The 63670-nt window shown below is 36.2% G+C and overlaps 5 protein-coding genes across 6 annotated transcripts; 1 reads left to right on the plus strand and 4 right to left on the minus strand.

The window, feature by feature from the left end:
* The first annotated feature begins 5213 nt into the window (after positions 1 to 5213).
* On the plus strand, positions 5214 to 21774 carry LOC117333424 (collagen alpha-1(XXII) chain-like). Its single transcript, XM_033892712.1, has 7 exons — positions 5214 to 5573; positions 9073 to 9106; positions 18006 to 18162; positions 18876 to 19167; positions 19705 to 19831; positions 20481 to 20543; positions 20986 to 21774. The coding sequence occupies exons 1-7, from the start codon at positions 5529 to 5531 to the stop codon at positions 21348 to 21350; spliced, it is 1083 nt and encodes a 360-aa protein (XP_033748603.1). The 5' UTR covers positions 5214 to 5528; the 3' UTR covers positions 21351 to 21774.
* A 561-nt stretch (positions 21775 to 22335) lies between these two features.
* On the minus strand, positions 22336 to 26421 carry LOC117332404. The gene is made up of 4 exons (XM_033891288.1): positions 26215 to 26421; positions 25748 to 25845; positions 25389 to 25436; positions 22336 to 23744 (listed from the first exon to the last, which is right to left on the minus strand). The coding sequence occupies exons 1-4, from the start codon at positions 26342 to 26344 to the stop codon at positions 22581 to 22583; spliced, it is 1440 nt and encodes a 479-aa protein (XP_033747179.1). The 5' UTR covers positions 26345 to 26421; the 3' UTR covers positions 22336 to 22580.
* A 5132-nt stretch (positions 26422 to 31553) lies between these two features.
* LOC117333181 lies at positions 31554 to 35404 on the minus strand. The gene is made up of 4 exons (XM_033892340.1): positions 35021 to 35404; positions 33391 to 33494; positions 32756 to 32824; positions 31554 to 32444 (listed from the first exon to the last, which is right to left on the minus strand). The coding sequence occupies exons 1-4, from the start codon at positions 35208 to 35210 to the stop codon at positions 32319 to 32321; spliced, it is 489 nt and encodes a 162-aa protein (XP_033748231.1). The 5' UTR covers positions 35211 to 35404; the 3' UTR covers positions 31554 to 32318.
* A 2595-nt stretch (positions 35405 to 37999) lies between these two features.
* LOC117333707 lies at positions 38000 to 51336 on the minus strand. 2 transcript variants are annotated; one of them, XM_033893129.1, is made up of 4 exons: positions 51150 to 51336; positions 39878 to 40026; positions 39380 to 39472; positions 38000 to 38361 (listed from the first exon to the last, which is right to left on the minus strand). In XM_033893129.1, exons 1-4 carry the CDS (start codon positions 51304 to 51306, stop codon positions 38314 to 38316), a joined length of 447 nt encoding a protein of 148 aa, XP_033749020.1. In that variant the 5' UTR covers positions 51307 to 51336; the 3' UTR covers positions 38000 to 38313. The 2 variants fall into 2 exon arrangements, with proteins under 2 accessions (XP_033749020.1, XP_033749019.1); XM_033893128.1 differs by having other exon boundaries at positions 39362 to 39472.
* A 2932-nt stretch (positions 51337 to 54268) lies between these two features.
* Positions 54269 to 58135, minus strand: LOC117332384 (dentin sialophosphoprotein-like). The gene is made up of 5 exons (XM_033891270.1): positions 58032 to 58135; positions 56260 to 56966; positions 55951 to 56088; positions 55608 to 55712; positions 54269 to 55230 (listed from the first exon to the last, which is right to left on the minus strand). Exons 2-5 carry the CDS (start codon positions 56950 to 56952, stop codon positions 54718 to 54720), a joined length of 1449 nt encoding a protein of 482 aa, XP_033747161.1. The 5' UTR covers positions 56953 to 56966; positions 58032 to 58135; the 3' UTR covers positions 54269 to 54717.
* Between the last annotated feature and the right edge of the window lie 5535 nt (positions 58136 to 63670).

A 63670-nucleotide genomic window follows, 5' to 3' on the forward strand; every position in this document is an offset into this window, starting at 1 on the left:
AGAGGAGGAAAGGGGACGTAAAACAAGAACAGAGGAGGAAAGGGGACGTAAAACAAGAACAGAGGAGGAAGGGGACGTAAAACAAGAACAGAGGAGGAAAGGGGACGTAAAACAAGAACAGAGGAGGAAAGGGGACGTAAAACAAGAACAGAGGAGGAAAGGGGACCTAAAACAAGAACAGAGGAGGAAAGGGGACCTAAAACAGAAACAGAGGAGAAGGAAAGGGGACCTTAAAAAAAGAACAGGGGGAAGATAGTAGGACTCTAAAACAAAAACAGGGGAGGGGAAAGGGGACGTAAAAACAAAAACAGAGGGAAAAGGGGCCTAAAACAAAAACAGAGGAGGAAAGGAAAGGGGACCTAAACACAAAAACAGGGGAGGAAACAAGGGACAGTAAAACAGAACAAGGGGAGGAATAAGTGGACGTAAAACAAGATCAGAGGAGGAAAGGGGGACTCGTTAAAACAAGATCAGAGGAGGAAAGGGGCCGTAAAACAAGAACAGAGGAGGAAAGGGGCCGTAAAACAAGAACAGAGGAGGAAAGGGGACCTAAAACAAAAACAGGGGAGGAAAGGGGACGTAAAACAAGAACAGGGGAAGAAAGGGGACCTAAAACAAAAACAGAGGAGAAAAGGGGACGTAAAACAAGATCAGAGGAGGAAAGGGGCCGTAAAACAAAAACGTGAGGAAAGGGGACGTAAAACAAGGACAGAGGAGGAAAAGGGACGAAAACAAAAACAGAGGAGGAAAGGGGACGTAAAACAAAAACAGAAAGGAAAGGGACGTAAAACAAAAACAGAGGGAGGAAAGAGGACCGAAACAAAAAACAGGGAGGAAAGGGGACGTAAAACAAAAACAGAGGAGGAAGGAAAGGGAAAGGGGACGTAAAACAAAAACAGGGAGGAAAGGGACGTAACAAAACAGAGGAGGAAAGGGGACGTAAAACAAAACAGGGAGGAAAGGGACGTAAACAAAACATATGAGGAAAGGGACGTAAAACAAAAACAGGAGGAGGAAAGGGACGTAAAACAAGAAACAAGAGAGGAAAGGGGATAAAACAAAAGACAGAGAGGAGGAAGGGTGAACGTAAAACAAAACAGAGGAGGAAAGGGGGCCGTAAAACAAAAACGGGGGGGAAAAAGGGGGGCCCGTAAAACATAAACGGGGAGGAAAGGGGCCCGTAAAACAAGAACAGGGGGGGAAAGGGGGGACGTAAAAAAAGATAGGGAGGAAAAGGGCAAAACAAAAAAAAAAGGGGGGGAAGGGGACGAAAACAAGAAAAGAGGGAGGAAAGGGGACGAAAAAACAAAAAACAGGGAGGAAAGGGGAGTTAAAAAAAAAACAGAGGGGAAAGGGGAAAAGAAAAACAAGATCAGAGGGGAGGAAAGGGGACTTTTAAACAAAAAAACAGGGGGAAAAGGAAAGGGGACGTAAAAAAAAAGAACAGAGGGGGGGAAAGGGGGCCCCGTAAAAAAAAAAAAAGAGGGGAAAGGGGAGTAAAACAAAAGATCAGAGGAGGGGGGGGGAAAAGGGGAAAAAAAGGGGGGGGGGGGGGAAAGGGGCCGTAAAAAAAAAAAAAGGAGGAAAAGGAAAGGGGTCGTAAAACAAGAACAGAGGAGGAAAGGGGACGTAAAACAAAAAAACAGAGGAGGAAAGGGGACGTAAAACAAGATCAGAGGAGGAAAGGGGACCTAAAACAAGATCAGAGGAGGAAAGGGGACCTAAAACAAGATCAGAGGGAGGAAAGGGGACCTAAAACAAAAAAACAGATGGAGGAAAGGGGACGTAGAACAAGATCAGAGGAGGAAAGGGACTAAAACAAGAACAGAGGAGGAAAGGGGGACGTAAAACAAGAACAGAGGAGGAAAAGGGGGACATAAAAACAAGAACAGAGGAGGAAAGGGGACCTAAAACAAGAACAGAGGAGGAAAGGGGACGTAAAACAAGATCAGAGGAGGAAAGGGGACGTAAACAAGAACAGAGGAGGAAGGGGACGTAAAACAAGAACAGAGGAGGAAAGGGGACGTAAAACAAGAACATAGGAGGAAAGGGGGACCTAAAACAAAAACAGAGGAAGGAAAGGGGACGTAAAACAAGAACAGAGGAGGAAAGGGGACGTAAAACAAGAACAGGGGAAGAAAGGGGACCTAAAACAAAAACAGGGGAGGAAAGGGGACGTAAAACAAGAACAGGGGAAGAAAGGGGACCTAAAACAAAAACAGAGGAGGAAAGGGGACGTAAAACAAGATCAGAGGAGGAAAGGGGACGTAAAACAAGATCAGAGGAGGAAAGGGGACGTAAAACAAGATCAGAGGAGGAAAGGGGCAAGGGACGTAAACAAGATCAGCGGAGGGAAAGGGACGTAAAACCACAAACCGGGGGAGGAAAGGGGACGTATTAAAACAGAATCAGAGGGAACGGAAGAAGGGGCCGTTAAAACAAGAACAGAGTGAGGAGGAAAGGGGACCTAAAACAAAACCGGGAGGAGGAAAGGGACGTAAAACCAAAACAGGGAGATGGAGGAAAGGGAGGAAAGGGGACGTAAAACAAGATCAGAGGAGGAAAGGGGCCGTAAAACAAGAACAGAGGAGGAAAGGGGACCTAAAACAAGATCAGAGGAGGAAAGGGGACCTAAAACAAGATCAGAGGAGGAAAGGGAACGTAAGACAAGATAAGAGGAGGAAAGAGGACGTAAAACAAGAACAGAGGAGGAAAGGGGACGTAAAACAAGATCAGAGGAGGAAAGGGGACCTAAAACAAGATCAGAGGAGGAAAGGGGACGTAAAACAAGAACAGGGGAGGAAAGGGGACGTAAAACAAAAACAGAGGAGGAAAGGGGACGTAAAACAAGAACAGAGGAGGAAAGGGGACCTAAAACAAAACAGAGGAGGAAAGGGGCCGTAAAACAAGAACAGAGGAGGAAAGGGGACGTAAAACAAGAACAGAGGAGGAAAGGGGACCTAAAACAAAACAGAGGAGGAAAGGGGCCGTAAAACAAGAACAGAGGAGGAAAGGGGCCGTAAAACAAAAACAGAGGAGGAAAGGGGACGTAAAACAAGATCAGAGGAGGAAAGGGGACGTAAACAAGAACAGAGGAGGAAAGGGGACCTAAAACAAAACAGAGGAGGAAAGGGGCCGTAAAACAAGAACAGAGGAGGAAAGGGGCCGTAAAACAAAAACAGAGGAGGAAAGGGGACGTAAAACAAGATCAGAGGAGGAAAGGGGACGTAAAACAAGATCAGAGGAGGAAAGGGGACGTAAAACAAGAACAGAGGAGGAAAGGGGACCTAAAACAAAACAGAGGAGGAAAGGGGCCGTAAAACAAGAACAGAGGAGGAAAGGGGCCGTAAAACAAAAACAGGGGAAGAAAGAGGACGTAAGACAAGATCAGAGGGGAGAAGGGAGAGTGTCTTCTGAAAGTACACAGAATATTCACGGGCTGATGGTGATGTTTTACATTCGAGGAACTACCTGATAATGAAATATGATGATTCCAACCACCTGAGAATGAAATTAGATGATTCCAATCCAATGATGTAGTATTTCTCTGTTGCGTATAGAATCTTCCAATTCGTTCCTGTTTCATGAAAATAAGGTCAATTTTTGTTATCCTTTTTTTTTTGTTATTTTAAGAAATCTTTGTGAATGAAGATAAGCTATGAATCGAAGAATTAAGCCTTATTGACAGCAACCTCTATTTTTAGAATTGTCGCTGCGCCTGATCATTTTGGATTACAGTCTTCACTAACAAGTATGTTTCAAGCTTTCTTCATCTCTTTGTACATTGTCGGTATGGACATGGGTACGTGCATTGAGTCTCGGTTTACAAATTTCGATCGAGACTTAAGTTTCGTTCGTCATTCAAAGTGTAGATGGTTACAGGCGTTGTCAATAGGTGATTCCCTCCTATCTCAAACCGAACTTGGAATCGGCTTTTGGAGGAGTTAGCTGTAACTAACAGTTTAATATTTAGAAAATGACATGACAGTTTTTGCCATATCAGAATCTTCATTGATAGGATGGACCAGTTTCGGAACTACATTTGTACATGTATAGAACTTTGTGCTAGCTTCTGTATAGGGACGTTGATCCAGGGTTTCTACCGCCACAAAATATCACTGCTAGCTTTCGTGTACTAGTGGCTAGCTTTCAATCTATTTCAGGTAAGGACTGCCCAGAGAAAATCGTTCATGGACGCTAAAATAACATTTTTTCTTTTTACGTCATAAGCCAGAAGATGAAGGGATACTTACAACGTCTTTATGGCAAGTGTGATCCTCCATATATTGTGATGGCCCTTCTTATAAATATGTGACTATTCGATACATGGTATACAACGCTAACCAGGTACTGCCTTTATTGTGTTTATCAGGGTAGTCATGGATGAACTGTTATCCGGGCAGATAGATTGCCATGATCAATCATTGGGATGTGAGGTGATCCTACGTCATCGCCGTATTACCTGACCCTACAGTGGGTTTAACACTACCAAAGTCTTAGGCGGTCTTCGTTGTTTGGGATTATTTAAGTTACTGTACCTTACAATTCACAAAAATGTTCCATTAATATATTTTTGTGCGAAGCTGTATTTAGTTATTTCAAAGCACCGGTTGAAATAATTTAGATATCACAATATTAGTCTTTGTTGTTCCCATATATTGCCTTTACACAGGCTTGTGTAAATAATGTATAATCTCGATATAAAGTAGTCAATCAATCTGTTATAAACAGTAGGCAGTGTTCAGTATTCGTTGCTAATGTTAAGCTAACGCCAGTAATTTTATAAATGAGAAGTAATCGAGAATGTCCATTTACTAGTTCGTCAATGTCTGATACTTGATAATAAAATAGATGATTAAGCTGATAAAATTACTGCGTCATTAAGGAAAGCGGCACATTTGTAAACAATTAGTTTTATTTCGCCGGCGGCATGATTGGTTGTTTTTGTCTTGTCACATTATTTCTAGATCATACCGAGGCAGGGGACTCTGACGACATGGTAGTTCTGGATACGTCTATATTTAATTTCCTGTTTTGTAAGAGGGGTCATGCCATGGAAACGAAAGGTCAGCTGTTGATGCTATGGTTGCCGTGGATACAGAACGGCCGGCTCAGACCTAGGATGAGGAGAGTCCCTGGGGGTTATAGGTGGAGTTAGATCACTAATGAAGGACGGTATAGTAATACATCATCGGAAGTTACATTATTAGATTAAATGATGTGGCATTGGAGTCGATCGAAATTTTTACATGAATATTTATAATAATTTTTGTGAGCTCTGGACGGTTTGGCCTGTTAAATTCTACAGCGCGTGATAGTTTTGCGCAGTTTTCACCGCGGCGAGCTTCGTACAGTTTCGGCCTCGTTTGAATTGCCTTAACGTCACGGCCTTGGTAATTTAGTATAAGGAGGCACAGACTGTCCTGGACATTGTCAAAGTACACTTCAACTGTTGATTGCTAGTTTTAGCTTCGACCATATAAACCAGGGTTTATTGAAGTATTTTTTTTTCGTTCAGAGACATCATAATGGATTCGCACATTTTACTGGTGTGCATTTTACATCTGCTGAAGGTAAGTTGGTTTATTACGTATATGAACGACGGAAAATAACGGATACACAAATATGACCTAGTCGTTTTTTGAGAAGATGCCGTCCCTTCTAATATTAGTGATTCATTTAATTTAGAATTATTGCATTGCATAAAAAACAAATTTAGACGCAGAAGGAACAACATTATAGCTCCTAAACTTTATGATCGAAATATTTTATTCCACAAAAAGAAACAATTTTGAACGATTATCAGTGCTTCTTTTTTGCCGTTCTCTGCATATTTAGTATGCTTCGTGTTTTTGTCTTTTATTTAACAATTAAACATTTGTTGATTGTATTCATTGTCAATATAAATGCAATGTTGATGACATACAAATAGATTGTTTAAGTGCCATGAATATTTATTTGTCATCCAGATTGCATTTATATTAACAATTAATGCAATCTAATAAGCGTTTAATTGCTCTATTTACATTCACTAATATTTAAATCTGTCTTTCTTAAATAAACGTGTGCTTCATTTTCACCCATGCACATTTGTAGGAATCACATTCATTTCTGAGATTAATTCTCAACCAATCCAACACAGAGTGCAAAGCCTTTCCATGACAATGACTAACATAGCGCCAAAATGACGTAATTGTACATTCGGAACACTCTCGGCCTTTAAAAAAAAAAATTGTCGTTCACGGAAATGGCCGAGTAGTTACGATTGGTAATTGTAACGAATTAAATATCGTTTTTAATCCGAATCTTTGCTGCGTTGTAATCATTCGCAACGCTTAGTGAAGCATTTCCGCGACGTTGATCAAAATGGCGTAACACTAACGTCATGTGATCTAGACTACATTTATGCGCTCTTTGTACACCACATGATAGAATACTGACTTTCCATTGGCTACACATATTGGTACTATCAGGCGGAAGTGCCCGGTCCTCGGTCCTCCTCCGGGCACTATAAAATTTGGCACAATATTGAACGTGAATCTATTTGGATGTCGTTGTTACTGTTGTGATTGACGCTGAAAGGCTCTCCGGTGGTGAAAAGTTCATTTGAATATTGATATTTGCGATGTTAATGTAAGTGTGATGTACTAAAACAATATTGCCTTCTTTTGAGGGCATTTAATTTGGTCTGATCGTGTTGTCGTCTCGAGATGAAATATTACCCTCGTCTTGGGCTTATGTACCTAGTCCTATAATATATGACTTCCAAGGTTTGTATCATGATTTTTTACGTTTATTGTCGGATATTTACATTTTTGTAATTTGTCGAACCTCGAAGTCTTATCGATAGTTGCAAGATACAAGATACAAGAAGATTTATTTAAAGTCGTATATGTTAAAACAAAGAACATTAGCTCTGCCTCTGTAGAGCTCTATCATATGGTGGTTTATTCTATTTAATAAACATCAAAAACAAATTTAATGTGTATCTAAGAGCATTTACCCACCTTTTGTTGACATTAAGCAGATTTATTCATTAGAATGAATTCATCGGCAAACAAACTATGCCGCCATATTGTTTGAAAAAGTGTGTGTTGCATATATTTTCCGGAATACTCATACGAAACGACACCGTCCCAGATGGTGTTTTTTTCACAGTCTTTGTACCATTGCGTTGTATGTGTATTTGACTTATCGGCCGATATCTGCGGGTGATTTACTCCGCGTTTTTTGCAACTATCGATAAGACTCCGAGGTTCGACAAATAACAAAAATGTAAATACCCGATAATTAACGTAAAAAATCACGATATGAACCTTCAAAGTCTTATATTATAGGACTACTTGTGTACGATGACATCCCTCGAAAACACTATCGAACCATAGTGCTCTCTAAAACGCAATAATGTACAGCCCAAATTAACATTCGGTAACGGAAGACAGCGGCGCTACATGTAGATATAAGTGTACATGTATGTATAACATAAGGTATTCCATTGTTTTTACCGTGAACTATATCCATGAAGGCTGATCATATTAAAAACCAAGATATGCCGAAACATTCGTAGTTAGCCTCGTAAAGATGTAACATTTAATGCTATTTAAATATGTCAAAATAACAATTTTAGACATTATAACATGTTAAGAATAATTTAATGCGAACGCGTTAGCTTACTTCGTTTTTGACATGAAGTCTTTGTCATGGAAATCAATAGCGAACAGTATACTCTTCTGTGTTTAAATGGAGAATAAAGGATGCCGCGATGATTTTAATACTTTACACTTCAAGCTTAACTAGTTTCACCTCTGTGAGGAATATGGTGACGTCAGTTTGGTTTCTATTTTGCTCTGGTGTGCTAACTGTTCTATGCCTCATGATGTCTACGCTAGCGAAACTTTCGGAATTTAAAAGTGTTTGTAGGGCGTTAAATGAAGACCATTAATGTAAATTAGTCGCTTTGGTTTTCGTAACATTGTATGTGCCTGTTTCGAAAAAGAAACATAGACGATGGAAATGATATCGTTTAACATATCTCCACATAAAAGCTGAATTAAATACAATATTTGAAAGTAATCTTTTCCTTTGAAAGTCACTTTGATGATTACATCTAATCGAACGTGTTGCTTCTCCTTAAGACCGCCTTTCAGAACACCATACAAGTAGGAAGAGAGGCGTATACAAACACCTCGAGTTTCTTCAAAAGAAAATCGAGGTCATGTCAATCGCTAAATTAGCGAAAATAATCTTAATAGCATTTTTTTGGTAATGAAAACATGATCCCACCCAAAATTTATTTTAGTTATTCAATAAGCTTGCCAACCTTTGCCTGTATATACTTTATTAGAAATCAGGTCTGTAATGTTAATGCATTATTTACTGTACATGACATTACTGGCTACAGACGTACATATCGTAATTATTCCAAGGTCAAAAGGTCAATTCCTACTCGGGGCTGATTTTTCGCAGGAAGCTGGGGCCATGGACCGTTGTTTGCTGTCGTGGTTGTGTTCTAGGGCAAACAACTAACCTTAATTGGTCTGGGTAGTATTAGGCGGGGAGACGAAACCTAACAATAGACAGAGTAATGCAAATCAGTATCGAAGTACACGCGGAGGCCTCCCATATTTTGTTCAGTGTCCAGGCAGCTATCATCTGCTACAAAGAAAACCGCTCAGAATGATTCTGGCTGTTCACGGTTGATAATTCTCCGGGAACAAACAAGCTAGCATCAAAGTGCACAACCAAAGTACGAAAAGAAAATGATATTTACTGTATCACGAGATCGTCCTGAATTAGGAAAATCAATGTAGTATCCTTTCTGATGTTAGATAATTCAGTCCTGTCACATAAGTGACTGACATATACATTTAATCAGAGATTTGTTGCACGTCCCTCGTCGCGATAGCGACCGTGTTCCATATTGGGTCAGTTTGATTACACGTACAAATAGAGCCTAGTAAAACAGAATGTGATGCTGAAATGAAATACTGTATGAATGAAAGGTTTTATTATTGACTTACATTGCTTTACTCACGGTGTTCATAACAGCTAGATTTACATCATATGTTTCAGTACGTAGACGGGTCTAGTGATTCGGGAATTGAAGGTAAGTGGGTAGCTCTTACTGGCACAGTCCACTTTTAGCAGAAGTGTAATTTTGCAGCTTTTGAACGGGAAATGTTGCGTTAAATTCTAATTACGCTAATTACCTTTTCTATTATAATGAACTAGATGTAGAGTCAATAATGTGGCTGCTTCAATACTACTAATTAAACTTTGAGTACGTCAAAGTAAGTAGTTTTGTGCTTTATTTTTGTAATTGCTCAGGACGTTTTTTTTTTTTTTTTTTCTTTTTTCTCTTTTTTTTTGCCTGTATATATATATGTAAACTTTCTTGGATAAATAATGTTGCCATAACGTTTTTTCCGCTAGTCTTAACATGTTTATAATGAAAATTGTTTGTCTTTTATAATTTTTATTCCGTATTTTGAGCATTCTTTTGTTCTCGCTTTTGAAATTGTCTTGCCTATTGGTACTGTTATCACCACACCAATTCTCCTATGAACTTATGACCTAACCCGGAGTTGACACAGATTTGTATGGTGTCATCGATGAAGCAGAAGACGCTTACTCTTTCGGAGCACATGGTCGTATTCTCTTTCTATCTCTCAGTCTCAGTGTAAATCATTTGGGCAAATAATTATTGATATTTTGTCCTGTATTTTTAGTTTGAGTCATGATTTCGTTACTATGTCGGTAATCTGTGTTGTTTAACTATCTTCGCATTTTTTGTTTTTGCCCGATTTTTTCAAATTTCGTTTTCATTTGGAATCCCCTTCATTTTTGATGATGTATTTCCTTTTACAATATATTTATATATCCCCATTTGCTTTTGAAGAAGTATTTCCTTTTGTCTTGGAATCCCCTTTTCATTTGATGCTGTATTCCTTTATTTTGGAATCCCTATTCTCATTCTTTTGGTAGTCATTGTGTGGATTCTATTAGCGTATTTATAAACGTGTTTTAATGTGAAATATGTCTTTCATATTGCCTCATGTTCGAAGACAATTTACAATGTAACACTTCTCACACATTAACTTTACATTGTCAACATTAGACACATTAACTTTACATTGTCAACCTTACACACATTAACTTTACATTGTCAACCTTACACACATTAACTATACATTGTCAATCTTACACACATTAACTTTACATTGTCAGCCTTAGACACATTAACTTTACATTGTCAGCCTTAGACACATTAACTTTACATTGTCAGCCTTAGACACATTAACTTTACATTGTCAACCTTACACACATTAACTTACATTGTCAACCTTACACACATTAACTTAACATTGTCAACCTTACACACATTAACTTTACATTGTCAACCTTAGACATATTAACTTTACATTGTCAACCTTAGACACATTAACTTTACATTGTCAACCTTAGACACATTAACTTTACATTGTCAACCTTACACACATAACTTTACATTGTCAACCTTAGACATATTAACTTTACATTGCCAACCTTACACACATTAACTTTACATTGTCAACCTTAGACACATTAACTTTACATTGTCAACCTTACACACATTAACTTTACATTGTCAACCTTACACACATTAACTTTACATTGTCAACCTTACACACATTAACTTTACATTGTCAACCTTACACACATTAACTTTACATTGTCAACCTTACACATATTAACTTTACATTGTCAACCTTACACACATAACTTTACATTGTCAACCTTAGACACATAACTTTACATTGTCAACCTTACACATATTAACTTTACATTGTCAACCTTACACATATTAACTTTACATTGTCAACCTTACACACAGCAACTTTACATTGTCAACCTTACACACATTAACTTTACATTGTCAACCTTAGACACATTAACTTTACATTGTCAACCTTACACACATTAACTTTACATTGTCAACCTTACACACATAACTTTACATTGTCAACCTTACACACATTAACTTTACATTGTCAACCTTAGACACAGCAACTTTACATTGTCAACCTTACACACATTAACTTACATTGTCAACCTTACACACATTAACTTTACATTGTCAACCTTAGACACATTAACTTTACATTGTCAACCTTACACACATTAACTTTACATTGTCAACCTTACACACAGCAACTTTACATTGTCAACCTTACACACATTAACTTTACATTGTCAACCTTAGACACATTAACTTTACATTGTCAACCTTACACACATTAACTTTACATTGTCAACCTTACACACATTAACTTTACATTGTCAACCTTAGACACAGCAACTTTACATTGTCAACCTTACACACATTAACTTACATTGTCAACCTTACACACATTAACTTACATTGTCAACCTTACACACATTAACTTTACATTGTCAACCTTAGACACATTAACTTTACATTGTCAACCTTACACACATTAACTTACATTGTCAACCTTACACACATTAACTTTACATTGTCAACCTTAGACACATTAACTTTACATTGTCAACCTTAGACACATTAACTTTACATTGTCAACCTTACACACAGCAACTTTACATTGTCAACCTTACACATATTAACTTTACATTGTCAGCCTTAGACACATTAACTTTACATTGTCAACCTTAGACACATAACTTTACATTGTCAGCCTTAGACACATTAACTTTACATTGTCAACCTTACACACATTAACTTACATTGTCAACCTTAGACACATTAACTTTACATTGTCAACCTTACACACAGCAACTTTACATTGTCAACCTTACACATATTAACTTTACATTGTCAACCTTACACACATTAACTTTACATTGTCAACCTTACACACATTAACTACATTGTCAACCTTAGACATATTAACTTTACATTGTCAACCTTAGACACATAACTATACATTGTCAACCTTACACACATTAACTACATTGTCAACCTTAGACACATTAACTTTACATTGTCAACCTTACACACATTAACTTTACATTGTCAACCTTAGACAGATTAACTTTACATTGTCAACCTTACACACAGCAACTTTACATTGTCAACCTTACACATATTAACTTTACATTGTCAACCTTACACACATTAACTTTACATTGTCAACCTTACACACATTAACTACATTGTCAACCTTAGACATATTAACTTTACATTGTCAACCTTAGACACATAACTATACATTGTCAACCTTACACACATTAACTACATTGTCAACCTTAGACACATTAACTTTACATTGTCAACCTTAGACACATAACTATACATTGTCAACCTTACACACATTAACTTTACATTGTCAACCTTACACACATTAACTTTACTTTGTCAACCTTACACACATAACTTTACATTGTCAACCTTAGACACATAACTTTACATTGTCAACCTTACACACATAACTTTACATTGTCAACCTTAGACACATTAACTGTACATTGTCAACCTTACACACATAACTATACATTGTCAACCTTACACACATTAACTTTACATTGTCAACCTTACACACATTAACTTTACTTTGTCAACCTTACACACATAACTTTACATTGTCAACCTTAGACACATAACTTTACATTGTCAACCTTAGACACAGCAACTTTACATTGTCACCTTACACACAGCAACTTTACATTGTCAACCTTAGACACAGCAACTTTACATTGTCAACCTTAGACACATTAACTTTACATTGTCAACCTTAGACACAGCAACTTTACATTGTCAACCTTAGACACAGCAACTTTACATTGTCAACCTTAGACACATTAACTTTACATTGTCAACCTTAGACACATTAACTTTACATTGTCAACCTTACACACAGCAACTTTACATTGTCAACCTTACACATATTAACTTTACATTGTCAACCTTACACACATTAACTACATTGTCAACCTTAGACACAGCAACTTTACATTGTCAACCTTACACGCATTAACTTTACATTGTCAACCTTACACGCATTAACTTTACATTGTCAACCTTACACACGACAACTTTACATTGTCAACCTTACACACATAACTTTACATTGTCAACCTTACACACGACAACTTTACATTGTCAACCTTACACACATAACTTTACATTGTCAACCTTAGACACATTAACTTTACATTGTCAACCTTAGACACATTAACTGTACATTGTCAACCTTAGACACATTAACTTTACATTGTCAACCTTACACACATTAACTTTACATTGTCAACCTTACACACATAACTTTACATTGTCAACCTTACACACATAACTTTACATTGTCAACCTTACACACATTAACTTTACATTGTCAACCTTAGACACATTAACTTTACATTGTCAACCTTAGACACATTAACTTTACATTGTCAACCTTACACATATAACTTTACATTGTCAACCTTAGACACATTAACTTTACATTGTCAACCTTACACACATTAACTTTACATTGTCAACCTTAGACACATTAACTTTACATTGTCAACCTTACACACATTAACTTTACATTGTCAACCTTAGACACATTAACTTTACATTGTCAACCTTACACACATTAACTTTACATTGTCAACCTTAGACACATTAACTTTACATTGTCAACCTTAGACACATTAACTATACATTGTCAACCTTACACACATTAACTACATTGTCAACCTTACACACATTAACTTTACATTGTCAACCTTAGACACATAACTTTACATTGTAAACCTTAGACACATTAACTTTACATTGTCAACCTTACACACATTAATTTTACATTGTCAACCTTAGACACAGCAACTTTACATTGTCAACCTTAGACACATTAACTATACATTGTCAGCCTTACACACATAACTTTACATTGTCAACCTTACACACATAACTATACATTGTCAACCTTAGACACATTAACTTTACATTGTCAACCTTAGACACATTAACTTTACATTGTCAACCTTACACACATTAACTTTACATTGTCAACCTTAGACACATAACTTTACATTGTCAACCTTAGACACATAACTTTACATTACCAACCTTACACACATTAACTTTACATTGTCAACCTTACACACATTAACTTTACATTGTCAACCTTAGACACAGCAACTTTACATTGTCAACCTTAGACACATTAACTATACATTGTCAACCTTAGACACATTAACTGTACATTGTCAACCTTAGACACATTAACTATACATTGTCAACCTTACACACATAACTTTACATTGTCAACCTTAGACACATTAACTATACATTGTCAACCTTACACACATAACTTTACATTGTCAGCCTTAGACACATAGCTTTACATTGTCAACCTTAGACACATTAACTTTACATTGTCAACCTTAGACACATTAACTATACATTGTCAGCCTTAGACACATTAACTTTACATTGTCAACCTTACACACATTAATTTTACATTGTCAACCTTAGACACATTAACTATACATTGTCAACCTTAGACACATTAACTTTACATTGTCAACCTTAGACACATTAACTATACATTGTCAACCTTACACACATTAACTTTACATTGTCAACCTTAGACACATTAACTATACATTGTCAACCTTACACACATTAACTTTACATTGTCAACCTTAGACACATTAACTTTACATTGTCAACCTTACACACATTAACTTTACATTGTCAACCTTAGACACATTAACTTTGCATTGCCAACCTTACACACATTAACTTTACATTGTCAACCTTAGACACATAACTTTACATTGTCAACCTTACACACATTAACTTTACATTGTCAACCTTAGACACAGCAACTTTACATTGTCAACCTTAGACACATTAACTTTCTATTGCCAACCTTACACACATTAACTGTACATTGTCAACCTTAGACACATTAACTTTACATTGTCAACCTTACACACATTAACTTTACATTGTCAACCTTACACACATAACTTTACATTGTCAACCTTACACACATAACTTTACATTGTCAACCTTACACACATTAACTTTACATTGTCAACCTTAGACACATTAACTTTACATTGTCAACCTTAGACACATTAACTTTACATTGTCAACCTTACACATATAACTTTACATTGTCAACCTTAGACACATTAACTTTACATTGTCAACCTTACACACATTAACTTTACATTGTCAACCTTAGACACATTAACTTTACATTGTCAACCTTACACACATTAACTTTACATTGTCAACCTTAGACACATTAACTTTACATTGTCAACCTTACACACATTAACTTTACATTGTCAACCTTAGACACATTAACTTTACATTGTCAACCTTAGACACATTAACTATACATTGTCAACCTTACACACATTAACTACATTGTCAACCTTACACACATTAACTTTACATTGTCAACCTTAGACACATAACTTTACATTGTAAACCTTAGACACATTAACTTTACATTGTCAACCTTACACACATTAATTTTACATTGTCAACCTTAGACACAGCAACTTTACATTGTCAACCTTAGACACATTAACTATACATTGTCAGCCTTACACACATAACTTTACATTGTCAACCTTACACACATAACTATACATTGTCAACCTTAGACACATTAACTTTACATTGTCAACCTTAGACACATTAACTTTACATTGTCAACCTTACACACATTAACTTTACATTGTCAACCTTAGACACATAACTTTACATTGTCAACCTTAGACACATAACTTTACATTACCAACCTTACACACATTAACTTTACATTGTCAACCTTACACACATTAACTTTACATTGTCAACCTTAGACACAGCAACTTTACATTGTCAACCTTAGACACATTAACTATACATTGTCAACCTTAGACACATTAACTGTACATTGTCAACCTTAGACACATTAACTATACATTGTCAACCTTACACACATAACTTTACATTGTCAACCTTAGACACATTAACTATACATTGTCAACCTTACACACATAACTTTACATTGTCAGCCTTAGACACATAGCTTTACATTGTCAACCTTAGACACATTAACTTTACATTGTCAACCTTAGACACATTAACTATACATTGTCAGCCTTAGACACATTAACTTTACATTGTCAACCTTACACACATTAATTTTACATTGTCAACCTTAGACACATTAACTATACATTGTCAACCTTAGACACATTAACTTTACATTGTCAACCTTAGACACATTAACTATACATTGTCAACCTTACACACATTAACTTTACATTGTCAACCTTAGACACATTAACTATACATTGTCAACCTTACACACATTAACTTTACATTGTCAACCTTAGACACATTAACTTTACATTGTCAACCTTACACACATTAACTTTACATTGTCAACCTTAGACACATTAACTTTGCATTGCCAACCTTACACACATTAACTTTACATTGTCAACCTTAGACACATAACTTTACATTGTCAACCTTACACACATTAACTTTACATTGTCAACCTTAGACACAGCAACTTTACATTGTCAACCTTAGACACATAACTTTACATTGTCAACCTTAGACACATTAACTTTACATTGTCAACCTTAGACACATTAACTTTACATTGTCAACCTTAGACATATTAACTATACATTGTCAACCTTAGACACATTAACTATACATTGTCAACCTTAGACACATAACTTTACATTGTCAACCTTAGACACTAACTTTACATTGTCAACCTTACACACATTAATTTTACATTGTCAACCTTACACACATTAACTTTACATTGTCAACCTTACACACATTAACTTTACATTGTCAACCTTAGACACATTAACTTTACATTGTCAACCTTAGACACATAACTTTACATTGTCAGCCTTAGACACATAACTTTACATTGTCAGCCTTAGACACATAACTTTACATTGTCAACCTTACACACATAACTTTACATTGTCAACCTTACACACATTAACTTTACATTGTCAACCTTAGACACATTAACTTTACATTGTCAACCTTACACACATTAACTTTACATTGTCAACCTTAGACACATAACTTTACATTGTCAACCTTACACACATTAACTTTACATTGTCAACCTTAGACACATTAACTTTCTATTGCCAACCTTACACACATTAACTTTACATTGTCAACCTTAGACACATTAACTTTACATTGTCAACCTTACACACAGCAACTTTCTATTGCCAACCTTAGAAATATTAACGGTACATTGTCAACCTTACACACATTAACTTACATTGTCAACTTTAAAAACTGCAACTTTACAGAAAGGTAATTTTAAACGCATTAACTTTGCACACCGCAAGTTTATACACATTTACTTTATACATATTGCCTTTGCACAAATAAATTTTACACACAAACCAAGTTAGTAGAAATCAATATCACAAACACAAGCCTTAAACACACCAACATAACACACGTCAACTTTACACACAGCAACATAGCGTCAACTTAACATCCACCAACATATCACAGGTCAACTTTACACAAACGAACTTTTACACATCATCTTTACACATGTCCACTTTTCATACATATTAACATTACACACATTAATTTAACACATATTACTTTAAACAAGTTCAACTTTACACAGGTCATTTTACGACACACCGACCTTTCATTATACTATTAAAACCTCGATAGCTTTAAACTTTTTTCTTCAATACTCGGTATTGACAATTTGACAAAGACTTTGTTGCTTGTTTCCCCCCCGATAAACCCAGTCTCAAAACTCTAGGAAGAATAGACATGTTGATGGTATTGCGGTAATCTTGTTCTATCATTAACGCATTTCATCCTGGCCATGCTCGTGTTTTTCGTGAATATGCTCAGATAATGTGAAAAACTCAACTTAATTACAAAACTTAGTGATCTAAGTGTATAATATGATAACCAATTTATCAAACTGCTTAAATATTTCTTCTTCTTTTTTATTCGTTTGTAACTTCTGTAGCATGTGGCGGGAAAGCGGCGGATATCATGTTCGTTCTCGACACTTCCGGTAGCATCATCTATGGTGACTTCAAGAAAGAGATCAATTTTACCAGAGATGTCGTTTCCATCTTTGATGTCAACTCTAACAGAACGCGTGTAGGCGTCATCAACTTCAGGTAGGCGTCACATTCAATCAGTTCTAAACATTGAAATGCATAGTTAGTTTTGTATATAAGCTAACATTTTCTAGGAGCATAAGCTGCTTTTAATTTATTACTGGCTTAATTAGGGCCTGTAAAATGCGGATGCCAAATGTTAGATAGGAAATTTTACATAATCCTAAAGTCCAACATTTCATATACTACATATCACGCACTGTGGTAATCATTAGGTGAAAGGTCTCGGTCAAAAGTTGTACAACTTGAAGGAATATTGGACGGAATTGAAAAAAAAAAAAAAATTGAAAAAGGTCATTCCATCTCATATGCTACCATTATTATGACATTACAAATATGAGTTGGTAAGAGTGAAATCATGTCAATTGAACGTAAGTAAAATTACTGAGGTCAACGGTCAAGTTCATTTTTTTAAACAAGTAATCCGTATGTTAGGATCATACGATGAATCTTACACAAGGAGTCAGTTGATAACACGTCATAAGGTTAAAGGTTGATGCGAAATTGTCACTCTTTGTTATGGCGTTATGAATCAAAGCTGGTCGGAATCATTAGGAATAAAAATTGATCTATCGTAATGGCTATCACGTCAAATATCAACGTGGAAGCCATCTTTTTTCCCAAGTAGATGATCTGTGCTGTGTCTAATCGGTAAATATGAATCGGGTATAAAAAGACTTCTGTATATGATCGCTATTTGTTGTCATCTGCAGTACGAAGGTGATAGAGGAAATTGGTCTTGGTGAAATCACAAACAAAGAAGAGGTGCTGGCGAGATTGTCCCCAAACAACATTCTGTACCAGGGTGGGGGCACCCACACCGCTAATGCCTTGCATCGTCTCTGGGACAGAGTCTTTGTTCCGGGGGTCATGAGACCGGGAGTCTCCCATATCGCGATAGTCCTCACGGACGGAATGTCTTACAACATGGCAAGGACCAAACAGGAAGCCATGGAAGTCAAACGAAGGGGAATAACAGTGTTTGTTATCGGAATAGGAGGCAATGTAAGTACGTCTTGTCATATATCTTAATCATGGAACAGTCACAATCAGGGTTACATATCCAAAAAATATCGTCCGTGCGGACTACCACCCAGATTGAATACATACATACATTAAGAATTGCCTACAACTATTGATACAGTAGTTACTTTGACTACATTTCAGATATTGTTTCAAAACATCATAGTTTATATTTCATTTAATATTAAAGGTCTAGGTTTCAGAAATCTTTTGATAAACTATTCTAAAAAATGTTCTGACCGTTCGCCTGTTTATAGTCAGCTGTCTACTGGTCAACCCGGGGATTGTCGCCGAAATCTGGCAACAGCGATCGAGGGAGTTTAAAAGAAATGTTACATGAAATAACTACATATAACCCCGCATGCCCGAATAAAATATTCAGTTCTTAACAGATATTTCAGATTGATTCTTTTGAATCAAAGCGTTTAGTATTGTTAAGCTTTATGCCGCATATTGTTACAATGATGATTAAAATAATAATCAGCCTTTCGGAACGCGTTGTGGTTTGATGTTTTACAGGAGAGCGTCGACACACAAGAACTGAGAGACATAGCCAGTGAACCAACTGAGAACTACATGTTCCAGATCCGTAACTTTGATGCGCTGAACTCAATCAAAGCCAAACTTGCCTACAAAGCATGCAAACGTATTGTAACATTGGTTCTTATATATTTTCATATTAATTATATTTGTATTTCATTAACATATTGATACGGCTTGTAAAATACGACTTGTAAGACACGGCTTGTAAGAAAATATCTTAAGGCACTATATTTGTTGTGCATTTTATAATTCAAATCTGTAGATCTAAAAGTTGAAAGCTGTCAACATCTTGCTATCAATATTTACTGTATTTCTGTTTTATTCAATTATACATGTTGACATTATGATAGGACATCAGACTGTCTGTCATTATGCGTAACCGTCTGGCGCCCGCTATCAATCGTACGTCGATCGTACGTCAACATATCCTTTAAATCGCTACTAGTTAATTCTCTGCCCCAATCGTGAAGAGCACAGTACTGATAGTGTGACATGAAAGGGACATATCTCTTGTAGATTAAGATGCTACTAATTAAATATGATTTAGCATTTTTGGCTCGAAAAATAAGAAAATATTACATAAAATTATTTTGTCATGATATCTAAAATCTGGTATCCATGTGAGTGATGCAGGTTCTTTAGACCTTTTGTTTTAACAAATGTGTTTACTTTGTTGAAATTATTCCGTTGATGATTGTTTATCAGTGCTGTTCTATTTACATTTTTCTATTTCAATATTTCCATCGATATAGAGGCCCCTGTCACCACTCCGGCCCCCACACCCCCACCGGTGATGAATGATAGCGGCGACAGAGGTAAGAAGAATATCAATGATGCTTATAAACTTATTTCAGTGTATGTTGCCGATTTTCGAATACCAGTATAAACTGATATTTAGAATTAGAACCTATATAAAAAGTTAAAAAGAATGAATAACCCCACCAGCAAAAAAGGCAGGTCAAAGCATTTATTATGCATTCTGCTATAATTTTTACTGTACACATTCAGCGATATGAACACCGGTGACGTCATACATTGTAATCTAAGCCGTAGAAGTTCACTCACTCTTTTGGTCCCTAGCAACACTGACGAATCCTAGAATGTAAAACCAGTCTTTTGATACAATTTTGTATTTATTGTTCGGCATGTTTGAAAGGTCTTTTCACCAGAGTCTCTTGTACAATGTATTAAAGCTATATCACATAACAAAACGATTTTTATATTTAGTATGAAAACTTGTATATCACTTTTCCACAGTGTGTGTTCCAAGGAGTCCTGTGAATATGGTATTTGGCTTTGATATATCAGCTATTGGAACGGAGAATACCAATTTCATCCTCGAGTTCATCCACAATTTATTCGCTGAGTTTTCACAGATGTCACAGCGCATGACCGTCTCGGTGATCTCCGGTAGTAGATGTGGTCATACAGATCGCCGAGGCGAAGCCTTGATTGACAATGTACACAGCATGGACGAAATAGACCGTCAACTTAACTTCCTCTCCGCCACCGAACCCTTCAACAGCACAATGAAGAAGATGCGCCTCAATTTAAGAAAACCGCCAGGAGGAAAGTGGGGGTCCTCTTTTTGGACAAAGAACTGCAATCCTCTGAACTTTTAAAAGCAAAGAAAGAGAAAAGATATATGGTCTTCCAAGGAATTGACTTCTACATTATTGGTGTTGGAGACAGAGTGATCCCTAGTCAAGTAGTAAACCTGACTAAAGGCGGCAACAGCTTCTTCCACATAGACCGATATGAAATGATAAATGACCTCAGAGATGAATTGTTATGTGCAATATTCTAAATTCTGATTCATCCAGAGCTGTAAATATTAACTTATTTAACAGTAGGGAATTCGGGTAGGTTTCTACCCGGTAAGAATGACGTCATCAGTTTTTGAGATGTACGAATCTTTTGGAAGCGATGAATATCATCATCAGTATACCCATACTGTTTGATGGCTGGGATTACTAGCATTGAATCTAATCTTATCTGTTAGATATGTAGATTTTTTGTTTTGAATAAAATAGTCTTCATAAGTCATTTTTATTTCGACTTGGTTTATTTAAGGATTAAACTGTCTTTTTTGGTGTCTATGGTCGATATAGATGCCAGAGCTTTGCAAACAAACGTCATATTGTGCGCTAAAGCACAATATGACGTTTGTTTGCAAAGCTCTGGCATCTATATCGACCATAGACACAAAAAAAAAAAGAAAAGTTTAATGCTTATATTTACATTCTCGACATATTCGTTTTGTTATTTTTGAAAATTAAAATTGAGTTAGCATAAAAAATGCCAATATTCAGCGATTTCGTCAATGGGGTTCGACAAATAAACAGCCTATTTTTTCAAAATTCATTTATCACGCGCAGATTGGCAAACAAAGAAGTGCATTGAAATAATACGAAAAAAAATAGTCTGTTCAAATATTTTTTATTATTTGTGTAACAATATTGTATAAAATGTCTTTTTGATACTTTTTAATTAACATAAAAAACGATTTACGTTAGTTACAAGTAGTTCCGGTGGGTGAATATATTCATGCGCGGCATGGATTGATGTCACGTTTTGGGTGTCAATTATGGTCACATAGACTGCAAATCTGTTTACTTAGTTTATATCGTGGCTTTGCCACTAAAATGTAAATATATTTATGTAACAAATATACAAATTAAAGAAAGTGGCCTGTATATTGGTAGATTCTGTAAATAAATGTTACATAGTGAAATGAGCCAGCTGATTTTGATGTAGCATTTTAATGATGTTCGCCTCTCGACTTTTAATCACTCCCAGCTCTCGATAGTTCGAATACAGTTGATCCCCCATGTTTTCCCTGACGTTGTTTATTATATAGTATTAACCAACCGGAGTAGCGTATCGGATTCCTCAGATCCTTGTGTGCCTTTTGTTTCTCCAGGACTAGGAGAGTTCTGATCAAATGTACTATCTTTACTACCAGTCTCAGTATTGTCTGGCTGAACTTCCTCAATATTCATTTTAGCCTGTCCGTTCTTTTTGTCGGTGCTGTCCATCTGCTTGCTGTCAGTAGTGAGGTGTGACTCTTTAAGAGTTTCATCGACGGCAACTCCGTTTGATTCAAAATCCCCAAGATAATCATGACCTTGACTGGGTGGAGATATCCCATGCTGGTATAGCTCCTTCTCGACTGTCTGAACTACATCACCTACGTTAGGTTTGAATGGCCGGACCTCTCCGCCGTCAATGTTTGACAACTTCTGAATAGACGAAATCGCTGTTTTCTCATTGAAGTCTGCAGGAATATTCCCATCGAGAGTAGTATCAGTCAACCCTGTAGCGTTCGTGATAGAGCTATCGACATTATTTACCAATACGTCAGATAACCCGGTTCCTTCCTGGATCGGTGTTATGTTGTCTGCATCCTGATTAGCGTTTTGCGTGATTACATTTTGCTCTGTGTCATCGTTAGTGGTTTGGTTGTCAGATGACTCGGTGTTTGCAACGTCTGCTTGTGTCATGTTATGTGCTTGAACATACCCCGCTTCATCTACTTCCTGGTTAGCATTGGTTGTCTTGCTTTCGAAGTCACTGACTGGCTCTGTGATCTCTTGTTCAAGGACCCCCAACATATCCTTAACATCCAGTTGGTACGGCCACGTATCCGTTCCCTGTACTTCGCCAAAACCCGGTAGACCCTTCTCTGGATTCATGGATTCCGTACCTGAGAAAGAAACGTCATGCACTTGACTTTTGCCTGGAGCCTTCTCATCACTTTGTTCTAGGGAACCGTTATATTTTGACACTATATCACCAGTTCCTTGATCTGACACTTGCTCTTGAATATCCTCCCCCGACACTCTTTGGTCCGTGTGTTCTATTGTGGGTTTATTGATGTCATAGGATTCTTCGGTAAATGTTTTATGACCTGTGCCTGATGGGGACGGTACATCCTCTCCACCGATAGAAGGAAGGTCAGTCGATTCCTCACTTTTGAAGACGTTCTTGGATTTCATTCCCACTTGCATACCCATCTGTCAGAACAAAAACAACTATCCAAATAAACGAATGAGTTATGATATGTACCCAATTAATTTCATCTCAAAAGATGCTGTATAAATTTATGTTATTTTGAGCAAACTTTCCGAAAAGTGTTTTATTACATTTTTACCAGTAAAATATCAAAAACTATTCATTCTTTAAAAGCAATATTTTCCACTAGTGAAAAATATCACTTTTTAAGATTTGACCAAACAATACACTGCTTACAAACAACAAAGGGGAAAATTAAAAGCTTTTCCGGTATATTTTGCAATAAAAATGTAATAAACAGAATATCTAACAGTAACCTAATATAAAGTATATTTCACCCCTGTGGCTAATATGTTTATGTTTTTTTTTTTTGCTCATGCTTCGCCCTCATGAAAATATCAACATATTTGCTCTATTCGTGAAATATATTTGGTATTACTTAAGATACTGTTAGATATCCTCTATATATTTTATAGGTGAATTGTCGTGTGATAGATGATCAGTGATGGTAGTTACATTATTGTTAGCATGTCTGGCTAGCTTGCGGTATCAAAATGACAAAGAATATGTAATCTTTTAATTGCTTTGCATTAGCACACAAACATGTCCAATGTTTGTTGACGATTTTAAAATCGTAGCAATCAGTAGTAGACTAAGTAGATGTCGGCAATCTTGCACTTGAAGGACTGTCGCAGTATGTTGCACAGGACTTAATCAAGTTACATTTGTATAACTGCAGAATATTATTCATTAATGTGTAGCAAAGCATATAGCCAATTGTCTCTCGGTACAGCAAATATAACTAACATAGCCACTACCAGAGCCTCACGCCCTTTGTTTCAACAGCATTTGAATATGTCAAATCTGTAGTATCGACTTGCAAAGTCACGTCATAGCAGGTGAAATTAATTTGAAACGTCCTCTCCTTATCCTAGATATGTTTTGTTCTAAAATTATCTAAAACCTCCATAATGCTCATTATCCGAGATTATTTAAGAAATAATTAACGATGATTCGTGTATTGTTGCAGGATATACAACGAGGACGAGGATATTTTGCAATTAAATTAATAACGAAGGCCGCAGGCCTGAGTTATTAATTAAAATTGCAAAATATCCGAGTCCGAGTTGTATATCCTGCCACAATACACGAGTCAAAGTTGATTATTTCTATTCTACCATTACTATTGTAATGTTTAGTTCTGAGATCGACCTCTTTCTAATAGAAAAAAAAGCAAACAAACCCCGAGAAAACCTTGTAATTTATTTCTGGAGTATTGCATTATTTGTTGATGAAATATACAGGCAATACAGTACTACGATCAAGAGCATCTATCATATGGCATTGATTTTGAAAAAAAAGGATAAACAAAAATTAAAAAAAAAAAAAGGGGGGGGGGGGGGGGCCTCCGTAAAATTCGAACTCGCATCGTAATAAACAATTATTGAAAGACTAACCCATTAGCCCACTCGGCTATAGTAACCTTTTATAAATTGTGTGAATATTAGATATATAAAATTGTAACAGCGTGACTCACTACCGTGTATTATTGGCACGAGCGTGGGTTATTGGAAAATAATACATGGTTTTAAACCAATCAAAACTGGCGTTACATAGCAAACATGGTAGAATAAAGTATCACTCACCTTGGTATCGTAATTAGGCGTGTCTCCAGTGTCATTAGCTCCCATATTCTAGAAGATTTAGGTACAAAACAAGTTATACATGTACTACTCAACAGTCATAAAGTAAGTACACAACAACGTCAGAAAAAACCCAGAGAATTTGGATTAGAAAATGAAATAAATGAAATAGATAGATAAAAATAACAACACGCGAGACGAAATGGAAAGTGATTAGAGTAGTATTTTTTTGAATTTTACTTCAATATTACGAAAACAAAATTATGATTATGACGAAAGCTGATATATGTTAAATTTTCTGTACGAAGTGTTTTTTGTCGTTCATATTTTACCTGTAAAACGTTAAAAAAACAACAACCCACCTTAACGTCTGTTTGATTGGTTGATCCGCTGGTCGTGTCGATCCCGGGAACAAAATCCTTTGTCGCCTCAAATTGAGACTTTACCACGCTAAGTATTGCTTAAAAATAATAAAATATTAACTTTATTTGATCTATAATAACATAAAATTGATTAGGTGCTATAAAATAAATTAAAACAGCTAAGCGACATAAAATGTAAAAAAAAAAAGAACATGAAAAGTATCAACATCACAAATAAAACGTATTTTTTGAAGTTCACAAACAATGAAAAAAATATATGAGTGGCGCAATAGGAAAAATAATTCCATGTCAATGCAATCGATTAAAGAAAAGAGTACCATAGTGTCTACATGTCATTGTAATTAATATTTTAGATATGTATATCAGTTACAAATGGAATATGTCAATAAGATTGTTTTATTCGAAATACAATTTAAGTAAATTTTATCTCCAAATCTCGTACCAACCTTTAAACAGACTACCGAAGGCTTTCCCTATCGTATCGTCCTCCTGTTTGGTAGAACACACACGCCCGACAGCGGTACATATTAGTAGCACGCTAAGGGGAAACCACAAACCTTTCCTAGTCAGAAACATCTTCCCTATGAGAGAAAACCTCACAATGCCTCTACAAGTCCTTCGTGAACCGCCACATCCTCCGAAATACGTAAACAACAATACATTTGTGTATTTGTAAAATGTTGATTTTTGGACAGTTTTCTTAACCGAAGATAAAATAAGTTTAGGTATGTCACATGTCTATGATGTAAACATCTTGTGCATGATGCAGTGATATAACGCCAGTTTTTCCCCCATCTGTTACCTGATGCAGTATAACAATGATACATGATATGTGCCCCATTACCTGTCAGGTAGAGTTCATTAAGACATTAGTTAGGTGCGGGCTGATAAATGTTTATAATAATATGGTACTAATGTAAAGATTGGCAACGTCGTTGCAGATTTCGTACAGGCCTATACAGATATATACATGTACATTCTGTATGTATGGTAATTAGCAAAAATCGCTGACGTTAACACTTCTGACCCCCTCATCATTTAGAAAGTGACGTCATCAATTTCCTATTGTCATAATTATAGAACTCTTACATCAACACTCACTTACTATCATATTATTGGACGCTGATGATTGAACTGTATTTTGTGGTATCTGCCATCGTATGACCGCAATGACATATTCAAGAACTCTACATTTTGAAGTTACATTAAAACGCAGTTCATTCACAGTATTTTCGTCATACATGTATTTATTTACTGAGGGTTATTTCGAAAGTTTAAGTATATTTTATTTGTACAGAATGTAATTACGACACACAAACAAGCTTATGCAACAAAAATAATACCTATAGTTCGCCTTATATTAGTCCATCTAATAAGGAGTAATAACAATGATGTTTAAGTTCATATTTAAATCATTTTTTGTTTTGTTTTAAATGTTGTCCTACAATAGTGTAAAGAATGCATATATAAGGATCACCAAGGTGGATGTACCCCGCGTATACAGAAGTAAGACTGTGACAAATGTGTGAAGCGGTCACCATTCCGATTCAAGGACAAGGAGTTAAGAGATATGCGTTTGCTTACATATGACTTAAAAATCATAATCGTTTCGGAGGTATTTAATGTTGATTTATGATATATCTAATATCAGGACGTAGAAATAACTCTACAACGTAAAGATTATAGATCCACATGAATGTCGAAAGGAGTGTGGAGGAGGCTATGCGAGTCTAAACAAGTGTTTATATAGAAGTTGTACATTTCATACCAATACTACAATCTTGGTATTAAGATTCTTTATCGTATATGTATGTCTCAAATCGTTGTTATTTAAATGTTTGCCCTGCAGATAGGACGTAAGAATTGTGCCTGCTGTCCACATCACATGATCGTAAGAGGCGACTAAATTTGGTATCTGATCTCTTCTTTTAATTCTGAACAACTTCCTTCTTCCTAATGCCTCCCTTGATGCTGTCTCACTTATGACCTTCAGTTGAGCGTTCGTCCATGTGAGAAAGGCTTTGGGTCTGTCCCCTGACCGAGACATACCAGAGTATATAAAAATGGTAGCTGCTGCTCCTGTTTAACGCTTTGGGAGTAGGACCACTGTTTCACCCGCTGTCAGTTTAATATGATTCGGTTGAGGTGTTCTGCTGGATGCCTTCGGTGGTATACTTCAATGAGGTAGCACTATAAAGTCGACATCAATCACGAACACATCACAGTCTCCGAAAACGCACACGCTCTCACCACACGCATACATCGTGGACACAGATGTCATCCTTAAATAGCCATATCTGTTAATGAGATGTTAAACGATAAAAAACTAACAAAAACAAAATTATTTAATGGAAATCCAATATTTTTTCTTTTATGACCAGATTAAAGGAAAGTAAAGATGAACTTGGCACACACTCACATTTACATGCATGGTACTGAGAAAATGTTTTGGAGAATTAACGTACATGATCATTGTGATGATTAAAATGTGTCTAGGTAATATGTTACCGTTGTAAGTCTAGTTTCAACAGATGTGTTAAAAGATTACCATATATATTTTGAATTGAAATTCCGGAGAAGACGCGTATCAAATTTACATACAATGTAGTAACATATTAACTATATCTATGCGACGAAGCGATGTCCTCCATACGTCCGTCCGAAGTAGGTTTGTCGGGAAAACGTTCTACCCGAGAATGTCAATATTGGGCCAGACCTAGGTATGTATATACTTTCAGCTTTTATAATGTATTTCTTCATCTTCCTCACCATAAAAATCAATGTTATATTTGTTTTTTTAAATTTTACAGCACTTTCGAAATATTACAAAAAAAGACAAAATATCTTAGCACCTTTCAAAACAGATTGAAGTGCCAACATGAATTGAACTGCATCATACTGCTGTTTGGACTTTTTAGGACACAACAGTGTCGCTTAGGGGCTAAAGTAATGAATGGAGGCTCAATCTTATACATTTTCCCTGATAGGAACGCAGGACATGCCATTCTGTTGGTGGAAACCGGGCTACCAAACGAAGCCCACATTGTCCAGGGGGTAATCTTCATACCATTTCACATCCGATTTGAGAATCAAAACACCGTCGCCCAATCAATTTACCACTAAACCACTTTTCCAAAACTGTACACATTTAAATGTAAAATAATACCGGCTATTACTTATTCAATGGGCGGCGTTATAGTGTATCTGGAAATCTATTTGGGTTGACCCCCAGTTGCAGGTAGCCGAGAACTTTTGACGTACATCATAAAATGATAAAAGACCTCGTTTTCAAACGCTCAATTTCAACCTCCCAAGGGAAGAAGGAAGGTTGTGTGGTGAGTCTGCTCCGATAAATGGTTATACATTCCTGGTAGATATTCCACCCATTCCCAAAAATCGAATGGGTGCGGCTGGTTTTCCATTTCTCTTTTATCGTGAAGAATGGTGTTCAGGAAGCTTGGATCATCTGAAAATCACAGCGTCTAATTCTATTGTCTACATGTACAACCGGTAATTTCTACACATTGACTCTTGAACTTCGTTTTCTGACTTTTTAGGTCATGTTTTCGGATGCTAGCTACTTAGACTATGGCACGGATTCATATAGGAAATATGTTCGATGATGGTGGTTGGGGCGGAGGTGGCCAAGTGGTTAAGGTGTACCGTCATTGTACCACTAGCCCGCCACCACTGGGTCGCGAGTTGGAAACCCACGTGGGTAAATTGCCCGGTACTGACCGTAGGCTGCAGGTTTTTCTCCGTGTACTCCGGCTTTCCTCCATCTCCAAAACCTTGCACGGCCTTAAATGACCCTGGCTGCTAATAGGACGTTAAACAAATAAAATTAACCTCGCTGATGGTATAATTATAATAACTGTTGGTCAATTTGTGCCATTTTAATTGATGGCATTGCGAGGGAACAATAATTGGAAGAGATAATTGAGGATATGCACTCGACCTTCGTTTTCGGGATCAGGTGTAAAACGTCATTTCAGTAAAGTTGTATTGGCAATTGACTTAATTGTAACCAAAAGGAATATAAAAAGTTAAATAGTATATTTGGATTATTAATCAAATACATCTTTGTTTAAATGGTTTCGTTCTGTTTTATCATAATGATATGTAAACCACGTTTTCTGATGTCACTGCATGATCGCTTTAAAAACACTTATTGTGGCATTTCCGTGACAATTTGCTGTCGAGTGTAGAAACCAGCTAGCTAGTATTCGTTTCCTTTGTACTGAATTCGTCTGAATTATCTGATCTGTTTACTACCCAAACATTAATTTTGATGTTATTTGATCCCATTTGCTTTATGAAAATGTAAATTTAATCTATTATCGAAAAATGTTTTGACAATATATTATCCTGTTCGTCGAAAAAAATTTAAAACAAATAAATACATGAAAACCATTTTCCATTTTCAAAATTACTTGTTAATCTAAATACACAGTTTTATTGTACCTGTTTAATATGTAATGAATGTATTTGTGTTAAAAGATCCGATGATAAAATCTTAATTATGAATGTGTCTGAAAGCCGTATTCCTTACCCTTCTCATGCTATGCGGATTCTGGATTTGTAATATATTTCACTTTCATTTTACTGAAATAAAATCGTAAACTTTAACCGAATCTACATATCGTTTTAAATCATCACGTGTAGTTAACAGCTCGGGGTCCAATCATTCTGTACCTTTGTCATTTGTCTAATGGAGGCACCGGATGTTGTTATGGTAACGTCAATCGTCTGTACTTTAGGGGAATCCAAGTACAAATACTTCCGTAATATATAAGTACATGTAGCTGATATTGCTAGTTTAGTTTCAGTGTTGATAACGTTATCACTAGTGGAAAATGATACGTATGTTTACCTGCGTATTATGACTTATCAATTCACAATTAATTCCAGCATTGCTTATATTTGCAGTTATGATTTAAAACCACCGTCCTACTGACTGCTCCGGGATTTCTATTTAATGACTGGCACTGCCTGTTGTCACATGCAGATTGATAAAAATAGAAAACAGAAATAATGAAGATAATAGTTATATCAACACATGCTATTTGTATGACGTTTATTGAACAATATAAATCGACATTCGACCTCAAAGTACTTTTTTTCTATGTGTCCTAACAAATTCTTGCACATGGAAAAATTACACTGTAAGCGTAGTCGCTATATACCTGTGTCGATTCGGAAGTAAAAAAGAAAGCTTGGAATATTGAATTTGTAAAGAAACCTGACTTGAACAGATTTATTAGTTACGTAACCAGACGACAGGAAATTGTTATACAAATCGAGACAATGTAAAATGTGAAAGTCCCTTAATTGTTGAATAAGTACTAAAGTAGCAGCCAGCTAGTGAAACAGGCTGTTGTCATTGGTTATTTCATGTATTTGTTAATTTTCGTTTTTTTCCCCGACTAATTTAAGACAATTCATTTTATTTTTTTTTCATTTGAACATTCGTCTTTGGTCTCGTATGACATTCGAGTTCAACGTCCGACATGTTTGTTTGCACTACTAGGTGTAGTTCCGGTTGGTGTATATTCACACGCATGGAATGATATCACGCATTTGGTGACACCTATTGTTTCTTAAAGAGAAAGCTGCTAATTATCTAGCTAGTTTATGTATTGTGCTTTTAGCATCATCATTACATGTATTATCAAGTTAATGAAAGAATATTTTACATTTTCTGAAATGACAATCCTCTCATTCTCCTGATAAGCCTATAGGTAAATACTAAATGTGTATGTACAACAAAAGAAACTCTTTCAGATATATTTACACTTTTATTGCTATCAGTTCTCCGGCAAGACATTCTTCATACAAAATATACATAATTGTATATAGATGAGTAACATTCGATAATATGTATACTTTGTATGTTATTATGTTGTCACAAATGTAATGTATGAATAGTGTCCAAGGTCAACCAGCATGGTTCGGTTAACGTAGAACGTAATACTGTAATATCTTAAATCTTTCATCATGACATCAGAACTAATCTTATTTATTCGTGACTAAAATATGGAAACTGGTGGTCGAAATCACGATATAACAGAGTAGTCACGAGTTGTGTGAACTGTAGAACAAGTTTGCATGTGATGAAAGATATAATAACAGTCACAGAAAACAAGCCGTGGATACAACCTGGTTAATCTCAACAGTAAGGTGCTACTTGCTACAACAATATCAATTAATTCATCATGACGTGTTCATTTAATCATATACATATCTTAAAACAGCGACGAAAAGAGAGATCGCTTGCAAAAAGTGGGGTTATCGATTCGCAGCATGATAGATAGCAGTGACACAATGAAAAGGGCTCTGATATTGCCGGAATTACAACAATGTCAGTTGCCAATCGTACACGTTATGGCAGGCGCTGTACAATGTGAGTCTTTGCAAATCTCTATATACAAATTTTGCACTTTTTAACCGAGCACTTCAATAGCATAATTCTATATGCTTACACCTGTGGACACTTTTTGATAGTTTAGGGATTATAGTGTACATTTTCTCGTTTAGAAGTCTTCTGTTCCTAGAGCTCGTTTTCGCCCGAATCCATCCCTTCCTTGCTGAGACCAGCCCCCTCAACAGATATGCCGCCATCTTGCTGACCGGAAACATAGTGCGCCTCCTTGCTGTTATTATGACGTCGCTGTTGCTGTATACAGACGGTCATACATTCAATTAGTATTTTTACCGAAAAAAAAGAGATTAAGGTATTGCGAGATATATTTGATGATTTTTTCTACTATGTTGAAATCAAATAAATTATATAATAAACATTAGGGTGCGTTGATAATATAGTTATTTAGAATGGACTTAATATTGAGAAAGATAATAACTCTTTATTATTGTTGATGCTACTTTAATCGATAACCACGTCTACAAAAGTATACGGAGAAATCGAAGGAGCAGTTTAAGTAGAGTGACAAGTTTGGTGAGTGAGAGGGACGGAAACAAATCCCTTACGTCTCTTATAGCCTTGTATATGTTGACGTCCCTGGAAGTGGCTACCAGGGTCCCGTTCACGTTCTCAATCTAAACAGAATGAAAAAAAGTCAATTAAGTTTTCATGCGAAAGCAGAATGAAAGTATCTTTAACTATTATTTTATATTCTACATAATATATTGTTTAAAATGCCTTTCTGTTTTGCTTTATCAAATTATTAAGTTCGGTAAGGTATCCTGTAGAAGCCATTGGTTGCTATCAATATATTCTTAAAAAACACAAAAATGGGAAACATAGGGTGATCAAGAACACATAGATATGCTAGCTGAACGTCATCAAAGGCAGTTACATAGGTGTCAAAGTTGCACACAAACTCATCTTTATAAGGAGAGATGACGTGGGGTCCAGGTCGGAGACAAACTGACCGTTATGAGGAATGGTAATGGGTAAAGGGTGGAGACAAACTGGTGGTTATGAGGAATGGTAATGGGTCAAGTCTTGAGACAAACTGGTCGTTATGAGGAATGGTAATGGGTAAAGGGTGGAGACAAACTGGTGGTTATGAGGGTGAATATTACTGGGTCAATGTTAGATACAAACTGGACATTGTATGAGAGGGAGTGTCATATGGTCAATATATACGAGCAATACTGACCGTTATAATTGGAAGTGACATAGGGTCGCGGTTCGGTTCATCCTCAAAGTCCGGAACAAGATCCTCCGTGGACTTAATCTCAACCCGTATCAATCTGAAGATAGCTGAAACATTCATTGTAATAACATACATTGTATATATGTAGCAGATCTGCATCTGCACACAAATAAAATAGAAAGCGCCTGCATCAATTATTAACAATTGCAAAAACCTAACTTTTCGTACATCCGCAACAATGCATGTTATTACTTTTGAAGTATTTCGAACATATAAAATATCTGAAAAGGATATTTCGTTAACTGAATTGAAAATTGAATCGTAATCATTTAAATATCTTTACAGCAATACTGTTTATGCAAAAACCGATGGGAACATTCTAAACGTATTATTACATCAAGACTTGTCTAAGCATGATTAAGTTGAATATGCAATGTATATTGTAAATTATTATCAAATAATGTGATACATGTATTATAAACAAGTTTTTTTTTTTTTTTTAAAATGACGGTCGAAATCAACTTAAAGTTTAGTAACAGAAATAGTTCATTAGCAAAGTAATGAAATAAAATGCCTAAACTGCATTTGTATCGTATTTTAAGTATTCTTCAATGGTATAATGGACAAAAGTATGGGAATCCAGAAATGATATTAGGGAAGATTGAATTGATCTGAATAAATTTTCCTACGCAGGTGGGAAGGCGCAAAATAGTCATGATATACTTCAATGAGATAAGTTTAGAATAAAGCATTATCAGTATATCAACCAGTGACCAATTCAAAGTGTGATCATTGCTTATGCATAATGTAAACATTACAGATGTTTGACTATGTTACGTTTGACGAGGTCGGCGAGTAAACATTACAGATGTTTGATTGTGTTACCTTTGATGATATCATGCTACCTTTGAAGAGATCATGTTACCTTTGATGAGATCATGTTACCTTTGATGAGATCATGTTACCTTTGATGAGATCGTGTTACCTTTGATGAGATCATGTTACCTTTGATGAGATCGTGTTACCTTGGATGAGATCATGTTACCTTTGATGAGATCATGTTACCTTTGATGAGATCGTGTTACCTTTGATGAGATCATGTTACCTTTGATGAGATCGTGTTACCTTAGATGAGATCATGTTACCTTTGATGAGATCATGTTACCTTTGATGAGATCATGTTACCTTTGATGAGATCATGTTACCTTTGATGAGATGATGTTACCTTTGATGAGATCATGTTACCTTTGATGAGATGATGTTACCTTTGATGAGATCATGTTACCTTTGATGAGATCATGTCATCTTGGATGAGATCATATTACCTTTGATGAGATCATGTCACCTTTGATGAGATCATGTTACCTTTGATGAGATCATGTCACCTTTGATGAGATAGACGAGTAAACAGTACAGATGTTTGATTGTGTTACCTTTGATGAGATCATGTTACCTTGGATGAGATCATATTACCTTTGATGAGATCATGTTACCTTTGATGAGATCATGTTACCTTTGATGAGATCATGTTACCTTTGATGAGACCATGTTACCTTGGATGAGATCATGTCACCTTTGATGAGATCATGTTACCTTTGATGAGATCATGTTACCTTGGATGAGATCATGTTACCTTTGATGAGGTCGGCGAGTGCTTTCCCAACTGTACTTTTCCTGCCTGTATCACCACTACTATTTCTGGGCACTGTTTCACTCTCTGTGTTGTTAGGGGGCGCTGTCTTACAATAGGACACTGGCGACAGTACTAGCTGGACTATGAATACTTGAATACAGAACACTGCCATATACTTCTGAACTTCCATTTTATGCGTGATATATCAATGGGAACTCGTAAAATGGGGAATTCACACAAACACGGCCATATTTGTATGCGACTTTATCACAGAATCAGTCGGCGTTGTTGATGATAGACATCAAAATGCTTTGCATGTTACAGGTAAAACACACCTGGCGGAGTATGGAGAAAGCCCAGTGTTATGCTGGTACATTTACAACCACATCAGCTGTAGCCATCAACAACGGCAATAATAACTATTATCGTCAGTATACAGGTACTCATAGGTTCATTAGAATGTACCGTAAATCTCCGAAAATATGTCAGTATACAGGTACTCATGGGTTCATTAGAATGTACCGTAAATCTCCGAAAAATATGTCAGTATACAGGTACTCATGGGCTCATTATAATGTACCGTAAATCTTCAGAAAATATGTCAGTATACAGGTACTCATAGGTTCATTATAATGTACCGTAAATCTTCAGAAAATATGTCAGTATACAGGTACTCATAGGTTCATTATAATGTACCGTAAATCTTCAGAAAATATGTCAGTATACAGGTACTCATGGGTTCATTAGAATGTACAATAAATCTCCAAAAAATATGTCAGTATACCAGTACTTATGGGTTCATTAGAATGTACCGTAAATCACCAGAGAATTTGTCAGTATACAGGTACTCATGGGTTCATTAGAATGTACCATAAATCTTCAGAAAATATGTCAGTATACAGGTACTCATGGGTTCATTAGAATGTACCGTAAATCTTCAGAAAATATGTCAGTATACCAGTACTTATGGGTTCATTAGAATGTACCGTAAATCTCCAGAAAATATGTCAGTATACAGGTACTCATGGGTTCATTAGAGTGTACCGTAAATCTCCAGAGAATTATGTCAGTATACAGGTACTCATGGGGTCATTAGAATGTATCATACATCTCCAGAGAATGTGTCAGTAAACTGCTGGCATTCTTACTTTTGATCACGTTTCATACAACTGTGTCCTTTTAAGATACAAACTACAGAAAAAAGATCTGTTCAAATGTTATTTGTTAAACTAGCAAAACACCTAGACATCGAAGGCATGTTTAGTAGACTGAGCGCACTTTAAAGTGAGTCTGGAAAACACTCTAAAAATAACCATAGCTACTGTGGAAAATATATAAGCTTCACCAGATGTTCTTGCAGAGATAAATATATATATATATAGTGAAAAAATAGTTTGTTTCCATGTATATATATATATAAACTGAGTTTTATCAATGGACTCTAACTGTAAAATGTTAAACTCTCTGAGATACTTGAGCGAAACGTACAATGTTTTGACTGAATACCACAAGACATATGTACATTTAATAGTTTGATCGTGCAAGTGGTCGGTAAGATCAATATGAAGGTAAAAGTGAAAAATTTACGCTTTTAAGACAAAGTTATTGTACTAGTGTAGCATATCCTACCACTCTCTTGAATTGAGACTGAGATTTGAAGTGCTGTCGTTTTTCCGTGAAGGACTTTGCAATAAGTATTCACATGTCACTATGAGTAATATATTAGTATTTCTTAATAGAGTTAGGTTGAAACATGTACAAAGGAAAGATGATATGTCTATCTGGTGCCGATCGATTGGTTTAAAATTGAAATTTACATTACAAATTGCGTGGCCCTGTTGTTTGTATGGTATGTACAGTTATTGAATATTTTGATAATATTGATTCCATAAATACAGATTAAAATGATTAAATAATGTAATGATAAATAGCAGGTAAGGTCACTTCTAAGAAATATTCTATGTTAGTAGTCTATACAATTCGTTGTGCTAGGAATCATCAGTGTAATTGATAACGTGTCTCTTCAATACATACAGCGACAGCAAAAAATCTACTTTTGGTAGAACATATTACAAAAAAGATAGTACAATGAAAGGCATATTACAATGCATATAATTGTACGACATGCTCTGCTCTTCACATCGCTGAGAAAGTTCTTTCCTTGGTGCCAAATTATATAAACCTTACGAATGACATTTTGTTTATATCTTATATGGTGTTAAACAGGATCAGTCCAGGTTTATTATGAAATCCAGGAACATAACCATACAAAATTTTGACTGACTTGATACCGTCCACCATCCCCACTCTAACTGCCCCACATCCGTTGCAGCTTATATTTTGTGATGCAGAGTTCAGTACTACATTTATTTTTCCTTGGGAATGTTCAGCGACTTTTTCAGATGCGCCTGGCTAAGAGTTGGTACAGTCTTTCGTGTACACGAGCTCAACTGACGGGACTAGATGGAGACAAGTTACAACTGTTTAATTACTTGTAAATGTAATAGATACAGAAATGGATTATGGGCTTAATTGCATCAGAAATCAGAGAGTTTAAGTCATAACGTCAGGTTCGATTTCCACTATGTTAAGTTTGTATATTCTTATCATGTGATACATTAGTGTATTTCCACTGTGTTTAGTTTGTATATTCTTATCATGTGATACATTAGTGTATTTCCACTGTGTTTAGTTTGTATATTCTTATCATGTGATACATTAGTGTATTTCCACTGTGTTAAGTTTGTATATTCTTATCATGTGATACATTAGTGTATTTCCACTGTGTTTAGTTTGTATATTCTTATCATGTGATACATTAGTCGATTTCCACTGTGTTTAGTTTGTATATTCTTATGATGTGATACATTAGTGTATTTGTTCTTGGAAAGAAATTTGAACGGGAATACCGATCAAATATATGATTTATCAAAGTCACCGTGTCAAACTCTTACTTTTTAGAAAAAAGAAACGCATTTGTAGCTTAATGGATAATTTATTAAGGGTATTCGAGTGGCACAATGGTGTGGTAACATCCTTGACCTTCACAAAGGCGCACGTGAAAAGGTATGGGGTCACATGCCCGACCACGTGGGTTTTCCGGTTTAACTCCACAATAAGACACTTTGCACACTTCCGTCCGGGTCAACAAGCGTGATTAATATAAAGCTGATATATATATATATTTGCAATTATTGTAAAATAAAAGTTTAGTTTACATTTCTAACATAGTGTATAATGAAAATCTGGCTGCATCTCTATTTTGATTGTATAAAGATGCGGCAGTACTGGACTTAGTCGGCTCCCTCCAAAGATTCGGTGCCATTGTTTCCTTCTTCATTCTGAAATTGTAGTCCAAAGTTAGAATCCTATTATAAACATGACAGCGGACAATCTAAATTCTATAACAAATTCTTGTAATAAGTAATTATTGTTATAGCCGTAATGTATGTTTTATAATAGTTTTATTGATTTACTGACTAGACGTTGTTACACGATCATTATATTGGCGATTGTTATTCTATGTTGTGTTGACACGATAAGGTCATTTGAGGACGCAGTACATGAGAGTGTGTAATCTTACTATTTGCTTTGATGCTGCTAAGAATACATAAATAATATGTCATATAGAAAATAACTGATATGTTTATTGGTATTTCTATCAGAAAAAATACACTTTTCTCTCGAGGAAAGTATTGCTTATGACACGGAGATACAAGTTTGGGTATTGGTATATAATGATGACTCAGTATTGTCCGATGTTTCTATATATTGGTATTGTGTAATAATTATTCAATTAAATAAAGTCCGATATTTGTATATTGGTGTACGTGTAAGAATGACTCAGTATTGTCAGGTATTTTTATATTGGTATACGTGTAAGAATGACTCAATATTGTCAGGTATTTGTATATTGGTATACGTGTAAGAATGACTCGGTATTGTCAGGTATTTGTATATTGGTATACGTGTAAGAATGACTCAATATTGTCAGGTATTTGTATATTGGTATACGTGTAAGAATGACTCGGTATTGTCAGGTATTTGTATATTGGTATACGTGTAAGAATGACTCGGTATTGTCAGGTATTTGTATATTGGTATACGTGTAAGAATGACTCGGTATTGTCCGATATTTGTATATTGGTATACGTGTAAGAATGACTCAGTATTGTCAGGTATCTGTATATTGGTATACGTGTAAGAATGACTCGGTATTGTCAGGTATTTGTATATTGGTATACGTGTAAGAATGACTCGGTATTGTCCGATATTGTTTATTGGTATAAGAGTAATATTGACTTTGTATTTATATGTATACAGATATAAGGATGGCAATACCTTGCCAAGGAGATCGACCTCTTGTATTTGAAGTTCTGCGTCTTGATTCCCAATTGTTCCGTTAATGACAATGTTTTCTGTTTTCACATCGTACCCGTCTACGGTATCCACCTATAAGTTTAAAAATCTGTAGTATTAGTACATAAATCTGTAACAAAAGCGCCTCAAACAATATTTGGTGTTTGTTATCCATTTCAGATACCTCATTTCATACTTTTCATGGTGTTTGTTATCCATTTCAGATACCCCATTTCATACTTTTCGTGGTGTTTGTTATCCATTTCAGATACCCCATTTCATACTTTTCATGGTGTTTGTTATCCATTTCAGATACCTCATTTCATACTTTTCATGGTGTTTGTTATCCATTTCAGATACCCCATTTCATACTTTTCGTGGTGTTTGTTATCCATTTCAGATACCCCATTTCATGCGTTTCATGGTGTTTGTTATCCACTTGGTTTATAGACTTGTCTATCAATCCTCTATAGTTTGTTTGTTATACATTTCCAACACCTGATAAACCTCTGTTGTTTCTTCTTCATCCACGTCCGGTACCAGGTCAATATATTTGTCTATCTCACCGCTGATGTTCTTCATAGCTTCGTCGAAAACATTTTCATTTTCATTTCCTCTCAAGTAATCCATGATACTTTTCATGACGTCTGAAGTACGAAAAATGATGACGACATCGTAGTCAAAGTAGTTATTAGAAAATATCAACAACAACAAAATAAGATTAAAAGAGCTCAATCATAATGCCTACATACAATCACAAATGATGCCAAGGTACACTAGAAAACAACAATATAATGGCCACACATAATCACAAATATTTACATTTACACTGCAGCCCCACTATATAACTTTACCAAGCTCACTTGGAAGTTATGAGTCCATAACTTTTATTTTATATTTGATAGTCTTTCAAATTCGTTGTCAAATGTAAATATAAGCATTGAACTGCTTTCATTTGGAAGTTATGGGCTGAAGAATGCCAACTGGACAAAGGCAAATTCAACATGAAGCGCTAGCGCGCTTCATTAAATTTGCCTTTGTCCAGTTGGCATTCATCAGCCCATAACTTCCAAATGAAAGCAGTTCAATCCTTAAAAGATGCCAATGTACATCAGAAAACAACACTATGCCTACATCACAAATGATGGCGAGACATACTAGACATCAACACTATAATGCCTACATACAATCACAAATGATGGCGAGACACACTAGACATCAACACTATAATGCCTACATACAATCACAAATGATGGCGAGACATACTAAACATCAACATTATAATGTCAACATACAATCAAATATGATGGCGAGACATACTAGACATCAACACTATAAGGCATGCATGTAACATAACAGTATTCAAATTCTATAAAACGACGGTTATATCTATGAGAAGCTCCAAATAATTGTAAGGCAAATACATCATTGGGTAACACATTTAATTGATTCAGTAATGGATACAGTAAATGTAATGAACATAAAACTATATCCTACAAATCTGATTCTTTTAGGACTTGACAGTGATATTTGGGACATCAAGCATCTGTGTGACCCTTCTAGGACTCGTCAGTGGTACTAGGGACAACCTACAGCTGTGTGATCATTCTAGGACCTGTCAGTGGTACTAGGGACAACCTACAGCTGTTTTATCTTCCTAGGACTCGCCAGATAGGCTAGGGGTACCATACAACTGTTACAACCCTCTGTGACTCGTCAGTAAAGCAAGTGAATAAAGGCATTGGGCAAAAGTCACATTTCAATACAAAATGAGAGAGGTTAGAGTAAGGAAATTCAAAGGAGAAGTCAAGAAAAATGAAAGCTCAATGAATAAATACACAGGTGTAGAAGTCGTTTTGGAAGATGATCATTTAAAAAGATACGGCTGTGAATTAAGAACAATAGCACGAAATACAGTATTTTAAAGACATGCACTATCGGGTATTTCACAACTACTCCCTAGTAGGCAGGAATATGTTAAAGCTAGTCCCTAATAGGTAGGGATACGATATAGGTAGTCCCTATAGGTAGGAATACGTTAAAGCTAGTACCTAATAGTTAGGGGTATGTTAAATCTAGTCCCTAATAGTTAGGGGTATGTTAAATCTAGTCCCTAATAGTTAGGGATACGTTAAAGCTAGTCCCTAATAGTTAGGGATACGATAAAACTAGTCCCTAATAGGTAGGGATACGTTAAAGCTAGTCCCTAATAGGTAGGGATACGTTAAAGCTAGTCCCTAATAGTTAGGGATACGTTAAAGCTAGTCCCTAATAGTTAGGGATACGTTAAAGCTAGTCCATAATAGGTAGGGATACGTTAAAGCTAGTCCATAATAGGTAGGGATACGTTAAAGCTAGTCCCTAATAGTTAGGGATACGTTAAAACTAGTCCCTAATAGGTAGGAATACGTTAAATCTAGTCCCTAATAGGTAGAGATATGTTAAAGCTAGTCCCTAATAGTAAGGGATATGTTAAAACTAGTCCCTAATAGGTAGGGATACGTTAAAGCTAGTCCCTAATAGTTAGGGATATGTTAAATCTAGTCCCTAATAGGTAGGGATACGTTAAAACTAGTCCCTAATAGGTAGGGATACGATATAGGTAGTCCCTAATAGGTAGGGATACGTTAAAGCTAGTCCCTAATAGGTAGGGATACGTTAAAACTAGTCCCTAATAGTTAGGGATACGTTAAAGCTAGTCCCTAATAGGTAGGAATACGTTAAAACTAGTCCCTAATAGGTAGGGATACGATAAAGTTAGTCCCTAATAGGTAGGAATACGTTAAAGCTAGTCCCTAATAGGTAGGGATACGTTAAAACTAGTCCCTAATAGGTAGGGATACGTTAAAGCTAGTCCCTAATAGGTAGGGATACGTTAAAACTAGTCCCTAATAGTTAGGGATACGTTAAAGCTAGTCCCTAATAGTTAGGGATATGTTAAATCTAGTCCCTAATAGGTAGGGATACGTTAAAACTAGTCCCTAATAGGTAGGGATACGATATAGGTAGTCCCTAATAGGTAGGGATATGTTAAAGCTAGTCCCTAATAGTTAGGAATACGTTAAAACTAGTCCCTAATAGTTAGGAATACGTTAAAGCTAGTCCATAATAGTTAGGGATATGTTAAAGCTAGTCCATAATAGTTAGGGATATGTTAAAGCTAGTCCATAATAGTTAGGGATATGTTAAAGCTAGTCCCTAATAGTTAGGAATACGATAAAACTAGTCCCTAATAGTTAGGAATACGTTAAAGCTAGTCCCTAATAGGTAGGGATACGTTAAAGTTTGTCCCTAATAGGTAGGGATACGTTAAAGTTTGTCCCTAATAGGTAGGGATACGATATAGGTAGTCCCTAATAGGTAGGGATACGTTAAAGTTTGTCCCTAATAGGTAGGGATACGTTAAAGTTTGTCCCTAATAGGTAGGGATACGATATAGGTAGTCCCTAATAGGTAGGGATACGTTAAAGTTTGTCCCTAATAGGTAGGGATACGTTAAAGTTTGTCCCTAATAGGTAGGGATACGATATAGGTAGTCCCTAATAGGTAGGGATACGATATAGGTAGTCCCTAATAGGTAGGGATACGATATAGGTAGTCCCTAATAGGTAGGGATACGTTATAGGTAGTCCCTAATAGGTAGGGATACGTTAAATCTAGTCCCTAATAGGTAGGGATACGATATAGGTAGTCCCTAATAGGTAGGGATACGATATAGGTAGTCCCTAATAGGTAGGGATACGATAAAGCTAGTCCTAATAGTTAGGGATAACGTTAAAACTAGTCCCTAATAGGTAGGAATACGTTAAATCTAGTCCCTAATAGGTAGAGATATGTTAAAGCTAGTCCCTAATAGTAGGGATATGTTAAAACTAGTCCCTAATTAGGTAGGGATACGTTTAAAGCTAGTCCCTAAATAGTTAGGGGATATGTTAAATCTAGTCCCTAATAGGTAGGGATACGTTAAAACTAGTCCCTAATAGGTAGGGATACGATATAGGTAGGTCCCTAATAGTGGGATACGTTAAAGCTAGTCCCTAATAGGTAGGGATACGTTAAAACTAGTCCCTAATAGTTAGGGATACGTTAAAGCTAGTCCCTAATAGGTAGGGATACGTTAAAGTTTGTCCCTAATAGGTAGGGATACGATATAGGTAGTCCCTAATAGGTAGGGATACGATATAGGTAGTCCCTAATAGGTAGGGATACGATAAAACTAGTCCCTAATAGGTAGGGATACGATATAGGTAGTCCCTAATAGGTAGGGATATGATATAGGTAGTCCCTAATAGGTAGGGATACGATAAAACTAGTCCCTAATAGGTAGGGATACGATATAGGTAGTCCCTAATAGGTAGGGATACGATATAGGTAGTCCCTAATAGGTAGGGATATGATATAGGTAGTCCCTAATAGGTAGGAATACGTTAAAGCTTGTCCCTAATAGGTAGGGATACGATAAAGCTAGTCCCTTATAGGTAGGGATACGATAAAGCTAGTCCCTAATAGGTAGGGATACGATAAAGCTAGTCCCTAATAGGTAGGGATACGTTAAAGTTAGTCCCTAATAGGTAGGGATACGATATAGGTAGTCCCTAATAGGTAGGGATACGATATAGGTAGTCCCTAATAGGTAGGGATACGTTAAAGTTTGTCCCTAATAGGTAGGGATACGATATAGGTAGTCCCTAATAGGTAGGGATACGTTATAGGTAGTCCCTAATAGGTAGGGATACGTTATAGGTAGTCCCTAATAGGTAGGGATATGATATAGGTAGTCCCTAATAGGTAGGGATACGATATAGGTAGTCCCTAGTAGGCAGGAATATGTTAATGCTAGTCCCTAATAGGTAGGGATACGTTAAAACTAGTCCCTAATAGGTAGGGATACGTTAAAGCTAGTCCCTAATAGGTAGGGATATGTTAAAACCAGTCCCTAATAGGTAGGGATACGTTAAAGCTAGTCCCTAATAGGTAGGGATACGTTAAAACTAGTCCCTTATAGTTAGGGATACGTTAAAACTAGTCCATAATAGTTAGGAATACGTTAAAACTAGTCCCTAATAGGTAGGGATATGTTAAAACTAGTCCCTAATAGGTACGGATATGTTAAAACTAGTCCCTAATAGGTAGAAGTGTTTTAATCTAGTCCCTAATAGGCAGGGTTATGTTAAAACTAGTCCCTAATAAGTACGGATATGTTAAAACTAGTCCCTAATAGGTAGGGATACGTTAAAACTAGTCCCTAATAGGTAGGGATACGATATAGGTAGTCTCTAATAGGTAGGGATACGTTAAAACTAGTCCCTAATAGGTAGAAGTGTTTTAATCTAGTCCCTAATAAGTCAAAGTTTTTTTAGGTAGTCCCAGAAGGTAGGAATATTTCAAATACAGCTAGTCCCCTATAGATAAAACTGTTCTTAAGCTGTTAGTCCCTAATAGGTAGGGATACGATATAGGTAGTCCCTAATAGGTAGGGATACGATAAAACTAGTCCCTAATAGGTAGGGATACGATATAGGTAGTCCCTAATAGGTAGGGATACGATATAGGTAGTCCTTAATAGGTAGGGATACGTTAAAGTTTGTCCCTAATAGGTAGGGATACGTTAAAGTTTGTCCCTAATAGGTAGGGATACGATATAGGTAGTCCCTAATAGGTAGGGATACGTTAAAGTTTGTCCCTAATAGGTAGGGATACGTTAAAGTTTGTCCCTAATAGGTAGGGATACGATATAGGTAGTCCCTAATAGGTAGGGATACGATATAGGTAGTCCCTAATAGGTAAGGATACGATAAAACTAGTCCCTAATAGGTAGGGATACGATATAGGTAGTCCCTAATAGGTAGGGATATGATATAGGTAGTCCCTAATAGGTAGGGATACGATAAAACTAGTCCCTAATAGGTAGGGATACGATATAGGTAGTCCCTAATAGGTAGGGATATGATATAGGTAGTCCCTAATAGGTAGGAATACGTTAAAGCTTGTCCCTAATAGGTAGGGATACGATAAAGCTAGTCCCTTATAGGTAGGGATACGATAAAGCTAGTCCCTAATAGGTAGGGATACGATAAAGCTAGTCCCTAATAGGTAGGGATACGTTAAAGTTAGTCCCTAATAGGTAGGGATACGATATAGGTAGTCCCTAATAGGTAGGGATACGATATAGGTAGTCCCTAATAGGTAGGGATACGATATAGGTAGTCCCTAATAGGTAGGGATACGTTAAAGTTTGTCCCTAATAGGTAGGGATACGATATAGGTAGTCCCTAAGAGGTAGGGATACGTTATAGGTAGTCCCTAATAGGTAGGGATACGTTATAGGTAGTCCCTAATAGGTAGGGATATGATATAGGTAGTCCCTAATAGGTAGGGATACGATATAGGTAGTCCCTAGTAGGCAGGAATATGTTAATGCTAGTCCCTAATAGGTAGGGATACGTTAAAACTAGTCCCTAATAGGTAGGGATACGTTAAAGCTAGTCCCTAATAGGTAGGGATATGTTAAAACCAGTCCCTAATAGGTAGGGATACGTTAAAGCTAGTCCCTAATAGGTAGGGATACGTTAAAACTAGTCCCTTATAGTTAGGGATACGTTAAAACTAGTCCATAATAGTTAGGAATACGTTAAAACTAGTCCCTAATAGGTAGGGATATGTTAAAACTAGTCCCTAATAGGTACGGATATGTTAAAACTAGGCCCTAATAGGTAGAAGTGTTTTAATCTAGTCCCTAATAGGCAGGGTTATGTTAAAACTAGTCCCTAATAAGTACGGATATGTTAAAACTAGTCCCTAATAGGTAGGGATACGTTAAAACTAGTCCCTAATAGGTAGGGATACGATATAGGTAGTCTCTAATAGGTAGGGATACGTTAAAACTAGTCCCTAATAGGTAGAAGTGTTTTAATCTAGTCCCTAATAAGTCAAAGTTTTTTTAGGTAGTCCCAGAAGGTAGGAATATTTCAAATACAGCTAGTCCCCTATAGATAAAACTGTTCTTAAGCTGTTAGTCCCTAATAGGTAGGGATACGATATAGGTAGTCCCTAATAGGTAGGGATACGATAAAACTAGTCCCTAATAGGTAGGGATACGATATAGGTAGTCCCTAATAGGTAGGGATACGTTAAATCTAGTCCCTAATAGGCAGGGATACATTAAAGCTAGTCCCTAATAGGTAGGGATACGATAAAGGTAGTCCCTAATAGGTAGGGATACGATATAGGTAGTCCCTAATAGGTAGGGATACGATAAAACTAGTCCCTAATAGGTAGGGACACGATATAGGTAGTCTCTAATAGGTAGGGATACGATATAGGTAGTCCCTAATAGGTAGGGATACGATATAGGTAGTCCCTAATAGGTAGGGATACGTTAAAGCTAGTCCCTAATAGGTAGGGATATGATATAGGTAGTCCCTAATAGGTAGGGATACGATATAGGTAGTCCCTAATAGGTAGGGATACGTTAAAGTTTGTCCCTAATAGGTAGGGATACGATATAGGTAGTCCCTAATAGGTAGGAATACGATAAAGCTAGTCCCTAATAGGTAGGGATACGTTAAAGCTAGTCCCTAATAGGTAGGGATACGATATAGGTAGTCCCTAATAGGTAGGGATACGTTATAGGTAGTCCCTAATAGGTAGGGATATGATATAGGTAGTCCCTAATAGTTAGGGATACGATAAAACTAGTCCCTAATAGGTAGGGATACGTTAAAGCTAGTCCCTAATAGGTAGGGATAGGTTAAAGCTAGTCCCTAATAGTTAGGGATACGTTAAAGCTAGTCCCTAATAGTTAGGGATACGTTAAAGCTAGTCCATAATAGGTAGGGATACGTTAAAGCTAGTCCATAATAGGTAGGGATACGTTAAAGCTAGTCCCTAATAGTTAGGGATACGTTAAAACTAGTCCCTAATAGGTAGGAATACGTTAAATCTAGTCCCTAATAGGTAGAGATATGTTAAAGCTAGTCCCTAATAGTAAGGGATATGTTAAAACTAGTCCCTAATAGGTAGGGATACGTTAAAGCTAGTCCCTAATAGCTAGGGATATGTTAAATCTAGTCCCTAATAGGTAGGGATACGTTAAAACTAGTCCCTAATAGGTAGGGATACGATATAGGTAGTCCCTAATAGGTAGGGATACGTTAAAGCTAGTCCCTAATAGGTAGGGATACGTTAAAACTAGTCCCTAATAGTTAGGGATACGTTAAAGCTAGTCCCTAATAGGTAGGAATACGTTAAAACTAGTCCCTAATAGGTAGGGATACGATAAAGCTAGTCCCTAATAGGTAGGAATACGTTAAAGCTAGTCCCTAATAGGTAGGGATACGTTAAAACTAGTCCCTAATAGGTAGGGATACGTTAAAGCTAGTCCCTAATAGGTAGGGATACGTTAAAACTAGTCCCTAATAGTTAGGGATACGTTAAAGCTAGTCCCTAATAGTTAGGGATATGTTAAATCTAGTCCCTAATAGGTAGGGATACGTTAAAACTAGTCCCTAATAGGTAGGGATACGATATAGGTAGTCCCTAATAGGTAGGGATATGTTAAAGCTAGTCCCTAATAGTTAGGAATACGTTAAAACTAGTCCCTAATAGTTAGGAATACGTTAAAGCTAGTCCATAATAGTTAGGGATATGTTAAAGCTAGTCCATAATAGTAAGGGATATGTTAAAGCTAGTCCATAATAGTTAGGGATATGTTAAAGCTAGTCCCTAATAGTTAGGAATACGATATAGGTAGTCCCTAATAGGTAGGGATATGTTAAAGCTAGTCCCTAATAGTTAGGAATACGTTAAAACTAGTCCCTAATAGTTAGGAATACGTTAAAGCTAGTCCATAATAGTTAGGGATATGTTAAAGCTAGTCCATAATAGTTAGGGATATGTTAAAGCTAGTCCATAATAGTTAGGGATATGTTAAAACTAGTCCCTAATAGGTAGGGATACGATATAGGTAGTCCCTAATAGGTAGGGATATGTTAAAGCTAGTCCCTAATAGTTAGGAATACGTTAAAACTAGTCCCTAATAGTTAGGAATATGTTAAAGCTGGTCCCTAATAGGTAGGGATACGTTAAAGTTTGTCCCTAATAGGTAGGGATACGTTAAAGTTTGTCCCTAATAGGTAGGGATACGATATAGGTAGTCCCTAATAGGTAGGGATACGTTAAAGTTTGTCCCTAATAGGTAGGGATACGTTAAAGTTTGTCCCTAATAGGTAGGGATGCGATATAGGTAGTCCCTAATAGGTAGGGATACGTTAAAGTTTGTCCCTAATAGGTAGGGATACGTTAAAGTTTGTCCCTAATAGGTAGGGATACGATATAGGTAGTCCCTAATAGGTAGGGATACGATATAGGTAGTCCCTAATAGGTAGGGATACGATAAAACTAGTCCCTAATAGGTAGGGACACGATAAAGCTAGTCCCTAATAGGTAGGGATACGATATAGGTAGTCCCTAATAGGTAGGGATACGATAAAACTAGTCCCTAATAGGTAGGGACACGATAAAGCTAGTCCCTAATAGGTAGGGATACGATATAGGTAGTCCCTAATAGGTAGGGATACGATATAGGTTGTCCCTAATAGGTAGGGATACGATATAGGTAGTCCCTAATAGGTAGGGATACGATATAGGTAGTCCCTAATAGGTAGGGATATGATATAGGTAGTCCCTAATAGGTAGGGATACGTTAAAGCTTGTCCCTAATAGGTAGGGATACGATAAAGCTAGTCCCTAATAGGTAGGGATACGATAAAGCTAGTCCCTAATAGGTAGGGATACGATAAAGCTAGTCCCTAATAGGTAGGGATACGTTAAAGTTTGTCCCTAATATGTAGGGATACGATATAGGTAGTCCCTAATAGGTAGGGATACGATATAGGTAGTCCCTAATAGGTAGGGATACGTTAAAGCTAGTCCCTAATAGGTAGGGATACGTTATAGGTAGTCCCTAATAGGTAGGGATACGTTAAAGTTTGTCCCTAATAGGTAGGGATACGATATAGGTAGTCCCTAATAGGTAGGGATACGTTAAATCTAGTCCCTAATAGGTAGGGATACGTTAAAGCTAGTCCCTAATAGATAGGGATACGTTAAAACTAGTCCCTTATAGTTAGGGATACGTTAAAACTAGTCCCTAATAGTTAGGAATACGTTAAAACTAGTCCCTAATAGGTAGGGATATGTTAAAACTAGTCTCTAATAGGTACGGATATGTTAAAACTAGTCCCTAATAGGTAGAAGTGTTTTAATCTAGTCCCTAATAGGTAGGGTTATGTTAAAACTAGTCCCTAATAAGTACGGATATGTTAAAACTAGTCCCTAATAGGTAGGGATACGTTAAAACTAGTCCCTAATAGGTAGGGATACGATATAGGTAGTCCCTAATAGGTAGGGATATGTTAAAACTAGTCCCTAATAGGTAGGGATACGTTAAAACTAGTCCCTAATAGGTAGAAGTGTTTTAATCTAGTCCCTAATAAGTCAAAGTTTTTTTAGGTAGTCCCAGAAGGTAGGAATATTTCAAATACAGCTAGTCCCCTATAGATAAAACTGTTCTTAAGCTGTTAGTCCCTAATAGGTAGGGATACGATATAGGTAGTCCCTAATAGGTAGGGATATGATAAAACTAGTCCCTAATAGGTAGGGATACGATATAGGTAGTCCCTAATAGGTAGGGATACGTTAAATCTAGTCCCTAATAGGTAGGGATACGTTAAAGCTAGTCCCTAATAGGTAGGGATACGATAAAGGTAGTCCCTAATAGGTAGGGACACGATATAGGTAGTCCCTAATAGGTAGGGATACGATATAGGTAGTCCCTAATAGGTAGGGATACGATATAGGTAGTCCCTAATAGGTAGGGATACGATATAGGTAGTCCCTAATAGGTAGGGATACGTTAAAGCTAGTCCCTAATAGGTAGGGATACGATATAGGTAGTCCCTAATAGGTAGGAATACGATAAAGCTAGTCCCTAATAGGTAGGGATACGTTAAAGCTAGTCCCTAATAGGTAGGGATACGATATAGGTAGTCCCTAATAGGTAGGGATACGTTATAGGTAGTCCCTAATAGGTAGGGATACGATAAAGCTAGTCCCTAATAGGTAGGGATACGATATAGGTAGTCCCTAATAGGTAGGGATATGTTAAAGCTAGTCCCTAATAGGTAGGGATACGATATAGGTAGTCCCTAATAGTTAGGGATACGTTAAAGCTAGTCCCTAATAGGTAGGGATACGATATAGGTTGTCCCTAATAGGTAGGGATACGATATAGGTAGTCCCTAATAGGTAGGGATACGTTAAAGCTAGTACCTAATAGGTAGGGATACGATATAGGTAGTCCCTAGGTAAGAATATTTTGAATCTAGTCCCTAATAGTTAGAAGTGTTTTAATCTAGTCCCTAATAAGTCAAAGTTTGTTTAGGTAGTCCCAGAAGGTAGGAATATTTCAAATACAGCTAGTCCCCTATAGATAAAACTGTTCTTAAGCTAGTCCCTAATAGGTAGGAATATTTATAAAATAATCTCTGATAGGTATGAATATCTCAAAGCTAGTCCTATTGCTTAATTTTATAGCCAATCCCTAATACGTTGGAATATTTCAAAACAATATTGATTACAATTTCGCTAGTAACCTTTGTTCAAATATAGGCGCCCAAAGTATTGGGACTGCAACATTAATATGAATGGCTTCTTGAGATGGTTATAAGCCAATTTAATCTTCAAACGTATTTCTTCTGTGAAGACTCACCCTTCGCCGAAGCTATGATTCCAATTTCGTCGTCATCATCATTGTCGTTATCAGTGTCGTTAGCACTGCGCCCGTTTACGATAGAGCCTCCGACTGTACAATGAAATGCAGCACAGAGGCCAAAGATAAGGACTATTACATTGTGTTTAGGAATCATGATTTTCCTATCTCGCGGTATGTTGGTATAACGGGACGACACAATGAAGGCAAATATATACTTGACAGAAAAAGACGATCGATGTCATCTTTTGTGTAATTGATATTCTGTAATCTAGATTTTACAGGTGTATTCACGAAGCACAATCAGTTAACATGTACAGGTAGTTTATACTTCAATTTCTACCCAAGTTGGACTCAATGAAACTACCAAATTTAATCTGTTTCATTTCTTCATGAATTTGACCAGATTAACATCAATCTATGCGTATGAAATCCTTAAAGTGTACAAGCCGTCTGCTTCGAACTGCCCGATCCTGTAGGCCTAACTCATACTATATTAGACCTAATAGTCTGTTTCAGCTTATGCGGGGGAAATCTCAATGGGCCTTTTTCACAGGAATAGTTCTGAGTCTAAAAAAACAAAAACATACTAGTATGTGAGATTATAACGGTTTTGAAGGAATGAATGGGACAGTTCTGTCAGATATACACAATAGGCCTCATCTAGATTCTACATTAAGATTATGATAATTCAAATGAATTTGTCAAAATATCACGGGTCAAAATCTCTAATTCCTGTCCCAGAGTGATTCCTGATTTTGTATATATTCAAAATTAGTTCATAAGTCCGTGTGTGACAGGCGGTCGAAGTAAAAGCGGGAGATATATCCGGAGAACACAGCCTAGTCATTATTCTTCGGCGCAGCTGGCGTGCGTTTTAATAATAAGTCTTAAATTCAGTGACAAAATTAATATTTCAATTAAATTATGCCATTTTTAACACCGTGTTATGGTAAATGTGTTGCTTAATTGTATTTTTGTCTGAATAATATTGCTAAGTCATTATTCAATGACGGACTGTTTCTTTTAACACAAACCATCAGACTTACACAAGTTCAAGTAACAGAAGACTTGTATTTCTTCAATTTATAAGGAAAAATGCGGCGTTTTTGCAGTTCACATCGAATTTGTCTCAAGAGAAACCCATTTATCACCCCATGAAATCGATTAAAGCAACATTCAATCCATAAATATTTGGAAATGCATATCTTCGTTTTGAACATATGATATGTAGTAGATGTTTACAGCAGAACGCATATATTTATCGTTATTATTTTATTATTTGTAATAGCTGCATATGCGTATGATGAAAACATCGTCTTATCAAGTTATTAACAGAACTGTCTTCATATTGAGCAACCCCTCCTACCCCCTAACACACCCGCATACACATCGACAATGGCAGGATGATATGCCCAAACTTTATTTAGTCAACAGTACAAAAGTAGATATTGCTATAAGTGTTAATTGGATACAGGTAAAAGCAAATTCTACGTCACACATGTTGTCCCCCGTGATAGAAGGATAGCCTCCAGCTGTCACAGAGACACTTCGTTGTAAACCATAATCAATCCTATCCATTAATTGCTAATTGTAAACAAGGCACGCGCCTACATATCATGTGACGCCAGACAAGGTTACGGCCTGATGATCTTATACAGGTACATCATATACGCTGCCATTAGTCACGTGATGTAATGACTTCCCGCATATATGGAATGATTGTGGAATAGAGCATATGCTTCTTAGTAATAAGTGTTGTAAGATTCCATCAGGTGTCGGATTGAGCTAATTGATGCACCCATATTTCATTGTAGATTTTCTGCCAGGTATCAGTTTTCACTGTAAACGGTGCGCCAGCTGTTTGTATATCAATGCTGCTCCCTTGTATTCCCTTAATTGATTCAATCCATATTTTTATCCCGCATTTAAAATCATACAGTTTTAAAAAATAAAAACAAAATCTGAATAATGATATGATAATTTGTAAGCAAAAACTTTATAATGGCCTAAGGTTTTGTAGAACAGATCTGTTGTTAAATCCTTCAACGTCTTGATGATTTTGGTACTATGTAACCAGTATATGTCTCTGCAGAAGTCTGTTTCGTTAAATTGCCAATATGAAAATCGAATCGACGAATCAATTGGGCAATGCTTTTGATTAAGGTACGCTTAATGGTTGTTTAAAGTCTCGAGCTGTCAATATTTTGAAAGTAATACATTTAGTTGTGCATCCAGATATAAATGGTTTGTTGCCATCCCTCCCGATAATAGCTGTAACCCGTTGTCGTACGTGGTATGATCTGTAGATGTCGAGTTATTCACCATAGACTCCGATATCTCTGGTCTGGCGAATTTCTGTTTTTTTTTTTTGCACCGCTGTCTCCATCCAGTACCCAATTCGTTCGGACACCATATCGACTTCGGATACCTAAACGAGTAACCTATTAGCATCATTTACATTGAAATGGTCTTAAAAGTAGGTTCTACATCAGTTATGTAACGCTTTTTAAATCGCTCGGATTGTCTATCTATGCAAAGGATTCTGAGTACCCGGAAACAAGTTTACGTCATCCGATTTCTTTTTTTTAAATGCGATTGGGAAATTCGAACCTGGCATCGTGTACTATCTATTGTGCCATATAACCACATATAGTCATGTTGTATTGTTGTATTGTGTTTTGTCTTCCTACTTTAATGGTGATTAATGTGTCTTTGTTCCTCTTTTCCAAATAGACCATCACTTATAACGTTCAGACATTGTTTTACAAAAAGGAAAGAGGAGATCGTGTAGATGATAGAATCAATAATTGGTAATTATTTATTGCTTGAACACTGATGTGGAGAGAGGCTCCATATGAACAGCAACTGAAGATTCGTCAAATGGTCCTAAGAGATAGGCAAACGCTGTTCTGAAACGGAGGAAGCTATCCATTGATCTCGGTTCAAATGGTATCCGTAAACGTAATTTCTTGTTACAATCAAATCGGGAGAACCCTTATATTAAACCCCGAAGATGGATTGGTCTAAATTTGAAATGGTTTATGTAATAAAGTGTACATGAGCAAAACGGTGTACAACATGAGTATTCTCTTGTATTTTAATCACTTTATTGGCATTCTGTGAAAAATACATATCATCAAACTGCATCAACTGATTTTGTTTCATGAAATTGTAATAAAAATAACTAGTACGTAGAAAATAAGAATACGGAAATAAATAACAACATTTAAATAAAAACATTGTGGTGGAAATCAGATAACAAAGTGAAATGTTCTATAATACTCCAATGAAACGACCACGCAACCAATCTATTGTTCCGGCCTGGAACGTTATTTCTTGATTGGTTCCTTGATATACTGTCAACTAATCAGGCCGTTATTCAACTGGGACACTAGGTACGGTGCTAGGAGATATGTTCACATGTTCCACTAATTAGATAGCTATTATCCGGGACACTCGGTACGCTGCTAAGAGACCTGTTCATATGTTCCACTAATCAGACAGTTATTTATCCGGGACTTTAGGTACGTTGCTAGGAGACCTGTTCACATGTTCCACTAATCAGTTATCTATCCGAGACACTGGGTACGTTACCAGGAGGCCTATTATACTGGTCACCCTTTGGACTTCCTTGTCCTTTAGGAACTGTTCCTCCTCCGCTAGACTGTGTCTCCGTGGCCTTGCTTTTGTTGTTATTGTTGTTGCTGTTGTTGTCATTTTTACCTTTTACCTTTCCCGGTTTATTGTCTGGGACCTGTTGATGCGAGTTCCCCGCAGCCTCTCCACCCTCCTTTCCCGGAGGTTTCATTTTACCAGGGGACTTATTTTTATCATCAACGCCGTGACTTCCTGTCGCTGACATTCCACTGTAATTCACTTTGAAGGGACTTTTATTGTTGTTTCCAACACCACTTGATTCGTTTGCGCTTGAATAACCAGCTCCGCCGTTTTGCATTTTGATTTCGTCAGGAGGGATGTTGAAGTCTGCGCTCTGAGTCTTGCCTCCCCCTGACGCGTCTGTATGTTCCGTTTCATGTTCGCCAGCCTCTCCAAACGTCAACATCGACTTTGCGTAAGGCTAAAATAATACATAACATAACTCGTGTTATCATATGTATATGCTATGTGTTGAAATCTGACCAAAGAAAATCTAAATTAAGAAGGATGACAGCAGATTTGTAAAGATCTTTGAAGAACGATGCGATGGTAGTGCTAGAGCAACATTCAATTATTTTCATTGAACAGTTTTATAAATTTTCTGTATTTACATTTTACATTTCTATGTTTTAAAAACCATTAGAGACAAAATGATAAGTCTACTAATTGCAAAATATGAATATGAAACCAGTACTATGGGTTTGTGTATTATTTATCCAATGGTAGTGATAACTTTGTTATTGCCTGATATTTGGCGTTTCGTACTGTTGAGCTTTAACGTAACAAAATAACGGTTACCAAGTTTTCCATGTACTGATCCATGACGTAGGTGTCTGTATATGAAAGGTTGTTGTTCTGTTTGTAAGTGTCTGAATTGTCCTCCGCCTGTGTCCCATTTCTCTCCTATAATATGGAAAAGATATAAATGTAGATACATTTTGTATTGTTCTTATTTTTCATTTTCAAGAACAATAAGACAATTTATTTCTAACAAAATAAGCATAAAATAGATAGCACTTATGATATAAACATGATAAACTGCAAAGGCAGTCTAATATATCAAAGTAACCCCAACCATTAAATTATGTGTCTTTACAATAAAATGTGTAACTAAAATATGTAATTTTAGTATGGAGCCTACCGTGTCAGGTATGAGTGGTTTGAACACTTCCGGTACAAAGTACGGCCAACCGTGGTTACTTTTGCTAACGGTTTGCTGTCCCTTTGTATTGTTTTTCTTGCTCTCAGCAGTGACAGTATGTTTAGTGTTGTTTTTCTTCTGTGAAATAGAAAACTTCTTATTACATAAAAAAAACACGAATTAGTTGATAATCCGTCATGGCTGGTTTTGTGAAAATATGAATGCATTATTGATATATGATTTTGTATGGAAAGCATTGTTTAATAAAAACGGATGATACACATCAATACTGCTAATCCCGTTACTTACCGCCTCCGGTACCAGACTTTTAAACATATCCGGTACCAATTTAGGCCAATGTTTCTTGCCTCCAGCTGTATTTTCACCTCTTGGGCGACCGTCGTCCTCTCCTCTTGGCCTACTTTCATTGCTATTATCTTCTCCTCTAGGTCTACTCTCATCGCTGTCCGCTTTGTCATCTGCTTCTCCCTCTAGGATATTTTTAGATCCGTGGTCTTCAAGAGGAAGAGAAAAATCACTCTTCGGTCCAGTGACATCGCCTTGATCAATGCCTTCAGATTTAGAAGAACCAAGACCATCTGTCACTTCTTCTATTTTCGTTTCCTTGGTTTCGCCATTTTCGTCAGATGTCTCTTCGCTGTCTTGTTCGTTCTTGTTATTGTAAATTTGCTGAAGTTGGTACTCTGTAATAACCTTTCTATCGTTGTTTTTATTCCCCACTATCTCAGCGTCTTTGATATTTTCATTGTTGTCGTTTCTATCTCGGCTATCATCGTCTCCTCTGTCCTCATCACTTCTGTCGCGCTCATTCCCACGTCTATTATTTCCTACATCGTCTCTTTCATCTTCATCAGATTCACTAGATGACGAAGACGAAGACGACGATGATTCCGAACGATCTGATTGATCGGAACCGTCGGAACCATCTGAACCATCCGAATCATTTAAGTCATGTACTACGATGGACGGATTGTGTTTCATGCCGAGTGGGATACCTGCAACAATCAATCTTCGTATCAATATTGGGCATGCCATTCTAATAAATGCAATTCGTACAAATAAACACTACATCATTTTTCTTTACTTTCATGACAAACTACACTATTTTTCTACTTCTTTCTGTGAATCAAAAACTATTTAATGCATTATATCATATATACATATTTTATCTTCGTTAATACCAACGAACAGTATTCGGGTCGGGACGGATAGGAACAGTACATTGCATACTGTTCGTATATATATATATATATATGTAAGTAATTCATATATAATTTGCCGAATAATAAAATAGCATACATCCGTTTTGCTTTCTAGGGAAACCCATAAAGGAACTGAGTAAAATCTGAACCGGTCTAAAATGTTGAAGATGTTATATCTCCGATAAAGTGTAATCATTACCAGTTGAAAACAAGATTAGGCTGGTATATATTTTCAAACAATATCAAAAGTAGCGTACTTTACGCGCCGGAACTACCTTTCAAAAGTTTGAGCCTCTAAATCTATATTTTAAATTTTAAGCGAACAAAGAATTATTTCAATTCCGAGGAAATTCTTTCGTGCTCCTCTTTTCTTATTTGATATTCGATCTTATAAACCATTATTGTTAGTAGGACGCTGATGGGTTTTTTTACGTTTGTATTTGCATTTTATGATGTTAATTAGATAAATTCCTATACCTTGTACATTTTGTGAGAGAAAGTGCATACGCTGTAAACGATGTTTCATCTTTAAATAAATCAAACTATTAATATAGTTTTCAATATATACATTAGAATATAGCCGTGACCTGCACAGAGTATCAAATATGCTTGATTAAGTTCAAAACATTCCATCCATTAATTAAGTAATCTGATTAAAAGCATTAGAATGATACATATCGAAATGTTGTCTACATACGTATCGTTGTATATGAAAAAAAATAAGAAAAAACCAAAATGTGTTTTTCTGTGATGTAAATACAATAGGGTTAATAAATAAATCAATATTTATAATACGTGTAGTAACAAGAATAACGAACGGGCCGTTAATATGCTTGATAATACAGGATTGTAACTCACCAAAGAGTACGTCCTTGAAAGAGCGTCCATCTGTCCCCCTGTTGATCGAGCGTCCATCTGTCCCTCTGTATCCCGTGTACTGACCACAAAGGATAGGTGTAAGACACCATTGTAGGACAAACACCCTGACCAGTACACAAGTATGGTAGGTAAAGCATCTCCTCACACACATACAGCCTGTTACAAACAGTCACATGATCACATGTCATGTAAGCTTTCGCTTCCTTAACACATTTGATAAATACTACAGAACAAATCGATTGTGTGGTACATTTGATTCGCGTGAGATTTTCTTAAAACTAAAATTGTATTTTGTTATAATTTATAGAAATTATTTTTGTAAATCAATATTTTGCACTAAAACCATGCACTTACTGGTAATTAATTAATTTGAATCAAAGACTACATCATCGTAAATTGTTTTAGGAATGGCCTCCTATAACCCCGCAGTAATCTAAACTTCTTATTGACAACAATCTTTTACATTGCACTTCTATATATAACCCTCATGTCTCCTTACAGGACACCAAGATCTGTTTACTCAGAGAAAATGACACAAGGTACTGGTGTTATATTGCTCATCTCTTGGGAGGTCAAATACTCATCTGAACATATTAACACAACTTTTATATTGCATGTTTATGAGTAAAGGTGCGGCCTTTAAATAAGGCACACAACAAAGATAGACATTTGAAGTACATATTTACGTTATAGATTTATCACTATAACAACCATGATATTATAGAATCATCTAAATATAAAATCTGGATTTAAAAACTCTTGTCGTTGAAAAAGCTTAATTCTATTGTTTTTGGTCAAGAAAATCAAAGATGGCGGGTGTCTTAGAAGTGTTTCTGTACCCTGTGGGATATATATCTTGAAACATCTGAGTTAGTCTTAGCGTGGCACAGACCTGACCACAGGGGCTTGGCACGATTTTCCAAATGATAGTCTATATATATATGTATAGACTATCATTTGGAAAATCGTGCCAAGCCCCTGTGGACCTGACCATTGAACTTGTGTTCCAAAAATAAATGCCTGATGATTCAAATGATAAACTACGCATAAATATATACGTTTATGAAAAAATCAGAAAACAAAGGTAATATTAAAATGAATTCTAACACGATTCGTTTGCAACGCGTGTTTTAATTGGTTACGGACCATGTTCTAATCTGCGATAGAACCATGATCAATCGTGTTTAGCCACGCTCCGTTTCTAGTCTAAACAATATGGCATCAAGTTCGCCTCCGCAACCATTATGATTGATGACTCATGGGTTGGAGTGAAAGCGAAGAAATCGAAAAGGATGAATTAGTTTAATATATTAAACAAAAATAGTAAATATTGTTCTCATTTATTGATTGAAATTCATTCCGTCCATGTGTAGGCATCTAGTCAAGTAAAATCCGAAATGAAATCGAACAAGTGCAAAAAAATCACATAACGCTTTGGCCTATAAAAACACATTGACACTGATTTTGTCAAGACGTACATATCGCTATGCATACTGCTGAGTAAATCAAAATTTGTCGTTAAATCTTCGGTAACAGGACTTTCACAACAATCCAAACACGCCGCTTCGTCAACATACAGATCGAAGTCTCGCCAGTATGGGCGTGGCCAATTGACCGACTTCTTTCTGATTTGTCAGTCCGCTACAGTATGGCAGGTCACTAGCGGAGGTCACAGAGTACTTACCAGCGTACTTGTAGCGATATAAAACAATGCTTCTAAATACATTTAACAGTAAACGTGTTAGAATGGGGATAGTACATTGTTTTTCGTGGCTATACTGGCCACTCAAAACAACGTACTATCCCCTAAATAACATTGTGGCATCTTCTTCTCCGAAAGTTGATGCTATATTTTGTTTGATGCGCGACGACTTTAATTGACATATCATTGGTCCTTTTAAACTGGTTTCTGGAAGTAGACATTCGTGATTGTTTTGTATTCCCTTCATCCACATCTACTATAACCAATTGCTCTTCATATATGAGAAATGTACGCGTTTTAGACAGAATTTTCACTATATGTCCCGAGAAATAATGTAAGTGGCAGGCACTGTAGCCTGACTTGAACTTGACTTCAAACAGATTAATTGTCCAAAATATTTGGCACAAGTTATGACAACTTATGAAGCCATCCCCTATCAACAAAACATTTTATACAAGTGATGACATAGAAATTTACAAATTCAAGGTTGAAATAAGTCAATTTTACATAATTATGTAAATGGTGATATAAAGATAGACATAACTTACATGTTTAGAATATATTGCTTGATTTGATGAAAACCTGCATATGTTCAAACACATAATTATTTACATCCAAAGCCAAATTTAGATTAATTTGTATATTCAAGTAATTTCATGCTTTAAACATTTCCGAACGGGCAATGGAAAAACATTGACATTCAAAAAGGAAATGGTATGCATTTTCACAAAAATGCCCACAATATGCACACTGTGCGTCTTTAACTAGATTTACATGGAAGATATCATCTTTAAGGGAGCTACAATGGTGTCTTAGCCTAGCATGTATAATATTTAATTTTCTTTCCCCATAACTATAGAAGCACGGCTGAGTTTTGGGAACATTTTGGGAGGGAGCTAGTTTAAAAGATGAGAGCGGTAGGGATTTGATAACATCATCTAAAGAGGTCCAGTTACTTAATGTAGAAGGTAAGAAAGATTTGTGTGTTGCAGAAAGTCGATAATTTGGAATCCTGAAGTTTTCCTTGTTTCTTAAAACATATGGATTGTTATCACCTACTGAGGGGGGTAATAAATTTGATAGATAGCTTGGAGTCAAATCACTATTCATCTTGTATAATAATTGTAGTTTTTTCTGGCCCTTCTATCAGAAAGTAGTTCAAGTCCTGATTCAATATATAAACATTCATTTTTCGAATAAGAAGGTAAACCAGTTATAATTCTCGCTGCTTCACGCTGAGCCCGCTCTAATTTTTCTGAATCTACCAGAGAGCAACCGTCCCAAACCTCACACGCATATTCCAGGACAGGTAAATAATTTATAAAGTCTTAATAGAGCGTCACATTTTAGCATATACTTAATTTTCCTCAAAACATTTATTTTTTTTCATTACTGATTTATAAACTTCATCAATATGATCAGACTAATTTGCATTTGAATTGAAATTGACTCCAAGATGTCTATGAGAACTACTGAAATTTAAGAAATTTTCATCAAATATTAAATTAAGATCATCATCAATATCATCAGAATTTGATATAAAAATAACCTCAGTTTTGTCTGGATTAAAAGTAACTAGCCATCTTTTTGCTCACCTATGTATTTTTTCTAAATCTCTATTTAAAGCTAATTCTATTTCTCGACAAGAAGAAGATGATATTTTGAGAGAAGTATCATCAGCGAATAGACGAGCTGTTGATTCGAGTTCATCTGCTATATCATTTATATAAATGAGAAAAAGAAGAGGCCCGAGAATCGAGCCCTGGGGAACTCCGGCCCCTATCATACCAACATCAGAAGAAGTGCTGTTGATAAATACTTTCTTTTGTCTATTACTTAAGTAGTTTTTAATCCAAGACAATATGTCACCGGAAATACCATATGACCAGAAGACCTTGATACCAGACTCTTTCAAATGCTTTAGAAATGTCACAAAATATCATACAAGTGTTTTTTTCTTCTTCTTAATCTAAACAAATATTGTGATATATTTCTATTAGTTGAATAATTATGTCTGCAAAAACATGGTTCTGAGACATTGTTAGCAAATCCACGTTAAAATCTCCTAATAAAATAACATTACTAGATAAGTCTATAGCATTGTTTAGAGAAACACGAAGACTATCCCAAAATTTGTTAACATTATGATAATTTGAAAGATAGGCTGTCCCTAGTATAATTTTCTTTTCATCGGGGAGAAGAACTTATATCCACATAGCTTCAAGTTCAGGAATTTCATAATCAGTCAGCCTATCAACTTTCAGTGCATCATTTATATATACTAATATACCACCCCCAGCAAAATTTCTATCAAGTATAAAAGGGGAGAGAAAACCGTCAAAAAGCAATTCACTTGTAGGGGCTGTAGCATCAAGATGGGTTTCGGTTAGACAAATTACATCATACTCGCCTGCAAAGTTTTCGACATATTCTATTTTATTTCTAACCCTTCTTATATTTAGATGAACAATTGAAAGTTTACCAGACCCCGGGCCAGGATTTGATTCAATGTCCATATGTTGTAACAATAGTAATAACATGATGAACAATAATTCTAAATTGTTCAGACGAGATGATAAAAACAGATTTAATGAGCTTACTAAATAAGCCGTATTTTGTTTGACAGCACTTTTGAAATAGAAAAATATTGTATAGTAGGAGAAGGAGCTTGGTGCTATCCCATGTTGTCCTGTATCATATTGCGCAAAATGTATTGTATTTATGAAAAAAATCTTGAAAAATTAAAAATAAAAAAAAATAAAAAAAATAAATATTGCGCAAAATTAAAGCACCGTTCCATCGGTGCAAAGTGCGTACAAATCTAACGTATAACGAATAAGCAACAAAATGGTTTATAACTCAACTCCGTTACCTACAAATTATACCAGTCCTCCGTGGCCATCATCCTCCAACGTTCAGTTCATTAATACTTTTTTTGTTAAAGACTTTGCCTAATCATGAACTGAATACAAGAGGATTCGGTCGCTTCATAAGAAAATTGATAGGAAACTACCGTTTCTTTGCCAACTGTTCCTGTACTAGCTGTTCTCTATCCTCGCACCCACAGGTACTTGTGGACATGATTATGATATTTCTAATTCAAATGTTTCATTATAGACGAGTAAATTAATGTATTACAGTCGCATGCTTAATTTGGAAAAAAATATCGTACCTCGGCCTTATAAATACTAATATATACTACTTATAACTTAGTATTTATAAGGCCGAGGTAGGATATTTTTTTCAAATTAAGCATGCGACTGTAATACATTAATTTACTCGTCTATAATGAAACATTTGAATTAGAAATATCATAATCATGTTCACAAGTACCTGTGCTCGAACCCTGTGCCAAGGATTCCATGCTACTGTCTTCTATATTCTTCTGTTAAATATTCTCAGGGCAATATTCTCCAGGTTTATTAATTCTGATAACTCCGGACTTGTGTTAAATTCTTATTCTATTTAACTTGCATCCAAGGTTGACTTTGCTAACCTTGGGACTAACAATGAGGAGTTGGGGAGGTAGAGGCTGTATGCACACGCCCATAAAACTCTGTACTACCTTCGGGACCGACACAAATGATTCATCATTTACTCAGTGCTGTTGACTGCACCAGCGAGTGTCATGGTTACAGCACACTCTGATATGAAAATGTTGAGATTTTCCTCTTCGTACAGTCCAACAAATGTAACCATATATCATATCAGCCTCTCATAGCTATAGAACCAAGTACTTGTACTCTTTTTTTTCAAACATGAAGAAATCTAATAATCCTTTCACTCCAGAAACAATATTATCCTCACGTGCTTTAATTACAAAGATTTCTGGTCTTCCTTTAATGTTCAGCGAAAAAGAAAACCTAAATCGCATCGAGGACTTTTATTTCTTAGCTACAGCGGACAGATCATTGGC

This window comes from Pecten maximus, chromosome 8, assembly GCF_902652985.1.
Source record: "Pecten maximus chromosome 8, xPecMax1.1, whole genome shotgun sequence".
NCBI lineage: Eukaryota > Metazoa > Mollusca > Bivalvia > Pectinida > Pectinidae > Pecten > Pecten maximus.

Bases quoted from the DNA above. Each gene is read 5' to 3' on its own strand.
- LOC117333424 (XM_033892712.1), top strand. From the start codon at position 5,529: ATGGATTCGCACATTTTACTGGTGTGCATTTTACATCTGCTGAAG. The intron at 5,574-9,072 runs GTAAGTTGGTTT...CATATGTTTCAG, and splicing joins GCATTTTACATCTGCTGAAG to TACGTAGACGGGTCTAGTGA. The intron at 9,107-18,005 runs GTAAGTGGGTAG...TAACTTCTGTAG, and splicing joins TAGTGATTCGGGAATTGAAG to CATGTGGCGGGAAAGCGGCG.
- LOC117332404 (XM_033891288.1), bottom strand. From the start codon at position 26,344: ATGTTTCTGACTAGGAAAGGTTTGTGGTTTCCCCTTAGCGTGCTACTA. The intron at 25,846-26,214 runs GTTGGTACGAGA...ATTATTTTTAAG, and splicing joins CTTCGGTAGTCTGTTTAAAG to CAATACTTAGCGTGGTAAAG. The intron at 23,745-25,388 runs GTGAGTGATACT...TTGTTCTGACAG, and splicing joins CGCCTAATTACGATACCAAG to ATGGGTATGCAAGTGGGAAT.
- LOC117333181 (XM_033892340.1), bottom strand. From the start codon at position 35,210: ATGGAAGTTCAGAAGTATATGGCAGTGTTCTGTATTCAAGTATTCATA. The intron at 33,495-35,020 runs GTAACATGATCT...TGAATGTTTCAG, and splicing joins ACTCGCCGACCTCATCAAAG to CTATCTTCAGATTGATACGG. The intron at 32,445-32,755 runs GTAAGGGATTTG...GTCTGTATACAG, and splicing joins TATACAAGGCTATAAGAGAC to CAACAGCGACGTCATAATAA.
- LOC117333707 (XM_033893128.1), bottom strand. From the start codon at position 51,306: ATGATTCCTAAACACAATGTAATAGTCCTTATCTTTGGCCTCTGTGCT. The intron at 40,027-51,149 runs GTGAGTCTTCAC...TTCGTACTTCAG, and splicing joins AATCATAGCTTCGGCGAAGG to ACGTCATGAAAAGTATCATG. The intron at 39,473-39,877 runs GTGTTGGAAATG...TTAAACTTATAG, and splicing joins AAACAACAGAGGTTTATCAG to GTGGATACCGTAGACGGGTA.
- LOC117332384 (XM_033891270.1), bottom strand. From the start codon at position 56,952: ATGAAACACAATCCGTCCATCGTAGTACATGACTTAAATGATTCGGAT. The intron at 55,713-55,950 runs GTAGGCTCCATA...TCCATATTATAG, and splicing joins AACCACTCATACCTGACACG to GAGAGAAATGGGACACAGGC. The intron at 55,231-55,607 runs GTAACCGTTATT...GTATTATTTTAG, and splicing joins ATCAGTACATGGAAAACTTG to CCTTACGCAAAGTCGATGTT.